This window comes from Sesamum indicum, linkage group LG4, assembly GCF_026168435.1.
Source record: "Sesamum indicum cultivar Baizhima isolate 11 linkage group LG4, ASM2616843v1, whole genome shotgun sequence".
Lineage (NCBI taxonomy): Eukaryota > Viridiplantae > Streptophyta > Magnoliopsida > Lamiales > Pedaliaceae > Sesamum > Sesamum indicum.
Window position 1 is genome coordinate 10,475,412 of NC_142660.1, and position 72,089 is coordinate 10,547,500.

The 72,089-nt window shown below is 34.4% G+C and overlaps 1 protein-coding gene across 5 annotated transcripts; it reads right to left on the reverse strand.

The window, feature by feature from the left end:
- Positions 1 to 7,983: 7,983 nt before the first annotated feature.
- Positions 7,984 to 37,732, reverse strand: LOC105160168 (ADP-ribosylation factor GTPase-activating protein AGD2). Of its 5 annotated transcripts, none has more exons than XR_016065092.1 (23): positions 37,518 to 37,732; positions 35,957 to 36,034; positions 34,983 to 35,073; positions 34,764 to 34,840; positions 32,170 to 32,270; positions 31,704 to 31,774; positions 31,126 to 31,188; positions 28,549 to 28,593; positions 25,836 to 25,901; positions 24,237 to 24,284; positions 24,043 to 24,138; positions 23,916 to 23,957; positions 21,501 to 21,716; positions 19,800 to 19,931; positions 18,869 to 19,087; positions 17,976 to 18,059; positions 17,584 to 17,850; positions 14,946 to 15,067; positions 12,742 to 12,826; positions 11,896 to 12,350; positions 10,288 to 10,421; positions 9,209 to 9,342; positions 7,984 to 8,423 (listed from the first exon to the last, which is right to left on the reverse strand). XR_016065092.1 is itself a non-coding variant. In XM_020693350.2 (22 exons), exons 3-21 carry the CDS (start codon positions 35,028 to 35,030, stop codon positions 10,307 to 10,309), a joined length of 2,352 nt encoding a protein of 783 aa, XP_020549009.1. In that variant the 5' UTR covers positions 35,031 to 35,073; positions 35,957 to 36,034; positions 37,518 to 37,732; the 3' UTR covers positions 7,984 to 8,423; positions 10,288 to 10,306. The 5 variants fall into 5 exon arrangements, 3 of the variants coding, with proteins under 3 accessions (XP_020549009.1, XP_011075738.1, XP_088735534.1); XR_002286956.2 differs by having other exon boundaries at positions 10,263 to 10,421; XM_020693350.2 differs by lacking the exon at positions 9,209 to 9,342.
- Positions 37,733 to 72,089: the final 34,357 nt, after the last annotated feature.

The window sequence follows — 72,089 nt, forward strand, 5'->3', positions numbered from 1 at the left end:
TATGTAATCCACTGGTTGATATATTTAGATATCTTCCTCAATGAAACCATTAAGGTGAAAGGATTACGTGGTACAGCCCAGGAACGCGCTAGCGGAAGCGGTAAAATAAAATGCGTAATAACAAAAATTAAAACGCATAAAAATAATGAATCTAGGAGGTGTTTTCGGGCATTCGATGTGCTAAAAATTAAACGAACTTGAGGCTAATGTCGAAATCATAAAACCAAAACAAAGAGGGTGAAAAACGATACCTTCGTTTTTTCACAATTGCTTATTATTTAAATCTAATTTTTCACAATCATAAAACAAGCCCAATGAACTTTTTTAAATCTAATTTTATTAAGCCCAATTTGTATTTAATCAAATTAAATACATAAGCCCAAATTATCCTTATTATTTAATAAGAATCAACTTATTAAATTATAAGGACAAGCCGAATATAAAATAATGCCATTAATTTATTCTTGGGCCTTTTTCCATCTAATGGATCTCTCTTTGTAAGTAATCCAATTACTTGTAAAATTAATTACAAATTAATTCCTTGTTCCTTTCCAGTGCATTGTGTGTCACTCTTTAGGTTCACTTTTCAACTAGACTTGGGCTAGTATCTAATATTATTATTAATTAAATTCAATTTAATTAATAATTTTTTATTAATCTTAATCAAGAAAGCCTGTCACCATGGGTGGCCGTCTAGCAACGGTCCAAGGCACTAGAGACTAGGTGAATTACCATGTGAACATTTAGGCTCTCGAGTCCATACGGATACGATCCTTTCGTCTATCGTCCCCGGCCTTAGTATAGGGTATGGAATTAGGTGTTAGTTCTCATCCTGGACTAGGCGCCTATGCTTAATACTTGAGATCACGTTATGCCAAGTTTCTCGAATAGGAACCTCCTTTTTCTATTCGATTAACGATTGTGGCCACAGATTCATAGAGTGTGAACGCATATCTAAGTGCATAGGAGATACCTCTGTCATATATTGATATGGGACGGATCCTTTTCTTGGAACTCACCGCCCTGGCTACATAAACTTCAATTGTGCTGGACAAGGCTTATGATGATCATAACTGTGACACAATCACCTCTCACACAGATCCAAGATACAGTTATCGTATGAACGTGATTGTTGTGATTCCTCAAGTCTCAGGACTACACTCGTACTACCGAAGTTGGGGACTCAAGACATACCGACAAAGCCTCTAAGGCTTCCATATGACGGTCCCGCAAGTCAGTTCAGTCAGTTGAGCACCTTGTCAACTAACCCACTGAAATTACATAGACGTCCAACATTTGTCGCCGAAGAAGCGTGACACTCATACAATGAATGCAATACTCAATGCAAGTCTTAGTAGTTCTCTCAATGCCCAGTCTCAAGGTCCTCGACTTGAAACATTTCGGACTAACTCCTCAAAAATTGGTTTCATAGCCGGCATCCAATGTGCAGCCCAACTACATAGGTTATTAAGTGGTTTGTGGACATCTGTTGTGACGTCAAAGTAGTGTTTAACGTAATTTCGTAAGCACAACAGACACATGCGCCAAAGGCATTTGTTGTTACATCAAAGTAGTATGTAATATAATTTGGTAAGCACAACAGACACACGTGCCAAAGACGAATACTTACCATATTTGTCGGGACAATATTGCTTAAATAAAGATTGTTTGAATAGTTCTCAAAAACGCCAATCTAATTGACTTTTGGTCACATATTCCAACAATCTCCCACTTAACCTTAAAGTCAATTACTCATATTTTCAGATTAATCTGATTATGAGCAATTTGTGATACCGGCTAGGTCTTATGGGTCTACAATAGTTTCTGCCATTGTTCTGCGGTCCAACCGCATGTTACATCTTCCTATCATCTCTCCAAGCAGATGATGGTGTCTAAGATATTTCTTGGACCTATGATGAGATCTCGGTCTTTTTACCTTGTGCCATAGCCTAGTTGTCATCCTCCAAGGTGACCACTGGCGTGGCTATGCTAGGTAGCACGCTGGACAAACAGGTGTTGTTTTTCAATCCTAATCGTTTTCGATTATAACCTTTAAAGTTATCATATATTCAATTTTTCCTTATGAAGATCCTTATGGTATTCCACTTGGAACCTTTCCATTATAACCACATCATCATTAAAGCTTGAGTGTATGCTCATTTTTAAATATTACTCATATGATGTTGGAAGCTACTATTGCTATAGCCTTCCAGAATCAATTCTCCATTAATGTGCGTCAAAAGCTCTTTTGTAATCCTTATTTAGATATTAAAGATAGCCTTTCAACAACCTTCTGTTACCTCGTCGGTACACACTCAATATCTGTTACGTTTAAAAAGCATAAGCAACATCGGGTTCAGTGCACCAAACATCATTCCCATGTTGCTTACAGCAAAGACGTAGGGATATCAAATATCTAAACTCCTCATCAGTCTACCACGATTGGATCTTGGATAACTTATCCCTACATAATAATCTAATTCCTATATGGAGAATTTAATGACAAATATTCATATTTTTAAGTTCCACAACATCTTTTCTGTTACTCCAAATGATCAAAGATGTTTTCAAATATCTAAGAATACTAGGAACACAATTGAACTCCCACTGACCTTCCATCTTATTCTTAACCAGGTCATGTATCTCATGAACTTGTCAAAATAAGTATTCTATATACAGGATGTTAAAACCTAGTTTGAACTCCATGGAGGATTTCATGGCTCCAAGCCACTTATCCAGATCGATGTCTTCCATTGCTTCTACTTGTCCAGTCAGATTTAAAAACTCGTACCTTTTAGGTAACTGGAGCTTTCTGATCCTCCTTTGGAGAACTTAGAAAGGGTCAGTGAAGCTTTGCTTAAAAATGGTGTTTGCATTGCTCCATAACGAACCAGTATAAATCAGATTTCGAGTCTAATTTGCCTCTCACTAGTCCTTTAACGTATGCAGGACCATTCCTCATACTCAAGACTTTTGTAAGACACAAGTTTGGCAATCCATATCAAATATGGGGTCTGGATTAGGATCTTAAGAAAACACCACGTTTTTCTCACCTTGACGGTTTTTGTTGTTAGAATAGGTGACCAAAAAGCCAATTGGATTGGCCTTTATGTAATTGTAACATTGTTTATGAATAAAGTGAGTATTCATTATCTGGAAATTGTATTTGTTGTGCTTACTGATTATGTTTGTAGGCTTAACATCACAACAAAGTCCACAAACCAAATTGTACAACCTATGTAGTTCGGTTGCGCATTGGATGGCAGCCATAAAACCAACTTCTGAAGGTTAGGTTTGAAATGTTCCAAGTCGAGGACCTCGAGACTGGGCGTCGAGAGTCCTATTGAGACTTTCACTAAAAGTGCATTCATTGAATGAGTGTCATGTTTCATTGGCGAAAAACGTTGGACGTCTATGCAATCATAGTGGGTGGTTGACAAAGTTGTCAAGTCAACTGAACTGACTCGCGGGAAGTCGTCATATGGAAACCTTACAGGCTTGGTCGATATGACTAGATCTTCTTGGCTCCGATAGTACGCGATTAGTCCTTAGACTTGTGGAACCATGTCAGTTGCATGCATGTGATGGTTGTATCTTGGATTTGACGAAAGATGATAGTATCTTGGATGTGGTCATTACCTGTCTTGTTCAGTGTAATCAGATTATGTAGTGAGGATAATGGGTTCCAAGATGGAATCCGTCACCTGTGAGTATATGATAGACAAGTCTCCTATGCACTTTGAGATGGTTTGTGCTTTTAGAGTCTGTGACGACAGCGATTGGTTGAGTAGGGATGGTTTCCTACGTCAATCAATAGAGCAAATGCATCTCGAGTTATCGAGCATAGTATCTAGCCCAGGATAGGAATCGACGCCCAATTCCATGCCCAAGACTTAGATCAGGAGAAGGATGATGGAAACACCATACTCGTATGGTACTCGGGAGCCTAAATGTCCACACCAACATTCACCTAGTCTCCAGTGTTATGGATCATTGCTACACGGCCACCCATGGTAACGGAAATTTTTGATTAATGGTTAATTAAAAATAAATTAATTAAATTAGATTTAATTAATCATTGTGTTGGACACAAGAGCAAGTCTAGTTGAGGATGAACCTAAAGAATCACACACAAATCACTATGTAATTGGTGGAATTAATTTAGAATTAATTCAAGAAGAAATGAATTAGTTTAGTTGGATTAAATTAATTCAAGGAGAATATATATAAATGATTGGATCATTTATTTAGCAATCCATTTGATAGATGGCTCAAGAATTAATTAATTGAATTAATTAATTTTTTGGGCTTAACACCTTTAAATTAATTGGATTAATTTATTGGGTTTCACTTAATTAATTGATTGGACCAATTAATTAGTATTTGGCTTAGATTTATTTAATTGGATTAAATCAATCAATAGACTTTGGTTGGGCTTGATTTAATTTGATTAAATCGACTCCGGTGCATATTTGAAGTCCAAATTAACCCATTTGAGGGTGGTTTGAGTAAGTTAAGAAGGAGTTGAAACTCCTCACTATGATGAACATGATGGAGGAGTTATTTCATCATGATGGGAGGTTATATGAATATGGTTGTATAAGTTGTCTTGGAGGCAAACTTAGTAGTTATTGAATTTTGAATTCAATTGTACGTGATATACAAAACTACAGACATATCCATCATAATCACCACAAAAAAGCCACGAATTTTTCTTTCTATTTTCTCTAAAAAATATTCTCCTTTTGGTTCTATTTTGAATTGGATTCAAATTAGAACACAAAACAATCCAAAAGCACTAAACAATAGTGTTGTGTTTGGAGTTTTTTCTTTTCTTGCTTCTTTGTTCTATCTAGTAATAGAACAAGAACTTTACCTTTTCATTTTGTGGTGTGGACAACTTAGAGAAATTCTAGTTTGAATTTTAAGTGAATGGAACGGGAGAACATAAAGGGAACAACACACGATACATTTTTCTAAAGAAACAAAGGGTAAAGTTTCATATTATGTTTCTGTACTTTTTGTTTCATCCGCTAGCCACATGTCTAGCATATTTATATGGTTATTATTATACTTTTGACAAACACCAAACACCCCTTTGAACCAATTTTTTAAATTTTTTATTTCATGCTTCCATCGCATTCCCAGGCCATACCGATTCTTTCAATTAGATTATGATCCAAAGACATAAGGAGAAGCGATGTAGGACATCGGGTTGGATGAATGGCTTTAAGCCATGAGATTTGACATGGAGTACAAACTAGGTTTGAAACTTCCTGTATCTGGATTATTCATTTTGACAAAGTCATGCAGTGTCAGACTCAGGTTGAGAATGAGTTAGAAGGTCAGTGGGAGCTTAGTTGTATTCCTAGTGTTTTAGGTGTGAATGTCTTAAACATTTGGAATGATGTGATGATGTTGGGAAATACTGAAGCACAAATATTATTCACACAATTCTCTATGAAGGAATTGGATTTCTTCCCTTATTATAGGGTTAAGATTTCCAAGATTCAGTCTTAGTGGACTAATGAGGAGTTCAGAAACATGTTTTACATCCCATATGTCTTTTTCCGTTGACCAACGGGGTATGTGGTCCAATGCACTAGGCCGAATGTTGTGTGTGCTTAGAGCATAATAATGGATATTAAGAGTATATCGAGAAGGCACGACATAGCAGTTAAGAGTACTTTTTAGTACTTGAATAAGAATTAAAGAAATGTTCTTGAAGCAAGTCAATGGAGAGTTGATTCTGGAAGGTTGTGGCAATACTAGCTTCCAGTTATATATGAACGGTAACTAGTTTCAATTTGAATGTACATTCAGACTTAATGGTGATGTGGTGGTTTGGAATGGTTTCAAGCGAGATGCCACTATGGTTTTCACCATGGAAGTCAAATGTATAGTGACTTTAATAGTTGCCCAGGGAGTGTTTTGGATGAAAATCCACATCCAATGATTGAATGTGGAGCTTAGCACGGCCAAACCAGTAGTTACCTAGAAGATAACAACTAGGTAATGTCACAAGCAAAAGGGCTGAGATCTTATTCTTAGACGCCACCGTCAGTTTGGTACGATGGTAGGAAGAGGTGACGTGCGGTTGAACCGTGTCATTTCGGCAGAAAATATGATAGACCTGTGAGACCAAGTAGGTATCGCAAATTGCTCACTCAGATAGGTCTAAGGGATATGGACGATTGGCTTTAGGTCAAGTGGGAGATTGTTAGAAATGGTGACTAGAAAGCCAATTGGATTGGCGGTTTTGAGAACCATTTAGCAATCTTTGTGGATGTGATATTATCTTGATGAATGTAGTAAGCATTCATCCGTGGCACCATATGTTTGTTGTGCTTACTATTTATATTGAACGGTGTTTTAACGTCACAACAAATACCCACAGACCAATTGAATAACCCATATAGTTGTGTTTCCGCATTGGATGGCAGCTATGAAACCAACTTCTGATGATTGATTTGAAACGTTGCAAGTTGAGGACCTCTAGACCGGGCATCGAGAGTCCTATAGAGACTTTCACTAAGTATTGCATTCATTGGATGACTGTCGTGTTTCACCGGTAACAGACATGGGATGTCTATGCAATTTTAATGATTAGTTGACAAGGTTGTTAACTAATTAAACTGACTCGCGGGAATCATCATATGGAAGCCTTAGAGGCTTGGTTGGTATGACTTGAATTCCTAGCTCCAATAGTACAGAATTAGTCCTTGGACTTGAAGAATCATGGCAGTGTCATGCATATAATGGCTATATCTTGAATCTGGCGAGAGATGACTATGTTTTCGATGTGGTTATTGTAAGCCTTGTCCAATGTTTGTCCAGGGATGGCTTCACTCAGGAACGCAAAGAATAATTTTTCATGTATACTAAGACCAGCACTCCCCAAAATGGTTTTGTGACACGACCAGGAGTACATAGACTGCAACTGCATGCCCAATCTCCAAACGTCATCCATCAGTAATGGGGAGACAAAGCTAGAATCACAGAGGAGTCTCCGCAGATGAATTTCTCATTGTTGCCCGTGACTCAGTTCAACCTTGTGATCATGGACGCTCAGTTACATACTTTTTGTATTTGAGTTTTGTTATATCAATCATTTCGTAATGAAAAATTTTATTTCATAATTGTAGGGAATTTTGTGTGGTGGGTTTAAAATGGTACTTTCTGTACATGGTTCCGTAACCTCTTCTTAATCTCGTATTCTATATTTTATAGATTCTGATATTAATTTTGCACTGTAAAGAATCATCAGAACTTTTGATAGCAACCAAAATTGTAAGTTTTCCCCGCAGAAACTAATAATACAAGTGTTGCCCGAGGCCTCAGCAAATTTTGATAACATAATATGTGGAATAAAATTTATGTTGAGATTTTAGTATTTTCATTAAATTCTATAAAATCCCTACCCAGTCACCTTTTGTCAAGTTTGCTAATGGCCTTTAACCTGAAAAAAAATAACTTTGATAATAAAAGTGGGGGAAAGCCGTAACGATGAAGAACAATGTAATTAGCCTTGAAAATAAATTGAGAAATTCTTAGTTTTCTAGAGAAAAAAAATTATAAGCTCCTAACCTTTTTAATTTAAATCTTATAAACTTTAAAAAAAAAAAAAACTCAAGACACTTTATAACATTTAATAAAAAAAAGCTTATAAGATCACTGAAACACCCTCTGAAAGAGGGATATTCCGTGCTTGTCAATGCCAAACATATTTTCATCATCGGAGGGGCTTAACTCCGATAGTCTCCAGCAGCCCTCGTGTGTATTTTGCTTTCTCAAATATAAACAAAATACAAGTGCTTGATCATTTCGATCAATCAAGCGGGAGGGAGATTTTTAACCTTGTTGCAGCACTGAAGGAAAAAAGCCAAATAGGAATCAGAAATGATTCTGCTGTGATTCATAGGCCATATGAATGAGTTCGCTGCATAAGCTGTGAAAAGATAGCATGTTAAGATTTATGCAAACTTGAGCAACACATACTGTTGCATATTAAACTTAAAACCTTTCCTTTGTAACATAAGTTGTTTGTTTAAACTCCAAACACTTCCAACCAAACAAATCTCTTCTAAATTTCAGTAATCAGAAAATTGACAGATTGGACATAGAAGACAAGCGGAACGGTCCTGACATTAACTCCAGTCAACATACCAACTGCTCCTATATGCATCTGTTTGGAGTAAGAAAATGGTCAACATCAGTCGCAACGGTTTCAGCTAAAGAAACAGAGCACGACTTGGTCTTCCTCGCTACTTCTGGTAAGAGGAATGAGAATGGGGAACCGCACTCCTGGCAACGACTGAAGATGTTCCGAACAGGCTCACTTAAACTCTATGCATTTAGGATATGTGATTTCCATTCTCAATCTGTAAGCTTAATCTCAGAGTTCTCCGGATGCATGGAAAGATCTGCAGAGAAAATAAATAATTTTACTACCAAAGATATTTGTATATTTATATATATATATCGGTTCTTATTATATGTTTTGTCCATATATGTGCATTTAAAAATATCAAATTTTGAAGTCTCTGGTTTAAATCGAATCAGATATGACAGTTAATTTACATAGACAAAAATTTGGATCATTAAAAATACTACAAAAATATTTCTTCATTAATTACAAATATCCCTCAGCATGTGAAAGAAACTTATAATTAAGCCCGAAAGGTGATTTTTTACCATAAAAATTGGTGAATTCCAGGTGCACAAAGATTTTCCACAAATGGAGGAGCAAAATTGAAAATTTACATGAATTTTTGGATGCAGCCCTAACACAAGGCGGTAAAAGTAAGGAGCAAACCTCAATGAATATAAATGAAATTTTATATCTAACAGAGAGGTTTTTTTTTGCAATTACGACAAATGTTTAGGAGATATAAATGTAATTTACTCTAATGTAAATAGAGAAGCATGTAATTTCACCAATCTAGTGAAAATAACAAATAAGATTAGGCACTACTGCCCCAATATGAAATCACTAAAATAAGCTTATTATTATTTGTAACCCCTCCGACCACAGACCTACGTATGTGCATAATGGGAATATTTCCATTAGCTCATGAATTTCTCAGGTGTTTCTACTTTTCAGCACGTCGGTAACCTAAAGCATGGTATACGAACAAACAGAATACTCAAAACAATTCCTCCAGTATTAATTGAGCCTGACAAATAGGTCCCCGAGAAGCCAGTTTACCTCATCAGATATGTAAAGTGTTGTTCTCACACTTGATACAAACCACAATATCTGAGAAGTTGGGAGGCAAGTATATTGACAGATGGATTTCATCTTCAAGACATTTTCAGCGTACAGAAGGAAAGAAGTGTTTACTGACAATCAAAGAACATTGCATCATAGTCAATATTTCGAAACAAATTCATCAGAAACCTATAAATTTCAGTATGTCACTTATTATTTTCTCGGAATTTAGTTCATCTTTTGAGGGGAGTCTCCCCAAATCTTCTTATTCCTCCTCTTTTCTTATATTTGTAGCCTTTATATTATAACTTGCTTGAAACCTTTAAATTTTAACCTGAGGACTCGACAGATTTCTTGCTGAACTACAGATTAACTACTGCTCACAGGGTTATCATGTTTTCTTGAAGCAATCAGATTGAGGCATCTACAAAGTTCAATACTAATTGAAGGACTTTTTCTGTCTTTCTTCCCACATCACAATAGAAGGGACATGATACACGAGAAGAAAAGGATGAATCATACAAGTACACACGATCTTGTTACATTTTACTAGAGTGATGATATTAGTGTTATCCCATTATATCTTCCAAGATAATGTTACAATTTGCTCGAGACAATGATCTTAATATACAGCATCATCTGCTAAGCTGGTATATTAGTGTCATTGAAGTCCACATTTTGAACATCTTGAGCATGGCTCCATTTTACATATTCAAGTAGTATTCTAAATGAAAACAATTCTGCAACAGACCAAAAAAATTTGTGAGACATCCTACCTGCTGCCATGATTTTGATAAAAAATGATGGCCTCTAGAAACATACAGAATCCTACCGCACATGTATAACAAACTGCATAAGTAAATAACATGTACGCTACAATCAATCCATCTCTTTTTATCAAATAGTGTTCAATTATTAGTTATTCTCACCATCCTATCCAACTTCATTAGATATTTGACATGACTTTGTCCATCAACTTCATAATATGGAAAACTAATAATGGGAAATGGAAGTCGAATTAAGAATAAGTAATGGAGAAGAGGTAAATAACCTTAATGACGCGCTAATAAACTCACATATCAGCACTCCAAGTCTTTACTCGCTCTCTGCAAGCAAGATGAAGAGCTGCTCATCAGTTATTGCTCCCATCTCCATAGCCCTTTCTAAAGCAGTAAAGCCCTCAGCATCCCTGATAGATGCTCGTGCGCCTCTGAGTGACATGCATTCATAAACATGGAATCATTAAAATAGAAAAAAGCAGGTTAACAAAGTAAGCAACTTAATGCATTTGGCAAAAATGTATGATAATATACTCAGCCAATAGGACATATATTGATAACCAATTCATAACTTGCAAGATATTACATATAAAACCTGTTGGCAACTAAGTCAGGTTTTTAGATCCATGACCCAGTTGGCAGCTCTACTTAAGTAAGACTTTACTTCACAATTGAGGTGGCTTAACAGTGCTAAAATTCTTCCTTGTATAAGAAGATATATATTCATATAGATATGAAGGAGACTCATTCTCATTTTCTCTTTAAACACTGTCCTAAAAATTTCAATTTATGATTTCCCCTGGAACATCACCAAATAACTCAATTGATTGAGGCATCTAAATGTGTGAATAAGCTTGGAAGTAATCCACCGAGGCAGCCCAAGCGTGTTTGTGATTTAACCAAGGGGAGCCTTCAAGGTCAGTTCCATGCTTTGCTTCAGTCAGGTTCACTATTAAGGAATTAGTCGAATGACAGGAATAGTCAATTCAAGGAGAATGAATTCAGTTGAATGACAAGTAACCATTTCCAAAGAATTGGTCACTTAAAGCAACTATAGTGGAATATTTCATAAACTTTATGTACAAGTTGATGCTCAGTCTACAACTAGGAAGAGTATATGAGACGACACTGGATACATAAAACTGTAAGAAAATTGTTTACAAAATAATGCAAGCCTGGATATAAAAATTAGGGCGAATTACATTTTACCTCTGTGAAATGTGAAAAAATATAAATAACTGGAGTTAAACGAACACGTTCATTACTCCTTCTCATTATACAATACAAAGACACTCAGTCTTGATTTTTTCTGACGTGCAACTATAGCACGTTCCATGTAGCTGACAGGTTTTCCAGGTTGTGTATTGACATTTTTAACTTTGAATCTAGAGATGACTACAAAACCACCCCTCATGCTTGGCTTAACTGACCCCACACTTTATAGAAATTTCATCCGTATCCCTTGAGTCCAACAGTTGTTAGAACCTGTAACATTCTCTACGGAATAATTTCTCTTGCACATAGTTGAGAAAGAGAAGTGTTGAAAGAACAAAAAATAACTTAAAAGGGGGATGAAAAAGCAGTTGGCATTTTTTATTTCCCAAAGGAACAGAGGGAAGAGAGCATTTAGTTGTGAGTGGGGAAGAGACATGTTTACCGGTGACCTGTTATTTTAGCATGTATATGAACATAGAAATTGAGTTTCAGATAGTACGTACATCTTGCTTGAATATCTCAAACAATCACTCTACTAGAAAACCTAATGTAAAGATACTTCCCTGCTACTGAAACAATTAGAAGGTAATGGTTGAAACAATTAGAAGGTAATGGTTGAAACAATTAGAAGGTAATCGTACACAGATTGCTGTATTATTTAACAAATGTTTTTCATCTCAGGAGGGTTACCTTCGAAGCAAGAACTTCGCCATCTGATTGTTTCCTTTCAGGATGCAATGTTGTAGAGGAGTTCTGCCGTGAAGGTCACGCTTGTTTATATCAGCCCCTAACTGCAACAATAGCTCTAGCATCACCAAACTTCCATTATGGCATGCCAAATGCAATAAAGAACAGCCATGGAGACAGTCCCCTGGATCATTGGAAGACTTGATCCCCTCACAGGTTACTCGATCAAGCTGTTCCTTTTCAGAGTCGTGGAAGCTCCGTTGTGATCCCATTTCATCATGGTAAAAATTGCATTCAACCATGTCATCATAGGTTGTGTTTACTCTATTGGCATCTGATGTGATAGATATACGATATACTTCCCGGAGATTGTTGGCCCTAACTGCCTCCCAGATGGTGGAAGCAGAGAGATACTTGGGTTCTGTGGCTTCTTTATTCACAAGCAGTTTTCTAACATACTGGAGTTTGACAGCAAGTAAGTTCCAAATCAAAACTGAACGCAATGTATGAAAAGAAAAGGAAATTTTTTTTGAAGGGGATCATGTAAAGCCAAATAAAGCTTGTCCATATCATGGTTTTGTCAAATATATCATCTTTGGCACATTCTATGTTAAAAAATATAATTTCCACAGAAAATTAAGTGATAACCAAAGTTCAGAAAATGTTTTGATGTCCATCAATTCAAAATAAAATAAGTTAAAATGAATACTATCCAATAACAATTCTCAGAGAGGAAAAGCACACGAAAATATTCAAGCCATTTTTCATCATAAAAATTTCTGTTAGTCACAAAAAATTCGTTAAATCAATTAGAAAGTAATAAGAGCTGGACTTTCCAGAGAAATATACCTTTGCTTCAATGTACTTCTCCTTTTGATGAATTGTATCCATGGGGCTTGGTTTTGTAACTGATGGGGCATCAGCCTCTATTTTTCTGAATCAATGATTTCATTTAATGATTAATATTTCCTTCAGAAAACCAGAAAAATAAGGGCATAAAGAAAGTTGACCAATTTCATAGAAGCTATCACAATAAAAGGAGATGATCTACCAATGACATGAACTTTTATCAATTCCTAAAATTGGTTGATACAAATAAATATAACCTTCAAAACTTAAAAGATTTAATTTAAGAAGTCCGAAAAAAAAGACAGGCAATTAATTTATACTACTAGGTACATATTTGTTCTTTCCATCTAGTATAATATCTATGCCTTGACGAGGAGTCCAATACTTTTCTTTTCCAGGATAAGAGAAGAGATAACATCACTAGCAACTCGATCAATTGTGAAATAAAGGAACAAGAGTCTTTGAAGTTTAAAAAAAAAAGGAAATGCTGAATGACATACATAATGTGAAATTAGTTTGTTCCCAATGGTATGCTCTGAATCCCTTTTCTCAAAAGTCGACAAGCGACACCTAACTGTCTACATTAGAACTGTAATTTGTAATGCCTTATATATTGTGTTGACTATTAAAGAGATACTGGTGCTATAAATTGAGAGATCAATAGAATTGAGGGAGATATTAAATTAATCTTTTTTAACTCACTTATGAGGCCACTAACCCATTAGTGTACTACCAGTTAACCACAACCCATATTCTCATTCACATCCTAAATACTTGACTATTCCACTTTATTTGTATTACAGAGGTTTTGTGTGCTTGCGAAATGGCATCAGTTCTCATATAGTTATGCTTACAACTACCGTTACATGTATACCATAAAAGAAAGCTACATTAGTTGAAGAAACGTGCTCTTCCTGTGGACTCAACAACTTGTTTAGAGTTTGTTCAGTGTACACGATGATAGTTGGGCTGTTGTACATTAGAGGAGACAAATCAGTACTGCTTCTACACCAGTGAGCAAATTATATAGCAGTGACTTGAGTCAACTTTTAGTAAAGCACCATATCCGCTAAAATATGTGACTTGAGTCAACTTTTAGTAAAGCACCATATCCGCTAAAATATGTTTTCATTCACTAACTATTGCTTGTATTTTCATTAAGAAGAGCTTACTGCACATGAAAATCAATTTTGGGTCCAACACAGAATTTACCATATAGGCTGGGCCCATTCACTTGTAGGAAACCAAATCTAAGTGTTCCCTCAAGAAATTTTCAGTTAAAACTCAAAAATTTGCCACTTAAAAAGCAGCAAGCAAGACTTAACATTCACTAAGTACTCATTTGTCAGACATACTGCACGGCATGTCAAGATAGTTCTAACAAGTAGGAAATCAGCCACAGGGCTCTCTTCACTGTTGTAAATCATTCAATTCCTAAATGTTGAGAATCTTATAAGTCCTCAAAATTTAGCCAATGATGGTTTTCGGGACATGTTTGGCTTGTGAATCATACTTCTATAATTTTGCAGGCTGTCCCACTGGTAATTAAATACTGCTCTTGTCGCATTCTCAAGATAACGGATAGCCTCTCTCAGAAACATATAAGAAACCCAACAGAGCTGTTTTTGTGGATTAAAAAGAGCGCCATTCAGTGAATTTACAACTGGAGCTATATTATGAGCTTTGCTTTCATAAATTCTGGTTTCATCATCCAGTACACGCACAGATTCGCACTGCGAGGAGGTCATAATCAGGACTTGGGGATGTTATAGCTAGCGCATTGAGGTCCACCACTGGTGCTTTAAGTTGAACTAATTGTATTAGTAGAAGCTAGGTAGATTAGCAAGAAAGTGAGCAAGGTGATTTGGACCACTAATTATTAGATGGATCATCTTGTCTCTCTTTCTTTGTCTCTGTCTCTCTCTTCTATTGTCCAGTGATATTTGTCCACCACTTTTTGCTCACATACAACACCTAATTTAATTATTTATATATCTGTTTATGAATAACTTATTCACAAGAACTCTAATTTTCAGTTATACAAGTAGATAGTATACTAGGTTTTGCAAAGAAGTCTATTACGCCCTACTGAGTTCATAACTTTGTTCCTATACATGCTGCTTTGATTGCACGCAAGATTCTATTATAAAGACCTCATGATTCTTGACATTGTAAATGGTCATGGTAGAGTTCAAGGAACGTACTGGCCTTTGTGCAGTGGAAGCAACTCCTCCCAGACAGAATTACAGTAGGCATTACCCAGGGCTTGGAATAAGTCCAAGACAGTAGGTTCCCAAACTTTCACATCCAAGGTGACTGATCTTACCTGTAAATGGTAGGAAAAGTATATGTTAATTCTAGGTTCCTATGGTTGTCAAATCTTGTGAGAGTAATACGATGTTCAAGTACATGTTGTGGGTTCTAAACCCTAAGCCAAATATACATAAACCACGCAATTTTCATTGAACAAGAGTTTTTCATAAGGATAAGTTATGGTACATTTACGTGTATATCAAGGTGAAGACCAGCATATCTTTAACAGTCTAAAAGGAAATAATGTCTTTGTAATTAGATACATCTTTTTCTATTCCAAAAGGAAAAGAAGAATTGCAAGAAGCCCAAGAATGACAGAAAATTGGATTTTCTGAGATTATATGATGGTGGTTTTAAATGCAAAATATATGAACTGTTTAAAGTAAAATGAATATCTGAACTGTTTAAAGTAAAATGAATATCTGAATTGTTTAAAGTGAAATGGATATCTAAGGTAGCAAGATATAGGTTCCATCTTGCAACATTTTAGAAACCAAAGGCGACGGACATGCTTTTGATTCAGTAGAAAGAATGCAAGTACGAAGCACCGATTACAGTTTTTTCATAAAACCAAGATCAATAAACCTGAATCTACGTATATATTTGTAATGTGAAATTTTTTAACAGAAAAGGTAGAAATACGAAACAGCAAATATATATATATGTATAAATCTATACTATATAATATAAAAGTAAGAATTGTGCAAGTGTTTCTTTTTTTATTATGAAAAGACATTCATACCCATAAGTATTTTTTTTAATAATAAATAATCATTAGTTATAAAAAAAAATCAAAGTGTATCTAGACAAGGAAACTATTTAATAGTCCTAGCTTCTGTAAATCCCAAGGCGTAATTTTAAAATGAACAACATTTCTAGCAAAAACAAAATAAAAATGGCAAATAATATTTCAATGGAATTGATTTGCCAGAAAAGTTTTGAATAGTTCAAGGTTAGTACAAACTTTTAGGGCATATAATATAACGGTGAACCTTAAAATTTTACATGAATTTTATGTGAACAATTAAGCTAAAACTTCAAAAAATGGACTAGAATAAACATAAAAAGAATTGTGGTTAGGAGTTTAAATTATGAGGACAAGTTAATGCCAGAAATGACTGCTTCACTATGATGAATGTGTAAAGAAAAGAAAAGAAAAATGATATTGTATATAGAAGAGTAGGCTGAAGTGAGACGTTGGAGAAGGATTTACACAATATTACAACAAATAACCCAATTTAAGATCTATGCACAGTAGTTAGTATTGAAATGTAATAAACATAATTATAGGAATGCATTATACTAAGTAGAATTATTTTGAGACTAAGGGTTTATCTAATTTAGATTATTTCTTCCTTAAATAACTAATAAATAGTATAACATCAATCAATTTTGAAACATTAAGAAACAAAGAGATGTTAATAAAAGAATAGCAAAGTGAGGGAAGGTAATGTTGTACGATTACTGCTTCAAAAATAAGCAAAAGCTAAATACAGCACATAATTAGAAATAATATTTTAAATAATTGCAACTAACAGTCTATAATTTCAAAACTACAATTTTATAAGTCAACAAATTAGGAATCTTTAGAGCAACTAGCTCTGTACACCCGTTCATAGTAAAGAGAAGACCTTTTCTCCTAAAGCTTTAGGAGCAATGCAATTCAATGACTGATATATATGCTTCAGCTTGAGCTTGAGGAAGAGTTCAGCTTAAGGGAGAGTGTTAGGATTTGTGTAAGGTTCATTTATGTATACCTTCTCCTATCTGTTAAAGATAAGTAGTTTAATTTATTTGTAGATATCTCTAAAATCCATCCTATATATGTTGAGGTTGTATCCTTCAATAATATACACAATAAGATCTTTTCCATTCTACAATTTCTATGTCAATTCTTTTTTGGGTAATACCATTAGAGTATAATAACAATATATACTATGTGAAAAATTAAGCTGTACAAACTAGATATACAATTAAATAAAAGTAAAGATAAATCATACATATTAGATTCATATGAATAAAACTGAAAAAATTAACTAGATATATGAAATCAAAAGTTGAAATACGAAAGACCAAATTATTCACATTGAAGATTTTGTTTTCCTTAAAGCAAGCACTTACTAAATTTACGACATCATTTCCAAGCTCAGTCAAAACAATCTCAGTAAGCATGCTTAACAGTCCTAATTATATACTTGCCATCTAAAAATGAGTAAAAGAGCTTTACAAGCCATTGGACAGGTCATAAAGTTGGTCAATAGTAAAAAGTCTTCGCTCCTAGTTTTGAGGACAGATGACTAACTATATTAAAAGTTATGAGATAAATAATATGACTTGGATTATTTATTTGCAAACGAAGTTAAAAGTACCTTATGATTAAATGGATGGAATGACGAAAACCTAAAATAATAACTTTGCAAAGGAAGTACAATAACAGCATACCAAATTTTAAAAGTAAAAGAAAGAAAACAAACAGAAAAAGAAATAACAAATCATTTCTAAATTCCATGATGGTACAATAACATATACCTTTGATATGTGGACACCAAGATTACGGTGAATGCCAGAGCACTCAATGCACATTACGATGCCAAGATTCAAAGATGCCCAATCAGGGTCGGAAGCACTGCATTCAGCGCACTGGTCATTTCCAGGAACTTCCCTCAGAATCCTGGAAACAGAATCAGCTCGGTTGACTCCTATGCCATAAGGAATTTCTCCATTATCAAGTGATCGACTAAAAGATGCCCCAGAAGGATCATAAATTTTATCATTATCATGTTTCCCCAAATCCACCTGCCATTTTTTTTTTTTTTTTGCAAAAAAAAAGAAAGACTCATGTCAGAAGACTCAGAACTGGTTTTTTCAGATGACATTTACAGACAATGGGTTCAAAGAATCATGAAAAGTATAGAGTTCACCTGCTGTATATGAGAATTCAAGAGGGATGTAATAACTCCTGTGATTTTGTTCATCCAGTCCATCCTATCAGCTTCAGTTTCAGCCTATCCATGCCAACATAGAAAGGTTGATATAGCTGCTGCAATTCATTGAACTTCCAACTTCCAGTAATCATAAATGTGGTCAATAGAGAAGGTTAAGAAATACTGAAATACTAGTTGTGAGTTTCTTAATGATGCCACTTAAGAGAAATCTTACAACTATCATGTCTTTTTCATACAAAAGGCTGCTATTAATATTTCTTTAACCATATTCTTAATCATGAGAGATGTTTGCACACACCCGTCCAGTAGCCCATATGGTATACAGACATATATACATTTTGCTTATGCTCATTTTTTATCCTTATGGTGTAAGCAGAAGCACCTTAATAATAAACAAATAAGTACCAGAGAGAAAACAGTGATGCTGGACAGAGCTCTCATTTCAACAAATTTTCAGTATATGCAAGTCACTGTTTCCTAGGAACCTGTGGGCGAGTGCATACACATGTTAAACGTAACACTTGGGTGTCCGTCATACGAAAACAATGATTACAGTGGACTACTTTGGATATCATAGTCTCTCTCTCCGAAGGAAAAAAAAATATGTCAGCTCATAGACAACAGTATTGCAAAGACAAAAGGCTGTCTATCAGATCAAACAAGGACACTTCTTCACTTACAAATTTAAACTATGTTCTTTTACAAGTTCAATGGAGATAGAGATTTACAGAACAAAAAATATTCCAAAGCTTTGGAGCGTGTATTCAAGAATAAGTAAACTAAGAAACGAAGAAACATGGCAGCATCAGGATTCTATAGGTTGCCAACATGCGATGAAAAACCACAAGCAAACATGTTCAACAAATTACCTGTAAGGTGTAAGTTTTTAATGGTGAAATTATTCTGAAGCACAGTCGCAGATCAGTATCCTCAGCATCAATCTTAATTGTAGAAGTCCGCAAATCAACAGTGCTACAGCCCAAACGTTCTTCAGAAGACAATGCTTCTCGATGGTGCCTTGCTCGGAATCTACTAAACACACGATTATTATGCTCCAGTGAGTGTGAAGAATGTAATGAAGGAGAACCCTGGAAATATATGAAAATTAGGCTTGCTTCCCCAGTCAAAAAATGCTGGTGGTGCTATAAATGAAATAATATAATTGGTCCTTTGAGTTCGAAAAGCTACGAACAAGAAATAATAGGCATTGATACTCACCAGATAACCTGGAAAAAAGGATGTCATATAATCTGAGCCTGATCAAGGAATTATGACTAGCAGTGACTATATTTCATTAGGGCAACTATATTTTACCAAAAAGCAATGACTTGCTACACCGCAACACTTCTTAGTAGATAGTGTATCCTCAAGGGACTAAGAGTTTTAGTGGCAGTAGATTATCTATAAGGGGAGAGTCTAAATGAACGTCACAGCAAAGGACATGCTTCATCCTTGACGAATTCATGATTGTTATACATGGATCTATGTTCTTAACATGATTCATTATATGATGAAATAAGATTTAGGCAGCTATCTCATATTTACAGATTGTCAGCCAGCAATTTCTGAAAGCTCAAAATTCAAGTCGAGATACAGTATACTTCAAGCTGTTGCGATGCTCAATGGCATGTGAACATGCAAAAATGGTCCTCAACCACACATTAAATAACAGATAGAATCAGGAAAAAAAAATAAAAAAAAAATAGCAGTCAAGTATAGGGAGAACAATGCCAGGCAACACAAGTTTAATCATACAAAAAGCGAGTTGCACACTTAGAACACATAACAAAACTGACATACCCCTACTTTGGGACCTTTGTTTCTGTAATAATATAGAGTCCCTTGACTGTCAAGTATAAAGAATCTCCTTTTCCAATCTGCTCTCAGGCTTGAAGATCTTTTCAAAAGATACCCCTGCTTGATAGTCTGGACCTAAAAACAAATCAAAGACATTTCATAAACTATGGAATATTATTCTTAATTAACACCCTATATATTCAGATGTGCTAAATTTGAAGGAAACAAATATCCAGGTCATCTCAACCAGATGCTCCCTCCCTTTTTCAGTTGGATTAATGCAACTAAATTGGCAAATTCATATGCAATATGAAATCGCCACCATCTCCACAAACTGGATCCAGATCACATACATGACCCACAACTATTATTTATGACTTGCTCTTCTACTGATGACATTTCAGGGAAAGGTTCAAACAAGTCGAGCTCGAGATGAGCTCAGCAAAATTTTAAGGCTTGAGCTTGACAAACTCAACTTTTTTCCTGGAACACAAGCTCAAAAGGAAAAATCTGATATCAAGCTCTCTCTCGATGAGAAAATTTTAAATTTTTAATAATTATATCAAATGAGTTCAAAAGATTACTGTTTTTGAGAATATTAATAAACATATTAAATCAACAAAGAAAATTTATCCTGCATTGAATGATAAAACTACTCTTAATTTTTTCGTCCAAACTAAAAAGATAAACTCAAAAGGTATATTAGCATTAACATGATCAAATGTAATTCAATCTTTTTAAAATTGATTAAAAATTTAAAGTGTTAAAAGCATTTGTTCAACTTCATGATAAAAATACATAATTTATTATTTATTTGAATTATATGTCAAAGATTAGCTTATACACATACTTGGTAGTATAAAATCTGCATTAAATTATGTGAAAATTTATGCATAACTTGATATATTTAAATACTGAATTAGAAAAATACGAATAAATATAGGAAAAATAGTAATTCATGGAGTAAGTCATCTTTATAAAGAAGTTTGCCTAGGGTAAGTTTTTATCTTTAATTAAATTATATAAAAATTAATCTCGAAGAGATATATAAACATTCAAAAACATATTTTCTAAAAATAAAATGAGAATGATTCTCAAAGTAATTATTAAGATATGATGATAGCAATTTAAATTATTATTTTATCAATTATATAAGATAACATAGAAAAATTTTATAAACCATGCAGTACTTGAACATTAATAATACAATATTAAGGAAAATATATACAAATTTCAATTACTATCATCGTTGTTATTATCTTTAGAGAAATTTTATGGGTATTACCAAACTTTACCACAAATTTATAAGAAATACATTAGATTTATTATGCATATTTATAAATCTTTGTGAAAGTATAGGCTCACAAGCTAAATACAAAAGGTTATTGTTATTGTTAAAATATGTATTTTCAATCTTAAAGATCATTTCAGATTCTTCTTGAGACCCTATTAATTTCATTAAAAATAATGGATAAAGAATTGATACTGAAATAAATCAATAAAAATCATATGTATTATATTAAATAAGTGAGATTATCATAATCTTATATAAAATTGAAAATTTGAGATATGGATTGATTATTATAATCCAAATAAGGGAGGCAGTAGAATAAACCTTTCAATGTTAACCTTGCTGATACAACATTAGTTCATTATTAAAACAGTCTACCACTCAATAGGAACCCATATATGAAAACAACTCACCTCATCATTGGCAGTGGCCAGCATGATTGCCTCCATGCTTTTATAAGCAGTCATACCAAATCCGTTCATGGCAATAGCATTTGATGATGTTGCCAGTTTATGGGATGCCTGCAATTGATTTAGCTCCGATTGTGTCCTAAACTCCTGGATTCTTTTTGCTAGTTTATCTTGTTCGATATTTGCCTGCTCCTTTGATTGTTGAGCATATGTTAATACCTGAATTCGTGGTGTAGAAAAGGCATAAAAAGAATATTAGTTTCCAACGGAACCAATCAATTTAACACATTTGCACTGCATATCTGCAACTCTCATATACAAAACACATATGTATAGATTATATTTGTATCTGTTTGAGGTTGAAAATATGCAAATAGTAATTCAGAAAGCTGAGCAGAGGGAAAGAAAATGTCAAAGTGGAGCCGCTAATATGTTGCTCATCACCTAAACAATTAACGGCATGATTGGTAGGTAAGGGAATTAGGTGGGAATAGAATGAATTTAAGAATGGAATAAGAATGGGAAAAGAATAATATTTATACAACATATTCTATTCTTGGTATGTATAAAGAAAGGAGAAGGCAATAGAATTGTCATTCTTTAGGTGATCCCACTCATTGTTAAGGGAAAAAAAACGGGTAATTATGGAATAAAATTACTTTAATAACAGATTTAGATCTTTTTTAGTTAATTATTCATATTCTATTTAAATTGATTATGTTGAGTTCAATTATATAATGGTAGCACTTTCAAAAACAAGAAAAAAGAATACGGCAGATTATAAGCAATTTATAAGATATCTCACATGTATTAAAAGAGAAAGTATCAGAAACTCATTTCTTTATTGAAGAAAAATTTGTTGCACAACCACATTCATAGTTCAAAATATATATATACCAACTTAAATGACCAAATGAACTAATCTATCTGTAAATATATGACAACAGATTATGTTTTATCTAGTCACATTAAATTAGGATGAAAATTTTTTGCCAAGAGAAAAATAGATTTCATTTCCAACAAATTAGGAATGGTTAATACCATGTGTAAGGGAAGAAAATGGATAATCTCATACATATGGGAACGGCTAAACACTATTTGCAGATATAGCAACAATAGGTATATGGTGATATCTTGTGCTCTTGGTGAAAATGTTCGATATGGTTGTTTGGACGTAAAATCATAAGCAAGGTGAATATGTGTTGATACAGAAGGGGGCTAGGAAATTTATGGCAATATAGTGCCTTCTTCGGCACAGTTCATCTATAAATAAATTTCAAATTCTTATTTTATTTTATAGCATCAAATTAGAGAGAGAGGGGGCGGGGATAGATCAAAATATATTTTTAAATACCAACATCTGAGATTTACTAATGCATCTCCAGTTGATTCTGAAAATTCAAATAAAAGTTCCGAAGTACCCCAAAACATTGAATTTTTGTGAGATCTTGGCAGTATGGCAGCTTTCATAGCGGCTCTATTTTTAACCTTTTTGCCAGAGGTGAAGACATGAGTTCAGTGATTTTTATCGTGACTTCAGTGAGTTCAATGGTCAGTACATAGAATTGATCAGGTCAATTAATTGAACCTAATGAGATTAGGGAAAGCCAGTAGGAAGTGTTTACTAATTGATTGACTTATTAATTAGACAGGCTTTTAATTGGTTCAAAACTTGGTTTAGTAAATTACTTAATGAGATCAACTAAATGGGTTAAATTTATTTGAGTCTAGCTCCAATAGGTATGAGCTTGATTAGATCAATGGCCACCAGAATCACAATATAGTATATTCCAAAAGAAGATTAATAAAGAGAAAGGTAAGTTTAGTAAACTATCGAACAGCTTCTTTGTGAGGTATGAAAACTACAAACCATTCTTAATGCATAAAGACTACTTAGCTGTTTTAGGATCATTTTACTAATCTATTAATTCATTCAGCTGAATATTTTCTTCTGTATGTCAATCGTCCATGTGTTAGCTAGTACTTATAACACATGAAGTGTAGATACCAAGAAACGTATCACCTAAAATTGGTTCAGTAAGGTTCTATAAGGTCCTACAGCTACTTGTTTTATGCTATCATTATTGAACTAAATAATACTTGCAAATATTATAATTAATCAAAATGTGACTAGTCCTGCTGATTGGTTAACTTCTTACTAAGTTGATTCCCAGAAATAAATGTCATCCAGATGCATGCAGATGCAAAGCTTGGTTGTATAAAATTCAAGGAAAGTCCTATGCACAGTCTATCATAGTTATGCTCTTGATTTACCACAGAACAGAAATAAAAATAGAGAATATTGAAGAGGGGAAAGTATGGCAGAAACTTTGGGTACATTCGACTACGGCATCTTACAGTCAAGACATCATCTCCCCTCAGAATAACAATTAGATGAGTTAATATTGATTAGCATACCTGGTGAATAAAAGGCTCCATTTGGTTCAATAGGTCATACCCCTGGAACAATATATTGGTATATTGTCAAGTAGAATATATCAAAAGGATCCATGGGCAATGATTACATATTAGCAACTCTACGCACCAATTTGAAATATCGCAGGTGAGCATCCATAATTGCACTAAAAGATTCCAAGAACTCGAACTTCTTTTTAGCTTCAACATTCATGAGAGCCTGTACCTGAAATTCATAATCGGAGGAAGGTAGTTAAAACACAAGATGGATAAGTAAAATTCATAAGATGAGCGTAAGAGAGGATCACTTGTGCATCATGGTACCAAATTAAAGCGGCCTTTCTCAAATGTTGACTTTGAATTCTGTAGATCCTGTCATATAATGAACAGATAGGTTTCCATCATTTAAAAAAGAAAGATAAAAGAATATGGCACAGATGATTAAGCAGTTCGTTCAACGTTTCTTTTGCTATAGTATTAAGATAGAAGTTTCAATAGTTTAAACAAAGAGGATATATGGTTGAGTACATCCTCACAATCAAGTAATAGGATGAGAGAAAAAGATCAACAGGATCTAAGAAAAGCATATTGTATATATAAATATATATGTATATAGATATACATATTATATGAAGGGGTTAAGCAGGATAGTCCATGAAAAATGAGAACGAAGCAAACCTATTCAAAACATAAAGAAGTAATCCATTTAACCCCAAACTGCAAGAGGGTTTTTTCCTTTATGGCAAAACATATTAATTGACAGAAAGACAAAACTGCACCTAAGGACCCATGGCCGAGGCTCCTACTTCCTTTTCATGATATCAATTAAGTTTCCATTTCCTAAAGTAGCAACTTTCTCTCAAAAGTGCAATACATGACCCACTGTTACTCCTAACACTAACATTTTAAGCTAAAAGTGTCAACATAAATCTGGAGCTCTTTTTTCCTAACATTGATTTAATTTTTTTTGCCACTTCAATCATGGGTTTCAAAAATGAGTTCAAGGTGTATGAAACAAGTCTTTGTAAGGAAATAAAGCTTAATGAAAGAGTCAATTTCGCTCTTTTTCATCTGATACCTTATTAAGCTCATTATTGGTTGCACCTGAAAAGTAATTTTGACCATGCCTAGCAGAAATATTAGCATATGCAATTACTATCCTGTTTGGATAATGTTATAACTAGTTCTGAGTTTCTGTTAGTTTCATTATCTGCTAAATGATACCACAAATAAATGCAAGTCCAGAAATGTGGGAATGATCCATCTAAAAAGACATTTACCATATTAAATATATTACATATCTCATTTATCTTTCAAAAGAAGGGAAACAGCAAATATTTTACAAGCATGTTCGTTCTAAATAAGTAGATGTTTATCGGAAATAACTCCAAGAGAAAATAAAGTAGTACATAATTGATTGGATGAATTGGCAACAATGAGAAGGGAGATCATAACATATTGTAAGAACTTCAATGTTCTTGAAGTGGTGATTGTAACTGTTGATCATGCATAAACATACATATTTAACCTTTCACCTACAAACAGCTATTCTTTTCTCAACTACTTCGGATGCTGTGTGTCTAATGCCCTGCCTTCTAACTAACCTATCTTATGTTTGTTTGTAGGGCCACTCAAGTATCAACCAAGGAAAGAATACACCAGATAACCTCCTCTCCCTTGGCAATTTATGCATAACCCAAAAAAAGAATAAATACGAGCGCACAGAACACAGACAAATTGTATCTAAGATCTAGATTACCAATCCTTGAAGCTTAAGATTTCGAAGATCATTTGTAATGAAGGTACATCAGTAGGCATATGCAATAAGAAAGATAACAACAGTGTGACAAGTTTCATTATTAAAGAGATACTTCACCAAAACAAATTTAATGACGTATTTATGAGGGAATTGAAAAAATAGACCTCTTCTAGCTCAGCAACAACTTCATCCCTTGTATTCTTCTTTAAGGAAGCAAACTTGTCCCTTGCCTGACAGGAAAGGGAATATGTTATGTATTGAAATATAATTAACATGTAACTCGAATTGTATACCAAATGCATTACTTTTGGGAAACAATTACGAGCTAATGAAACAATGAGTGGATATGTGAATATTCATGCAGTGCTGTCGAGGTGGAAAGGTAAAATTCATCAAAAAGACATCTTACGGTCCAAATTGCAAGGTATGAGATTTGGAATCCATATCAACAAAATGGAGTTTATATTGCCCTAGATTCTCCCAATTCATCAAATAATTCTCAAGCAGAGTTCTCTCAAAGTCATATCAAGTGGCATAGGCATGTCAAATGCTCCTCCTAATTGCAATGGTGAGGTAGCGGTGATGATGCCCAGCACTAGGTTAAGTTATGAAAAAGTTAGCCCATACAGGGTCAGGGCTGGGAACTCCGGTGGAATATTATGATTCTCATGGCAAGCTGAAGGACTTAGATTCCACGAGGATCATATGAGTATTAATAGAGTTTATATGACCTTGGCCTCCCACTTTACTAACAAAGTTCTTTTATACGGTTCTCTCGAGGTAATATCAGAGTCCTCCTACAACTTGGTCACTACCCCATACTTTGGGGCCCCGAAAGGAAAGTTATACATCCTTCAAAATCCATCCACCAACTGCTAGTGCACTAGACACTTATATTAAAGACTCTTTGGTGATACTTTTGAAAGTTCAATAATAATAAAGCGTAAAAGTTTTTAAAAAAATTATATGGAAAGAGGACAGGCAAGCCCTTAAGGAGGAATTATCACTTCACTATAATCATCGAACACTAAAATACTTGTTACAAGTAACAAAAGCTTTAGTAGTAGAAACGAATAGGATGTAATTTGATAAGTCAAACTGGCTCCAATTATCTAGAATATCCTTGTTATCTAACAGTAAATCAATTATTGCCTAATCCACCATTATAAAATTAAAGAGACTACCAAAATGCAATTACTTTATGACTAATAATAAAAATGCCTCTGAAAGAAGTTCTTTACTCCAGCCTCCGGATTAAATGATTTAATGACCAGAAAACAAGTTTACCTGAAGTTTTTTGGATAACTAAGAAAAGGTTATGTCCTTTCCAATTTTAAGGTAAAACATGAATGTAGTTTCAAAAATTATCTTCTTGTGTGACCACTGAAAGAACCACCATCCAACACGTAAAAATGACGTCAAGGATCCTATCGTACCAGTGCTAAAAGCACTTTGTTGTGAGAGGAAAGCGCGACAGTTTTGCAAGGTCTGATTAGCTCCTGGAAACATTGGCTTGGTACTGTTAGCTATTTCACATTCACAAGCACTCAACAATGTTGTCTTGTTTTCTCACTTAGGGCTCTTAAACTACAAGCAAAATCACACTAATGTCGATTCCAATTAACCGATCTAAAGTACCAAAGTAGGGCAATACAACACATTTGACACAATAAAGATGTCCTACAACTAAACAGTAAGGTTTTTGCATCTAACCTAGATGTAAACAGCCTTGTACCGGTCAACATGGAATCAAGCTAGTTGGCTAGTGTCACCACCAAGGACCTTGCAGCGGCAAAGGGTTAAGGCATCTCACTAGCTACAGTCAAACATCATTAAAGATAATGTATAAGATTATTCTAGTGAAAGAGGATGAATTAAGACACAATTATGGTTAAGCTGATGACGAGAAACTATCTGAGCAACTTAAACTGTCTAGTGCAATAGCTATTCAGAGAAATATAACTGGCTGAGAATTTCAGAATACAGGTCTTTATGGTGGTTGGGGGGTCAAAACAAAGAAAATTCTGGTAATAGATGAATTTCCATGACAATCTAGAAGAGTTTAAAGCAAGAACCAAAGATGCCTCCTTCATGGCAGTAAATATAACCCAGGCTCTTGTACTCACTTCATGAGGAACAAGCACAATTGGAACTTTAGTCCAGAATCCTTTTATTCCACAAGGGAAGTTCCATGGGAAAGGAGAGGGTACAGCTTAGGCAATGCCAACAATGCTAAGTTACAAGTGAAATCCTCTCATAAGTTGCAGAGGCTGAAGAGCATCCTAATATTGCCTCGGCCATAGAAGCAGCCCACAAAACTAACCTCAACCGTGATGACCATAAGAAGACAAATAAGCCATACATCAGTTGGGCTTTGCAGCAACCCAGACCGGGCGACATAGATCTTCTAGGATTAGGAGATCTGGTACTCAGTCTCTACATCATTAACAGAGTAGCTGCCAAGAATGACTTGTTAGTTTCCGGGAGCTAGGGATCTGTTCTAACCAGATAAAAAGCTTGGTTGGCAACACCATACTTCTGAACAAGGGTGTCGTGGGGAAAGAGTAATACACAATATCTTTTGACGAGATTGAGAATCATGCATATGGACAGAAGTTGCGTTTTAATTAGAATCTATCTTTTTGTTGGATGCCTAAATTTAAAATCAGAGTGGAATTCTAAGTTAATTTAGTCAGGCGTTAAGTTGGTACTTCTCTTTGGATAAAATTTGGAATTAGTTACAATTCTGCAAGGAAATGTCACATTCAAATATTCAGAAAACAAACTGCCATGCTATGAGTTTTTACGGGCATTTGATTTTCAAACATTGACAAAGGAATAGAATATTGGAATTCTCTCTACAAACATATTCACTACCTGGTCATAGGCATGTATGGCCTTGTCGAACCGGCGACGGCAGTCCTGCAGGACACAAACAATAAACATCATACAGCAACATGTAAACGCTTTTGCTCTCTCTACAAATATGAGCTAGAGATAAAAGCAAAAAACTTTCATTCTTTTAGTAAGAGCCAACGGGACAGAGAGTGGAGGGCAAGAGGTTATGAAATTAAATCAGCTTAAACAATGTCCTTTAATTCCTGAAACAGCTGATCTTGCTTGTGAGTCTCAGGAACCATCACAGAAGCATAAGACCAATTTGCATATTCATTTGATATTCACTAGACATCTACTTCTACAGCTTCCTTTAACCAACTTGTCACAGTTTCCTCAAATTTTCAGGTCAAAAATTGTTCTACTCTAGTAGGACACTATGTAATTAAGTACCATACATAATTTCATCCAGCAACACCAGAGAGAACTTTAGATTTTGAATTGAATGCTTTACATGTTCCCCTGACTATATGACAAATATCAATCAGATAACTCCAAAAAATTTCAACAGGACAGGGGTAATGCATAATAACATTTCCCACAATCTCGCTGTATGCGGAAGACAAAAAAGACAGATGTCAAACTATCTCGCGAAAAATTAAAAAAATGGATTTATCATGGAAAAAGAAACTGTCCACCCAAATAAGCAGAAATGAGAGAAAGTATATACCAAGAGAAAAGTTGGTCAAGGAAAAAAGGGAAATAAACTTATCCTATGTGGTTTTAGAAATTATATTCACATCTATCTTGACATTTGTCAACGTATCTAAAGTTCCCACTCAAATACATCGGTAACAGCCCCTCAGTGCATTCTGACCTAAGATTTATGTATGGAGCAATGATCTGGACTATGGTTGGGTATATTTGGCTGACATCACTAGGCAGGTGATGTGGGCAGCACATGGTGTACTTGTTTTGTGCATGGCATGCGGACTAAGTCAAGGGCATTGCACAACTTAGTGCAGGCTGTATAGATGACAAACCAGTTTTCACTATTAAACACAAGGCTGATGTAATAGTTGAAAGGTTCAAGGCCGGCTTGAAGCAAAGAGATCCACTCAAACTATGGTGTTTATTACCGAGGAACATTTGTTATCAATGCAAAAATTAAGACACTAAGAATCAGCTGACATCGGTTGGGAATTATAGCAATTCAATGTCAAGAATGCATTTCACATGGAAAATTAAAAGAAGAGGTTTACATGGAACCTCTTCCAGGATTTAATGCTGAGAAAAATGAAAGGTAAGATTTGTCATCTGAAGCAGGTATTATATGACAAGCAATCACCAAGGGACTCTCAAAACCTTTCGTCTGATTGTTAAGGCACGCTGAGGACACTTCAAATATACATGATGGGCCTTGCAAAAGTTTCTTTTGGAATCAAAACACTAGGTTTCGGGAAAAATGTGAAATAATGAATTTAAGACAAGATAAAAGAAGAAAAAAAATTCCAAATAGGGAATAGGCAGAGCACCAGAAGAGGTTATGGAAGTCGTATGGTGCCTCTAACCACCATGGTTTTATCAATAGATCTCAAACAACTACAATTGTGCCAATTCTAAAACTTCAGTTTAAAGACAGATAATGGGTAAAAGCTCATATTACAGTTCCTAATTGAATTTAATAGGAGAAGGAAAAGAATAGCCAGAGTATTTTAAAATGTAGACCTATAATGAAAATTGTGCATAATGAATAAAAGAATATTGTTCTGACATATCTAGTGAGACATGATAATTTCCTTGTGTAACCTGAGTCAATACTTATTTGCAAGCTTATGGAGACCTTATATTTCCCTATAGACTGTGACTTCACATCAAACAAAAGCTAACAATTGAAATGTGTTCGCAACATAAAGCACAGAGCACCATTTTATAAAGATAATTTGAGCACTTCACCTTAAGATGAATCTTGTCCAACACTTCATGGAAAAAGAACTAAAATTCAGCAAATAACAAGCACAAAAGACATGCCAAATATTCCAAGCACAACAAACGAAGGAATGGGAATACAATTCTTTTCTCTATTCTCAGCACTTGTGAGACATGATAATTTCCTTGTGTAACCTGAGTCAATACTTATTTGCAAGCTTATGGAGACCTTATATTTCCCTATAGACTGTGACTTCACATCAAACAAAAGCTAACAATTGAAATGTGTTCGCAACATAAAGCACAGAGCACCATTTTATAAAGATAATTTGAGCACTTCACCTTAAGATGAATCTTGTCCAACACTTCATGGAAAAAGAACTAAAATTCAGCAAATAACAAGCACAAAAGACATGCCAAATATTCCAAGCACAACAAACGAAGGAATGGGAATACAATTCTTTTCTCTATTCTCAGCACTTGTCCTTAAAGAACATACCTTAGAAAATGAAACTAACTAAACTTCGAGTAAGTAATAAGCAAAAGCAAGACATATCAAATACTCCACATTCAGCAAATGAATAAGGAATTTTTGAATGGTCACGACAAAAAATGTTGATTCAAATGCCAAATCTCACCCTTATACAAGCATGGTGATTCTGGAATAACGGCAGCAGTAATGGAGCTTACCTTTGCATCTTGCAAATCAACAGACAAGAACTGAGACAAACGGTCCACAAGAACATGCTCAACCTGCAGTACATAATCTTTGTCACATTTCAGGATAATATAGATACCTCCAAAGGAAGTTCAGAATATACAAAGAAACCTATGCTTTCACGTAAAAGTATGGTCTGCATGTTTGCTACAGGAATCTTTGAGACCTTTATGTTAAAAATATGAAGAGCAGTAAGGATTACATGCAGAGATGCTTAGCTTAAGAAGAAACTAAGTTTGTGAAATTTTATTACAGCCGTCAACCAGCATTCATACTCAATACTTCATAGTGATGCCAAAATCATACCAGATATGAGTGCATGTCCAAACTTATTTTGCAAACAAGGACAACACGCATTATTGAGGCCAAATTCAAATACAAAGTAGAAATTTCAATCTTAAGGAATCAAGAAAAGATTGCACCACAAGAAATAATTATGCAATACTTAATATATCTAATGTAGTTAAGGTGTTAAATATTAGAAGAACAAGGAGTCTAAGATTTTGATTTTATATGGATGACTTTTAGTGTTCGAACAAGACATACTCACTTGAGAACGAAGAAATTCCTTGTATGTTGCAAGCTCACGCAATGCACTGATAAATTTTGATAACACTGGGCCTGACAGGAAGCAAAGAGATGCTATAATAAAAATACTCCTCAAACAGGTGGTCATCAGACTACCACACTTAGCAAGACAAAGTCTCCCAGTGTGGCAATAGCTCTATATTAAAACTATCGATAGATTTCATAAGCCTAACTGTAAAATTAGGGCTGTTTTTAGAAAGGAACGTGCTAATTAGCTAACAGGTCCTCTAGGTCCAAGTTCCCAATAAATTGATTAATCAGTGACCAAAAGAACAGCAAAAGCTGGCATTTGTGTCCTGCTATCAGCAAGAACAACTGAAACTTGTCAAAGAGAGAAAGAACAAAATAGAATTTGATCAACTTCAACGCACTAATTACATGTTTTTGGGGTCCGTACAATATTTTTTCTGCAGTCCCACTTTGCATACCTCCGATGGATACACCAAGAAGATCATCAAGGCCACCACCAAACGCTTCTAATGATGCCGCAAAACCCATGTCGCCATTGCATGCTTCCCCAAGCACTTCCCTGTATCACAGCATCAAATGCATTATTTTTTAAAGTTGAGCTCCATGATAAAGAAACCAAATATCTAATATTTAATAGTTTTTTTTTTAATTTCATGTATAATAAATTTTTTGGGTATTTTATTAAACCACATTTTGCACTGTGGCTAAGATCCCTCAAAGCAACATAGATAAATAATGCAAATTCATAATAAAACAAAAACAAGGATTTCTTGTGTTCTGTATAGACCATGCTTATGCATATAAGTCAAAGTTGGGCACCATTACATCTTAGTCTACAATTTCATAAAATCAAGGATATATCTGAGCTAGGGTTTTGAATCAAATAACTTAGCAAAGTGAATACCTCTCGAATCACTACTGAATTCAGGTGCTTGTCAAACCAAATAAACTAATTTGATAACAAATTCAAGATACTGAATCAAATCCATCATCGTTTTCCATATTCACAAAATAGCATCACATTCTTCCCCCAATAGTCCGTTTGCAGAAGAGTAACATACAACACTTTTGACAAGAAAAGTTAATGGCACAAGGGAAAAATCTGGACACAATTCCCACCAATTGGGTGACGAGATCAACACATAATTCATGCAAGGAACTCAAAAAATGAAGGAGCATCTGTACATGATAATCCACCTTATATAATAGAAATTTAACAATAATGCGATCTACTGAAAGTAGGCTTAGGCTTTTGCAAATATGATAAACTTCCAAGTTAAGCTGAACTATGTTGCCCTTTTGTAGCTTGTCAGTATTAAATTGTTGTTGTGGTTTGCTATGCAAAGCGAATAGTACAAATATTCAAGAAATGAAGGTTATCAATTTGCCCAATAGCAGCTGAATAAAGCTATGAGTGGTAGCAATAGTTGCAAAGAGCTATGGAAGGACAAGAATAATTCAAGCCTACTCTCAGAAACTCAAATCCAACTGATAAAGTCTAAAAAAGAATTCAAAAGATCATTATTGCCAAAATTTAATCATTAGAATTGATTAAAAACAGTCGATCAAAATTGTCGTTACCTCGACAGGTTTTACAAAATAACATCATCTTCATCTCATCAAAAGTTTAAAAAATAAATAAATAAGAACATCTGAGGGGCACAATTAACTGCGTGGTACATGCGATTAAAGGCCTATATTAAAGCTTATACATGATTCCCAATAATGGGGTAGTAAGGTTTTAATCAAATCTTGCAAGGAATGCCTCAGAAAATGAAGAGTATTTATTAGTAGAAATTTGATTTCAAGCTACGTTAGGCTTCTTCATATATGCTTTAATTTTTCAGATTAGGCTTAAAATATTATTGTTCTTTCATAACTTGTAGGTGTTAAAAAATATTGTTCCCCTTGCTTCCAAAAAGTATTCATTTCCGCTATTTGCAGTGTGCCCTTCTATTGGTGAAACTAACAACTTGCACGCAACTCCAAATGTTGTACTCTTCACTTTGCCTAGCCAACTAGGAGTACAGAACGCTCTTGATCGTTTGAGAAAGTGGTGCTCTCCACTTCACTTGGCCAGCTAGAGAATGACTGCTTATTAAACAAAGTGAGAAGCACCATACTTTCAAGAGGCATAATACTATGTGTAAAACTACTATGCAAAAATTGTTGTTGCTCCTTGCTTTTGAAAGTTTTCATTTCCACTATTAGCATACTTTCTAGGTGGAACTAACCACATAACTTCAAATGTGGTACACTTCACTTACCTAGCCAACTAGGGGTCAAGAGCGCTCTGTATCTTTTGAAATTGTGGTACTCTCCACTTCGCTTGGCCAGCTAGAGCATGACTGTGCATTTTTACATAATCAAATCATGCTCTGACTTACTAAACAAAGTGAGGAGCACCATACTTTCAAGAGGCATAATACTATTGTGTAGAACTACTAAGCACTATGCATAGCACTATTAAACAATTTGGCGATGTGAAAAATGTTGATTTAACCAATGGAAGGGCACAACACAAATGTATGGTGCTAATAGTTGGAATTAAGACTATCAAAAACAAAGGGCAGCAATAATACTTAACACCAACAACCTAAGGGAGGACAATAACGTTTCAAGCCAGCTCTAGAAAAATTAAAGCATATCAAAGAGTATAAGCTATGTTGAATAGATGAAACTCTTGTTGAGAGTTAATTACTGAAATTTATTAATTAATCAATGTTAGATAGGAACAAACTGTCTCAAAACTTTCTAAAACCAACTCACATTTACAACCAAATCAATCATTAATTTTCCCAAATTCCTAAAATAGCATCATTCTCCCAATTGTCCTCCTAGAGAAGAGTAACATCAAAAGTAAGTAGGGAAGAAAAAAGGAAAAACCCTTTTGAGGAGCACAATTACAATATAATGTTCTTTTGATTGAAAGTCCAAATAAAAGTTCACAAAACAAGTCCCCATAATAGGTGGCAAGACCTAACACTACTTTGCAATCAGTGGTTACTAGTTATACATCATTCCGAGTTTTGCTAGAGCAAGGCGTACTCACATGTATTTCTTACAGCCTTTGTACAGCTTTTGGCATCGATCTCTTAACTCATCTGTTGTCTGCTCTAGTGACCGCACCTAAACACACACCTCCAACCAGAATGAGAAACAAACAATTAAAATATAATAAGAAAAGGACGAAAACGCACACTCATACATATTACTACAGATATATACAATAAAAAAAGGATATGAACAAAAGGGGGAGTAGGTATTTTGCCTGTTTCTGGAACATAGGTGAATCTTCGAGCTTAATGAACACTGCCATTTCTTTCCTTCAGTATGGATTTTCAGATGAAAGCTATTTAGACCTGGCGAGAGAAAAAAACATAGAAAAAATTGCTGTCAAATATGAGTATATGACACTGTTGCTACTCAAGGCATGCTCAGATTGGGATGTATTCTGCTGTCGACATGTATATTATAATTTTTATTATTTATTGATATATTTATATATATATATATACATACTATACTTGTCCTTGGTAGTTCTTATTTATAGAAATCTTCATACAATAACTTCAAAAACATTCCAATGTCATCATATGTTTTGATTGCTCACTAGAATTTTTCACTCTTGAAGGTTCTTTATATTTTAGAACCAGCAGTTTAAATTGCAAAATTGCTTCATCAATTTGGAAACCTCACATTTCATTCCTAATTTATTGTATTCAACTGACTACCTTCTCCTTTTTAAGTACCGCAAGCCCATATACAAAAAGCTATAGCTCGCAACTTTATCTTTTGAACAGTACCACCACATTTCAACTGCAAGCTTGACACGAGTAATTACTGCCACATAGGCTAACAATTCCTCCCCTGACATTGCATCTCACGTAATCGACTATGATGTTAGTTCAGATTTCAATTGTTGAACTACGTTTGTACTGTAGTACTACCTCCAGTATTCGTCATAAAGCAATCACAGAAAATAATTCAGATCTAGAATCAAAGCGGACAGATCAATATTCACAAGCCCTCATTGTGAGCATTGTGGTTCCTATTTGATTCCACGTTAAATCATATACACCTTACATAAGGACTAGCAACTACTTGGCTAATGTTCATTTAAGCAAATTAGGCTTATAGATGTGTACATTAGATTCCTGTATGGGTGTGAAATAGACCTCACCCAGGCCCACAATACTATCAAGTGAAGCGTACATAACAACTTTCAAGAGCATAGGAACTCACCAAAAAATCTGTTGACCTTGTAAATCGGCAAACAACTAGTCTGGTCTTCACCGGTAACAAAATTCACTTGAACTTAGCCTGTGATATTCCAGGGTCAAGAGAACATGTTTCATTAAAGCATACCTCTCTATCTCCCACATTACTTCTATATTCTAGTGAATTGCACAGTTGAAGACTTCAGATGCATGAAATACAGTTCCTAACTTGATTCCCATATGTTAAAGAACAGATCTAGATTGTAATTAGGATTAAAAAGAATGCCACTTTGGTGCACCAAAACTGAAAAATAAACCCCACACCACTCAGAAAGATATTAGACATGCATACAGAAAATAGTATCAATAAGCCCAACAATTTCAACTGTCGGAATTGCATTTCCTCATTTTTCTTAGTCTCCTTGTAAGTCCAGAAAGCACACCGTGCTCATAAGTTAGGAAGCAGATTAACAAATGGAAAAGCATTGATGACAAACTATCTCCTCTGTCAGTATGCAAGAAATAAGTCGTCACTCCATTGGAGAGGCAATCTGTCCATCTCAAATGTGTACCAGATATCCCAAGCAAGTACTGAGTCTACCAACACAAACATGATAGGGTGTCCATAAAGGAATCTAGCAGCAAATCAAAGAGAAATTTATCTAAATGGCAGAAATTCGGACAAGCATTGGCAGTAAAGTGGCTCGACTGGTGGGGTGAGAGCGAATCAAATATTACAAAGTAGTACCACTTCTTTTTCTTTCTCTTTGGAGAAAATGAAGAAGTACCACTCTCCATAGTCAAAAATGTGCTCATAATTTGTTACATCAGAATTTTCAGAATTAATCAGAAAAAATACACAAGAAAGCAGTAAGATCTTTGAGCAAGAACATCATCTAGTTGTCAATCCACATTACTACCAAGTAACCAAAAGATTGTAAAAGTAGAAGTCAGAAAAAGTTGCACAAAATTTATCCAAGTATGCATCTATCGTGGGAATCAACTCATTTTCAAAGAAGTATATACTAAAATCTTTCAAACAATCAATGTCAATTATCTGTCTTAGCTTCTCAATGATTTGTATTTCGTTTTTATAACTAAAACTAATAATATAGTAATTATTTTATACAGAAAAATACTTCTAAAACTCAAGATAGTAGTAGTATAGCACAATGCCCCAGAAACATTCATTACAATAAACGGGCTCCAGTCGGAAGATCACGTAAAAACAAGACCAGAAACACGAACACATCTTCCCTGATATTCGTAAAGGCCATTCATCCCCTCCGTAAAATCAACAGCCAATTAGATCCTTAATTCCCCTCACTCAACAGCCCAGAAGAAAGAAAAAGACGAAAATTAAGACGTGGAAAATTTAAGAATGCCCAAGTAATGAATTAAACGAAATGTGCAGCAACCTTCACAGGGATCATCAATTAATGCAGGCATAGGCATTGCCATGTACTAAGAAATTAATGCTCGCATCATAATCACATAACGATTCAAAGAGAAAGAAAAAATCAAGAATTCCCAGATCAGTAAACTAAACCAAATTGAATAGACGTCAGCATCAGCAGAGAGAACACCTGAGTAAAACACGGACGACAGACAGCGTCGGGCAGGGGATGAGAATATATCGGCCTGTGTGGGTCGGAGGTCAAGAGGGTGTGGGTGTTTGCTTAAGGTCGTAGGATCTTTGCCTCGATATCAGTATTGCGTCGCTTTGTTTACCGACAAGCCCAGATTCATTCCCATTTTAAGTCGCTGTACGCTTAGCTGTAGTTCTTTTGTTGTCGTTCATATTTCATATACCCCTAAATGCTTAATCCATCATATCTTATCATGATTGAGAGATGTGTATTAATTAAATTAATTATTATAATCTATTTAAGAAAAAGAAGTAATATCTTTTTTTTTCTTTTTTTCCCTTTTCTCATTTTATTTTATTTTTAATATTTTTGTTTTATTTTTTGTTATTTGCATTCTACGTCTGATCTCTAAAGTTTCATATCGAATTCATGATAACTGTCATATTCATTTATTTAATTTGAAAGAAAAACACACATGATATGTATAATTTAAAATTATTTTTAATGTACCTGATTAATTTGTATACTTTTATTTATTTAGACAATAGTAAGTGATTAATGTTGTATACTTATATATAAGAAAATAATATGTGAATTTCCGCACTATTTTACAAGCATTGAATATGCCACTATTTATTTATACTATATATAAAGTGAGAGCATCCTTTTAGCGTGTCACTTAATTTTGATATGTTATTTTATGTTTTAAAATTTTAAATTAATTAACTTAACTTCTCCAATTATCATGATTTTCATAACTACTTTGATGGTTATACTATTTCATGCAATTTTTAATTTTCTTACATTATTTATTATATTTATTTGTCAATTTTTTATAAATCAAAATATTTATATTAATTTATTATCTTAATATACATTTTTATGTACTTTTTAAAACTACAAAAACTAATAATAAATTTATATAAATATTTTATTTTGATTCACTTTTAAAATATTATGCACATATAGAGCATGTGGCACACTTACTAGTTTCTATTAAAAATAATACCTAAAATATAACTTTGCGCCCTAGTAAATAGATTTAATGCAATTTACCTCCCTTTAATATGCAAATGAACAAATTACTCCTATAAAAAAATAATAGCAATCTACCCTGTTGTGTTTTTTAAAATGAAGCAGTTTACCTCCTTATCTAAGAAGGTGAATTATTTCATTTTAAAAAACACAATGTGGTAAATTGCAGCATTTTTAAAAAACACAGGAAGGTAAATCATTATTATTTTTTTCCCTATCAAAATTATGACAAGATTGTTGTCCCTTCATCTTTTCCCTCCCTGTAATCCTTTAAGTCCTGCAATTGTCAAATTTCCTGTGAGTTTAATTCAAGTGTTATTTATTTGATTGAGGCGGGGTCCCAATGGCAATTTTTTTTTCCCGATAAATGTAAATTTCATTAAATAAATGTAGTACATTGGTACAATACAACATGAAAGGCTAGGCAGTCACCTCGACAGACCAAGCCATAAACGAAAAAGTGCACAAGTACTAATAGAAGGAGTTAAATCAATACTAAGTATCCATTGTCGGACATCTTCAATAATAAATTTTCCTACGGAAAAGTGCCCCACGTATTCCTCCATCAAATCATCGAAAATTGTGCTCGTGCCATATGTGGTATACAAGAGAGCCAATAGTGCATGATATGAAGTCGAGATACAATGCTTTCCTCGCCACCTTTTTGCTGCCCACAAAATATCGATAGTCCAGTCACGGTGGGACCAGTCAAAAGGCTGGGTGTGCCGGATCACCCTCAAGCAGTGTTCTTGAGTAGGGGCAATGAAAGAAGATGTGATTGTGTGTTTCAGTAGCCCCTTTGTTACACAAGATACAAGTGGTACCCAAGTGAGATAGCCAAGGCTTGTCAACTGTAGAAAGCTTTCCAAGGATGGCGAGCCAGAGGATAAGCGTATGGCGAGGAATCTCGAAGGGGCCCAAGAGTAGTGAAGACCAGCCTACCTTGGTACCCACAGTTTTGAAAACCTGGAGTAGCGTAGCCAATGTCAAAGGCCTAATCTGTGATCGCCAAGAAATACAGTCAATGCCCCCATGGATATGTGGGAGAGTATAGAGGATCTGTGGATAATGAATATCTATAATATGGGGCCATTGTCATTGCCCATCCTAAATTACAGAAAGAACTGTATCTGTCAATTGAGTACCTGTGAGGTAATGGCCATATGGAAATTGCTGGATAAGTGGCTTAGTTCATGCCAAGGATCATGCCATAATAAGAAGGTAGTCCCATCCCCAATTCGGTACTCAACAAAAGGTCGAAGTAGGGGGCATAGGCGAAGAAGTTTACGCTATCCCCAAGAACTGCCTCATTCGGGAGTCGTCCATATCGTCATGTCCCGTAAACGTGTATGGTATATCCAGTCCTCCCATATAGATGATCTATCGCCACATATAACTTTCCAAAGTTTGAGACCCATGAATGCATGGTTAAGTGCAAGAATATCCCAAAGCCTTTGACCTTCTTCATTAATGAGTCGACAAACATGCTCCCAAGCTACCTTAGTATATCCACGGTTAGAGAAAATATTTGACAGCATCTTATTGTGGGACTTTCAATGTACTCGGTTGTGCATAAACTCAAAGTATTAAAGCCCGTGTTCCGACAGCAGCGATGGAATAAGGGGGATTTGTCACGTAATGTTCAGCTAGCCAAGGACTTTCTTGATATGGCTCAGCGGTTACTCAGCATGGAACGACATAATTCTCTGCTCTTGTCACTTGAGCATTGTTGCAGATATATGCACGAGCGGTGCAGCTTGAGCACGTTATGCTTCAGTAGCGTGCCAAGATGCAATGGATGAAAGGAGATCAATACTCGCGAGTATTTTTTCAAAAAATTGCACAGCGCCATACAAAACGCCAATTTTTCCAAATTGATGATGAGCTTGGCCATACCCATACGGATTACAAGGAGTTTATTGGGTTCTATGGCAATTTTATGGGAGGCGAGCGGAGCAGAAGGTTTCTAGACCTTCGGTACCTACGTTAGTGGTTACGCCACATTGTGACCAATGAAGAGACTCGGGTATGATGTGCCCGGCATTAGATGATGAGGTTAAAGTGACTATATTTGATACTACAGCTGATAAAGCCCTTGGGCCGGATGAGTATACCTCGGGATTTTATCAAGCCGCGTGGCCTATTGTGGGTGCTGAAGTTACACAGGTTGTTCAGAATTTCTTCACCATTGGCCGACTCTTGAGACAGGTGAATGCTACGGTTCTGACTCTCATCCCCAAGGTACACAATCCTACACGTGTATCTGACTTTAGACGGATTGCTTGTTGTAATATTTTGTATAAAGTTATTACTAAAATAATTATTCAAAGAATGAGTTTGGTGATGGATAAACTTATTAGTCCAGCGCATACAGCCTTTGCTCTGGGTCTATTAGCGATAGTATACTACTGGTGCATGAGCTTTTTATAGGCTATAATCAACAACGCTTGCCACCTCATTGTGCCCTTCAGGTAGATATACGTAAGGAATATGATACAGTTGAATGGGATTTCCTCATTGCTACCTTGCAGCTCTTAGGATTTCCTGACAGGCTTATTCATTGGGTGGAAAAATGTATTACTACTACCTCATTCTCTGTTGGGATTAATGGAAAACCATATGGTTTCTTCGCTGGTGCTCGGGGTCTTCGCCAAGGAGACCCATATTCCCATATTTATTTGTCTTGATTATGGAGGTTTTGAATCTTATTTTGTAACGACTAATTGATCAAGATAATCGGTTTGTTTTTCATTGGAGATGCGAGCCGCTGAGATTGGTTCAACTTCAATTTGCTTATGACCTATTGTTGTTTTATCGGGCTGAGCCAGAGTCTGTACGAGTGCTTAAGCAGGGACTTGATTTATTTGGAAATTTGTCCGGCCTTTGAGTCAGCTCCCAAAAGAGTAACTTTATTATCTCACGATCAGCTATGGGGATCCGGGATTTGTTGATTGACCAACTCCATCCAAGAGGACTTCTGCCAATGAAATATTTGGGACTTCCTCTTATCTCATAACGGCTCACTATTTCGAATTGCCGACCCTTACTGTTAAAACTGGATCAGCGCATCAAAGGATTGGAGGGCATGTCTTTAGTATCTGTTCTTACTGCCCTTAGTCTCCGAACTTTTATTCACTATTATATAGGGGATGGAACCACTTTTTCGCTATGGCACGATCCTTGACATGGTCTTGGTTCACTCATCCAGCAGTTCCCGCAGGGCCCTTGACTTACAAAAACTATGGAGACTCAGAAGGTTGTGATTTTCCTTCTAGATGGGCAATGGTGTTGGCCTCTTTCACTGACATTCCCTTCCACCCATCCATAGAGGGGCTGATCGTATCTTTTGGCAGGCAAGTGATACACAACTAACAGTTGCTTTGATGATTCATCCACAACGGGGTGAAGGGCCCAAGGTAGGCTGGTCTTCACTATTGTTGGGCCGCTTCAACCCCTAGACATGTTTTTGTGTTAAGGCTAGCGATCCTTGGTAGAATCTCTACTATGGATAACCCTTGGTTGGCACATCTTAATAGGTCCTTCATACTCTGTTCTAATGGTGCTGATGAGACCCATGACCATCTATTTTTTCGTAGTACTTATTCGCGTGGCTGCTTGAGGATGATTCGACTCACACTTCGATTCGATTGGCCAAATCGAGTTTGCACTACTGACGTCTTATGGACTGCTCACAGATCAAGAGGCAAACACTATGTTTCTACGGCCTACCGCGCTCTTTTGGCCTCATGTGTGTACCATATCTGGTGTGAGCTGAACATTAGGTAATTTGATGGAGTTCATACAAATACACGCACTGTGGGTGCGCTGATTGTTCAAGATGTGTGCAGCAGAGGATTCTTAGTGTAGAATTACCTACTGCTATTAGCAATTATGCGTTTTAGCGCTTATGGCGGATTCCTTGGCCTGTCAAGAAAAATCGCTTAGATTAAACAAGTTATATTGTACTATTGTACTTCTTTTTACTTAATGAAAATTTCTTTACTGAAAAAAAAAAAATTAAAATGTGTGTTGTTACTCATTGCAAATTTAACAATTTCCCTTTTTGCTTCATTTATTCGTATGTTGCGGTTTCTTGCGATTTTAGTAATTGATTGTTTCTTATATTTGGTAAAAAAAACTTAATGTATAAAAGTTTATGATGTTTATTTTTACTCCAAAAGATTCTTCAAACTTTTATTCAAATAATTATTCTTTTTTTATTATTTAAATTTAGACAAGAGTATAATATTTCATCTTTATTAAAGATTTTGACAGATTTTTTTGAAGTACAATCACATTTATTGTTATATTTAATAAAATTTTATAATCGAGTATTATCATATTAATTTTTAAATTATTAATCTATTATAATTTTCAAATTATTTATAATAACTTTTTTCTTAAAATAAAAAATAACTTTTTTCTTAAAATAAAAAATAACTTTTCCATGTCTGGACACATAATTCAACTAATATTAGTCCATACGTGTTAGTTAAAATATTTGCCGTTCCATGCAACTAAGTTTAAAATTTTGTAGAACACAAATTAATAGAACATTTTCATTAAATTTGAATTGAAGATTCAGATTCAATGCATGATCCACTTAAATTTCATCAAATTCAGATCTCACTTAATTTGAATTTATCATCCAGATTCAATAAATAATTATTTATCATCGTAAATATATATAAACAAAAAAGAAAAAAAAATGTTGTCGTCCCCGACACCACCCCCACCCCCATAATCATAGCTTGCTCAACCCCAAACCCCACCCCATCGCCATGCTGTTGTTAAAAAATGAAAGACTGTGTCCTGAAAAATCATTGCCTTAAAAGCAAAATTTTGGTACTACCGTGGTGCAAATAGTATAAACGGATCGCTCTGCAAGGTTAACACAACTATAACTGTCTTACACGTGCACTCGTGGAAGAAAACTTGAAACAACGAACTAAACGCCACTTAGAAGAGAAGAGAGAAAGAAGGGAGAAGAGAGGCTCCCGAATTTGTTGGTGTCTTCAAATGAAAGGAGCTTGAACCTATTTATAGATGCATAGAAAACCAGGACTCTATACCAGCCACACAATTATCAATGGATAAACTAAAATTAGGAGCAAAAATATGCTATTTTGGAGGGTGATTTAGGAGTCCAAAATTAGTCATTCCCACTAGCCATCTCCGTCGCCCCTGCTCCACCCCCACCACCTAGACCCCACTACCCCTGCCCGCCTACTTCAACTTTCTCTGCTCGCCTCCCATCCCATCCTCCTGGCACCAGTGTGGCCATTGTCAAGTCGCCACACTCCTCTCTTTTATATGTATACTAACTATTATGGCCCTTAGTTCTTGTATGTTTATAATAAATAATTTTTCACTTTTTAAAAGTGTTATAAATACAAGAAAAGTATAGAAATCAATACATTATATTAAATAAAAGAAAAAACAAAGAAGGGAGATAGAAAAACTGATTTATCAGTTAATATAAAATTTAAAAAATTGAATAAGTTAATTATCTTATCGGTTAAAAGAAATTTTTAATTTCACAAAAATTTAGTATGACAGTATCATTACCCGCAATTTGTTGGTATAATGCATGACCCTTCTTTTTTATATTAACATATAAAGATATATACATATGTATATGCTATATTATATATATATATGCATTAAAAACATATACTTATTTTTAAAGGTAAATGTACTAGCAGTCCTAGCACGCTTTTTCTATGTATATATAATAAATATTTTATTTTTGAAATATGCTATAAATATGAGGAAAATATTGAAATAAATACATTATATAAAGAAAGAAAGAAAGAAAGAAATAATTTATCAAGTAGTGTAAATTTTGAAAAATTGAATAAGTTAGTAATTTTATCAGTTGAAGGATATTTTTGATTTTATAAAAAGTTAGTTCGACCGTGTCATTAACCGTTATTTGTGAGTGAGGACCCTTTTTCTATATTAATATATATCATTTCAAAATATATACATAAAACTGTGCATAAATTAACGTTATGCCAACAATTTATCTTATCACTATTTTCAAATCAAATGATATTATCAAATTTATGGTAATTTTGATATTTATCATAATAAGATCTGAACATTAAAACATGTATGGAATCTGTTACATAAAATCCTACATATAATATTTTCAGCATTTTTAAACAAGAAAGATATAAATATATATCTATATATATGCACACATGTTATTTAAAAATAGGAAAAAATGCAAGCAACCCCCTTTTGATATCGTAAATGAGCAAATTATTCACTTATAAAAAAAAAATAGCGATTTACCTTCCTATATTTTTAAAATACAACAACTTAGCTCCCAATAATTTTAAAATGAAGCAATTTACCTCCCTGTCTAAGGAGGTAAATTGCTTTATTTTAAAAAGTGTAGGAGATAAATTGCTGTAATTTTTTCATTTGGGAAAATATATCGTATACGTAGTTGAATGGAAAGTTTATAAAAATATTTTGGGATGATTATACTGCCATCTTTAAAAGTTAAAATTATTTACCCAAATACTTTATAAAATTATAAGTATGTCAGTTGATGGGGGTGTCGATCATTATTTCCTTCATAGGATATATTTGTAAAATCTTTGTTCTAAATAGGAATTATACTTATAAAAGGTAAACAATAATTTATGTAAATAGATCTAATTTAGAAAGATGCAGCTCGTAATCTACTTTAGCTATTAAGACAGCCCTAAACATTAGTAAATTGTAATATTTTAAACATCTTTGTCCCTAAATAGTTTAAAAATATAAGAAACTGTGTGATAATTATATGGAAATTAAGTTCCTATATACCCTCTCCTCTCATCAAATAAATTTTGTGTGAGAGCTTTGTGTGTTGGTGTGTGTATATATATAGCACTTCCACGTCCACAAGTGAAGAGCTGAGAGAGAGTTATGGTTAGGATGATATATCACTTACTCTTGCATAAAAAAAGAGTAAAGAGAAAACTGAGAGTGAAGAAGACAGAGCGTAAAGATAGAAGATGTGTAGAAGGCGGGGATGAATGTGATATCGGGTATTAAATATGAGCGTGTGAGAGCTCACAGAATCAGAGAGAACTTGAAAAAAATGAAGCAATTGGGTCTGAATATGAATATTTTAGATCACGCAAAAAGAGTATTCCGTCAAGACGTTCCACTCCCAATGATGGAAATGAAAAAGCCTAAAGTCCCCACTGTCCCTCGTCTTCATAAAAATACTCCCAATGACGGAATACTCTTTTTGCTTGATCTAAAATATTCATATTCAGACCCAATTGCTTCATTTTTTCCAAATTCTCTTTGATTCTGAGAGCTCTCACACGCTCATATTTAATACTCATATCACACTCATCCCCGCCTTCTACACATCTTCTATCTTTACGCTCTTTCTTCTTCACTCTCGGTTTTCTCTTTACTCTTTTTTTATGCAAGAGTAAGTGATATATCACCCTAACCATAACTCTATCTCATCTTCATGTTCATATATTCTATTCTTACAATTACGTACTAATCAAAAGACAATTACAGTGAAATTATCATTAATATTCATTCATGCTAGCTGATCATATATACATATATGTGTAGGCATGGAAGCTTGATTTAAATCGGTGGCCCATTATCTTATTCACACTCGACGTGCCAAATGAATTATAAACATACCGCCAGAATTCCGCACCTCCACTCCATTTGCGTTAATTTTCTGCAATAAGCTCAAGTTCATTAGCTGTACTATGTATGTATTTCTTAATATTGCTGTCTCATGCATGTTTGGAAGTTCTCAAAGTCTTGGAATGCTTCAACTTGAGTACAACTTTTATATACCAGATCCACTCCATTACCATTAATTTGGTAATTAATCTAAATCTAATTGGATTCAGGAGCAGCCAAAAATATTACCGCGTGATTTTTTTTCTACACATTATACTTTTGTCGCACAAATGATATGTATTTTTCAAAATTGAAAAATATGATTAAATTATAATTATAATTTATAATTTAAAAGTTGAGTTACATGCAATACATTCAGTTTTTGGCGATCGAAAAAATTTGAAGGACGTAACTCCATCTCCACCATCAATTTTGGCTAAACAGATCACACCCACATTTTTAACTAATTGTTAAAAGGAAAAGATGCAATCACCTCATATTACGAATGAGTAAATTATTTTTTTTTATGAAATTCTTTTTAGCAATTTATCTTCTTGTATTAAATGAAGTAATTTACTACCTTAAATAGGAAGGAACATTGCTTTATTTTAAAAACCATAGTGGGGTAAATTGCTATTTGTTCTCTATAAGGGGATAATTTGCTCATTTGCATTATCACAGGGGGGTAAATTGCTATTCAGCCTTTGAAGAAATACATATAGTTATATAAATATATTAATCTTTCAGATGTTAATTATATAATAGGGACTAATGCGTACAAAAAACACGGGTCCCATTCATATGGACTATCTCAAAGCTTAGGACCAAGCGAATGCAAATCCAAAAGGGATGACCTGCAAAAAATGCGTTAGCACTCTGATGCCCAAGTTAGTCTCGAGCTTAGCAATAAATAATCGTAAAAATAAATCGTAATGAGAATTCGAGAAGAAATCCGTAGGAGAAATTGTGATGAGAGTGCAATTCGAATGCTAAAGCAAGAATAGAGAGTGATTTTCCAGATTCTGGAGGATCTCCCTGTAGTTGGACTAAAGGTGTCCCTATTGGAGGACTGCACCTGTATATATAGAGGGGGTGTCCCACTCTGTTGGGGATCTGCACACCTCCTTTATCTTAGGATAAAAATGTCAAAATACGTGTGAACAAGGCTTGACTTGTCTTATCTTCAAGTAATTAACTCACAACAACACGTCTTTGCTTGGCGGAGGACTCATTTTGTACGAGGACTCCTATTTGGTAGGGAGTCCCTTCTAAGTTTAAGAGTCCTGGGTTTGGGGGCCCCTCCCTTTTCCTGGGTTGTCTTAGTTGCCAAGGGGAGTTTTCCTAGGGCTGAGGTGGTCCAATGTAGATGCTGATCTCAGGGTTGATGAGATGCCATGCAGGAGAGTCGGATGCCACGTGGGAGAGTGGGCTGCCACGTGTGTGGGCCTTTTGGACAGAATATTTGCCGGGCTTTCATCATGGTCTGAGTAGGGGGATGCATTCAACCTCCTTCCTTTGTCGATTTGTTCTCTGAGGTGCATTCGCCGAGGCCGCTGGCTAATTTGTTTTGTAGGGGCACCCGCCAAGTACGCTTGCCAGGTTCTCTTAGGCCTCTTAAGATGTTACGGACCTCCCGTTTCTTTCTTATTTTTGGATCACTTGGGCCTCTTTGATCCAGCTTATGTTTATGCACATCACTAGCCCCCCTACTCTAGTAAGTAAAGATTTTGAAATTATTAGAGTAAACGTCTTTAGGGGTTAGTCCATGAAGGAACTCAATTTTTTTTTTGTTCCGAATTCCTGCAAAGAATGTCAATAGCATAAGCATGATTAGAAAAAGAAGACTTACTTCGTGCATGCATGGAGCAAGACTTTATGATGGTGCCTCCATAGAGGAGGGCTTAATAGGTGCCTTTTATGCCTACTCCGTTGTAGGTCTTTATTTTTCTACAAAAGAATGTTAAATAACAAAGACATGTATATATTATGAATAGATCTTGCATGGAGTGAAATTATTGTGCCTCCTCGAAAGAGGGCTTATTTGAGAGCGGGTTTTCTTGGAGCAGGACTTAGGAACCTCGTTGGGGGAGAATAAGGTGTTCACTGGAGATAGGGCTTAGATGCCTCCGTGGAGGAGGGCTTAGGTGCCTGCACGAGACAGAGTTTACAAGTCCCCCAAAGAACGACCTAAGTGTCTTCTCGAAGCAAGGCCTCTGCACTTGTATGGAAGACATGGCTTTTTATGAGAGAGATGTCTTTCTCATGAAATCCTTACAAGAAGGCACATGTTAACACATCAAAAGTGGTAAAATAAACCTCCACATTTTATTAAGTTAAAATATTAAAATTATTGTTTGAGGGAAACTTGTATGTGAAAAAATTCAGTGAGGGAGATGCCCCCTTAGGGCATAGCTCATTTTCTGAGGGGGATGCCCCCTGGGTTCAGGATTGTTTTAGAGCGATGCTTGCCTCGGGGCAGGGCTTATTCTTAGAAGGCGTCTGGGTGGAGTAGGTCCTCGTCTTCTTGTTCTTTGCATTTTGCACCAAGGACAACATTCTTGTACTCCCTAACCTCTTCCAAGTTGATGTATTGTTCACCTAGTGCTAGGAGATTGTAAAAATTGCGAGGGGGCTTCTTAGTTAAGGACTTGAAGGAATCCCAATCTTATAATCCCTACATAAAAGCAAATTAGTGAATGAGATGTTGTAGTAGGGACCTTTAGGGCAGCTAAATTAAAGCATTGAAGATACTCCCTCAGTGATTCCTCTTCTCTTTTGACATCGTTTACTAGTGGCAAATTGATGGAGAAAGAGAGAACGAAATTCTCAGAACAATCAGATGGATCCCGAGGGCAATTAATTGAACCATTGTTGGATCGACCGTGTGAAGGTGGTTACAAACACACGACATTTAACCCCAGTGGTGTATTGGTCGAGAAAGGCAACATTCTCAAAGTAGTAGAGGTGCTCCTGCGGATTCGTGGTTCCGCCGTACTCTGGCAGGTTGCACTCCGTCCAGTTGAGAGGGAGTTCTTCTGCCATGATTTCTTCACTAAAGGGGATACCCTACTGCTCCTAAGAGGGCGTTCCTGCGACTTGGTACTGGACGTCTTGGAGGCCTTTCTGTAGGCATTCCAGACGTGCGAGCCACTAAGGAGGGACGTCCTGCTGAATTAGCAAGGGGGGTCCCTGACTTTTTGCTACCGGAGGTGCAGGGACAAGGAATACCCTTCGACTTCCTTCCTTAAGTGCATCAACATCAAATGGAGTTATTGTGTAGGCTGGGATAGTGTCGCCATTTGCTCTCATATAGCCACCGTAATCATCCATTGTATGGTCCATAGGAGTCCTGGGGAGGCCCCCGAAGAAGTGTCTAAGGAGGGTCTATGGTATGGAGGCTCAGTCAGTAGGTCAGCATGTCTGGGGGTCCTGGGACCATTGCCCCACTGGCAGGGGCTAAGGATGTTCCTGCAACAACTTGCAAAGTCTGATTGTTACCATGTGCCTCCACAACTTTTTGTTTGCTTGCGGGATGATTGGGGTTTCCATGGTAACTCACGTCTTTAACTCAAGTTTTCCACAAACGGCGTCAATGGTGCATTCAGAAAACACATGGGTCCAATTGATACGGATTATGTTCAAACCTTAGGCCGAAGCGAATGCAAATCCTGAAAATGGGACCTGTAAAAAAGGAGTTAACATTTCGTAACCCAAAATTAGTCTTGAATTTAGGAATAAATAATCATAAAAATAAATCATAATGAGAAATCGAGAAGAAACTCGTAGGGGAAATTGTGATCAGAGTGCAATTTGAATTCTAAAGCAACAATAGAGAGTGGTTTTTCAAATTCTGTTGTCCTTGTTGAGGGACTTAATGTGTCCCTATTGGAGGACTGTGCCTGTATATATAGAGGGGGCATCCCCTCTGTTGGGACTTTGCACACCTCCTTTGTCCTCGAATGAAAGGGTCAAAATACATATGGATAAGGCTTGATTTGGTCTTATCTTCAACTAATCAACTCACAACAGCACGTCTTTGTTTGGCGACGGACTCTTTTCGTGCGAGGACTCCTATTTAGCGAGGTGTCCCTTCTATGTTTAAGAGTCTTGGGTTTGGGGGCGCCTCCCTTTTCTTGGGTTGTCTTAGTTGCCAAGAGGGTCTTCGTAGGGCTGAAGTGGTCTAATGTGGATGCTGATCTCAGGGTTGATGAGATGCCATGTAAGAGAGTGGGATGGCACGTGGGAGAGTGGGATGCCATGTGGTGGGCCTTTTAGGCCGAATATTTATAGGGCTTTCATCGTGGTTCAAGTAGGGGGATGCCTTCAACCTCGTCCCTTTGCCAATCCGTTTTTTGAGGGGCATCCACCAAAGCCGCTGGCCAATCTGTTACTGGGGGCACCCACCAATGACGCTTGTCAGGTCCTGTTGGGCCTCTTCAGATGTCACAGACCTCTCGTTCCTTTCTTCTTTTTAGATCACTTGGGCCTCCTTTGGGTCAGCTTGTTTCTATGCACATCAAGAATAATTTTAATTGTTAATTGAATAAGCAAAATTATAAAAATAAGAATCTAAACATAAATAAATAATTTATATGGAAAGACAGACTTTGATGAAGTTTATGAAGACTGGAGCAGAAGAACATTAAGGTTGCTAGTTGTTATTTAACTTCTTTCAAAGTTGCTATTCATATAAATAGCACTAGCGTTTTTATTAGTAACTATTTAGTTTCACGATTTTCTTATGACGGTAGCATTTTTCATACTATTAGATAGACAACTTCTTAGCAGTTAAGTTAGGTATTAGACATTGAATTGGTTATTGATTTTCAACTGCTTCTTTGCAGCTATTTAAGTGCTGATGGAGCTGCGGTACAAAGTGAAATCTTTCCTTCATTCACTCGTGTTAATGGAATTTACAGATTTCCATTTCTTGCTCTGTTTCCAACTCTCTTCATGGTACTAGAGCCATTTTTTAATGGTTCTTCAGCTTTCTTGATTTCTTTGTAACTGTACGTTTCCACAACATAAACCAGATCCATTGATGAATCAGAAGGAAAGCCAAATAAACAAAAGAAGATGATAGAAGACTCAAAAGTGATGAAGCGACAAATATCATAAAATCCTGGAATGTGCTTAGTTTCTTGGCTTCTGAATGGGAAAAACTATCTTTCTTGAAGTAGATCCATACGAATAGCCTTAGGGTAAAAAATGAAGCTAGGTTTCACCAATGGCAAAAGTCCAAAACCACAAGAAGATTCAGACGAGTATGAGTAATAGCTCAAAAACGATGGTATAGTTACTTCCGGAATTTTAAATTCTATCTCCAAAGAAATTGGTGAAAGCTTCCTCTATATGAATTCAGCTAGAGAGTTATGGATGGAATTGGAAGCACATTTTGGAAAGAGCAATGGGCCAATGATTTATCAAATACAAAGAGAGATAACCTCTATTTCACAAAGAAACCTTTCAAGTTCTGCGTATTATGAAAAATTGAATAAATTGTGTGACGACCTCACTTTTCTCAAACCAATGCCACAATGTGCATGTGGAGCATCCAAGATCATTCTAGCACCTTCCTATTTCATCTTTTCTTTAATTACAATCCGTATTATAAATAATTTTTTTTCAACTCGTAACATACAGTATTCTACTTTATCAATATAATATATAAATATTATAAAAGATATTAGACATCTCCAAAAGTTTATTATTACCCTCACGAGATATCCTCATTTACATAACCTTAAAGGAAAATTTTACCACAATTTTAAACATACCCGAAAAAATACTAGAATATTTAACAACAAAACAACCAAAAACTCCGACTTCAAATGTCACGGCTGGCCTACCTAATAAGAATGACGGGACGGCTCAAAGTCCAATGTAGCTAGTCAGTGTAACCTATCTCCTGAAAGTACGTCGCAAGGAATGAACTGCCTACTCAAAAAGTATAGCTAACCAGTCTATATATATACACATAGACCGCAAGTCACGTAACAAGTATTTGTCAAATAGCAACAACAGATATAAAGAATATGCATGTCCATGACTGTACATCAATCCACGATATAATATTTGACGTTATCGATTATTAACTAAGGCCCTACTTACTCTAATCGGAGTACATTAGTCAATGATTTTGCCAGCCATCATCATCTCATCAACGTCATATGATATACAGCATAGAATACCAGTTGTATGTGATATCCCCACACTCTCTACTCTATTGTGTAGCAATATCAACACAGGACATCACAACAAGTATTGTATCCCCACACCACCCTAGTGTGTAGCTAACAACGCAGGTTATTCCCTGCTACTTGGAATACCTTGGTACCCTACGCGCCACGATACCTAGCTTAATTCATATATTTTTCATATTACATCATCAATCACATTATCGTAAACCATTGACTATGTTCCTAATTAGGTAACCACCCTCTTTAATTTCAATTCACGATCATCATTCTATTTTCTTTAATAATTACTTACTTAGTAATAACTTCTCAATTCGATTTTATGCAATAATCAATTATACGATCATATAATCATACTACTCTCACATCTATTAATTACAAGCACATACGACACATAGTAGCAATTCCACCGATATTAAGGTAAACCAATAAATAGTCCAGAACTAAATATATAAACAACCAATATACAAAATCTACGTAAATAAATATAAACTCAAATTCATGATCACATCTAAGAAATCAATATATATAATATATATATATATATACAATACTAAACATATAATTATATATATAATCTAATTAGCTATACTTACCTTAAATTCCAAAATGCTTCGATTTCACAAGAAACTGCTCAACCTTCTACTTTGTCGTCACGTCCTATAATAGAATATTATACATATAATCAATACATATAAAATATTATAAATTCTAAATAAAATATTATATAATATTTGTACATTTTTCACTAATTTTTTAATATTCTATTTATATTAAACTCCAAACCCCTGTTCCATTTTCTTTTAAATAACTACATTTTCTAAACTTCTGAAATATATATTTAATTTATCAACTAATTCATAAGAATTTATTTAATCAAACACCTTATATATTTATAACTATTATGTTTAATAACATCCGTAAGTTATATTACCATCAGGACCTCATTTTTTCTCTTTAATAACATAATATTTTTTAAATATAAGTTCTGGAACATTTTTATGAATTTTGTATCAATTCCTCGCTATTACATAATTTAATTAAAGAACAATACATAAAATTGCGTATTTGGTTAATACTTCTGATGGAATTGTATAACTTAGCTATAGTAATATTCAAATCTAATAAATTTAATAATCTAATTAACCAACGATATCATTTTTATATCCGATTTGATCTTCATTCGACACTATTTTAGATGGCCAAACTCGCAAAATATTATGGTTAAATAGTACATAGCTCAATACAAAAAAACATGTAATAAACAGAGTAATTAAATAATATAATTATATAAATTATTAAAGATCAAAATCCAAAATCCCATACATCTGTTCTCCGCAATTGTGTTCGTCGATGTGTATGTGTTAACTTGTATAAAGTGTCTGTTTGTTTAAAATGTCAATGTTATTTCAATTTAACATACATATATATATGTTTAATGATTGCTGAGGCGGTGGCAGCACATGGCGCTGCCCACCCCTTGTTTCCTTTTTATTTATTAAGTATTTTTAATAATTACCATTACGTCCTTCCTAAATTTCTTAATTAATATAGTTTGCCCCCAAATATTATAACGAACTCTAATTTAATCCATTCAAGTTTTATTATATTCCAAATTTAATTTATAATTTATTGACTAATTAAATTTAAATTCCTAATAATTACAAATTAATCTTCCAATTATGTGAAAAATTCTACGGACGTCACAATTCTTCCCTCCTAATAAAAATTTTGTCCCCAAAAATTCTACGGACGTCAAGTGGGCTTGGACTTTAAGTATGCACCAGGCTTCATATAATCAAATTAAATCAAACCCAACTAAAGTCTATTGGATAATAAATAATTAAATTAACTTTAGCCCTACAAAGTCCAAAGATTCATTTAATTCAATTAAATAAATCTAAGCCCAAACACTAATTAATTGATCCAACCAATTAATTAAGCCAAACATAAAAAATTAATCTAATTAATTTAAAGGTGTTAAGCCCAAAAATTAATTGATTCTTGTGCAATCCATCAAATTGATTATCAAATAAATGATCCAATCATTTACAAATTCTCCTTGAATTAATTTAATCCAATCAAATTAATTCGTTTGTTCTCGAATTAATTCTAAATTAATTCCATCAATTCCATATTGATTTATTGTGTGACTCTTAGATTCATCCTCAGCTAGACCTGAGTATTGTGTCTAACACAAATAATTAATTAAATCTAATTTAATTAATTATTTTCAATTAACCATTAATCGAAAACATCCTTCTCCATGAGTGGCCATCTAGCTACGACCCATGGCACTAGAGGCTAGGTAAATGTACGGCCCTCCATGGACCAGACAACTATGCTGAATACTTGACATGCGTTTACTCTATTGATCGACAAAGAAAACCATTTTCTATTCTACCAATCTATGGCCATAGATTAAGAGAGATTAAACCATCTCAGATCGCATAGGAGATATATCCATCATATACTAATAGGGGACGTATTCTATCTTGAAATCCTCCATCCTTACTACATACTCCGGTTACACTGGACATGGCTTATAACAACCACATCAAAGATATAGACATCTCTCGGCAAATACAAGATATAGCCATCATATGCATGCGAATTGCCATGATTCTTTAAGTCCAAGGACTAATCCTGTATTATTGAAGCCGGGAATTTTCAAGTCATACTGACCAAGTCTCCACGACTTTCATTTGACGATTCCCCCGAGTCAGTTCAATCAGTTAACAACCTTGTCAACTAATCCACTAAAATTCCAGAGATTTTCCATGTCTATCGCCGATGGAACACGGCACTCATCCAATGAATGCAATACTCGGTGCAAGTCTCTATAGGACTCTCGATGCATAGTCCCGAGGTCCTCGACTTGAAACATTTCAGACCAACCCTCAAAAGTTATTTTCATAGCTGTCATCCAGTACGCAGCCCAGCTACATGGGTTATTCAATTGGTCTATAGGCATTTGTGGTGACGTTAAATACCGTTCAACATAAGTAGTAAGCACAACAAACACATGGTGCACAGATGAATGCTTACTAGATTCATCAAGGTAATAACACATTTATAAAGTTTGCTAAATGGTTTCTAAAACCGACAATTCAATTTGGCTTTCTGGTCACCAATTCGAACAGTGCCTTAACGGAGGTTAGTCTTTTATTCCAAAGCATATGCTCGACCATGCTTCATGTCGCCGAGCTATAGTTTTGGGATCATACTATGCAACCTTGAGAAGATATTTCCTCCAGCTTTTTTCGACTTGATGGAGCACCTCATTGTTGACCTGCCGTATGAAGCTCGCATAGGGGGGCCAATATAATACCGGTAGATGTACCCATTTGAAAGGTTCCTACGTGAGTTGAAGAAAAAGTTAAAAAGTAAAGCACGTGTCGAGACATCAATTGTCGAGGCATACATTGTCGAAGAAATTCGTTTGTTTTCCTCACAGTACTTTGTGTTGGATGTGCCTTACAAATAAAGCATCCCTCATAGAAATTATGTGTGCACGAGCAGCGATTCTGGAATCAAGGTGTCTATTTTCAACTACCATTGTAGGGCTAGTGGTGCCTCGTAGAAGAGATGGATCAGTGGACCAGAACAGCACATCGTCCATACGTACATTTTGATCAACTCTGAAGTAGTTAGGCCATATTATGAGTAAGGTGTACATTTTGAGCAACTATGAAACAGGTGCGCAGGTATTTCACGGACTCAAGCTAGTCAAACTGATAATGAAGATGAAGAGGATGATGAAAACAACTTCGAGGACTATGAGACTGACGATGATGAATACGAGGCTACATAATGTATATTTTTTTAATGAAATAATTTTCTGTTGCAATGTTGTAAAATAAATAAAAATATAATTGTTTTAAAAAAATTATTATTTGGAATGGCCAATTTAATTAAAAACCATTAGAAAGGTCGTTATAAAATAAGGCAATCAACTTTTGACACCAGGGGGAAAATGAAATTTTGTAACAGCAAAAATTCAAAAATCCATTACAAAGGCGGTTACAAACTAAAATTTTTTAAATCAAAATAATAAATAGGTGGGAATTTTAATTTTGATTCCCCGTTACAAAGGCCATTACAAATACCGTCATAATGATAAATTATACCAGTTGTTACAAAAGTAGTTACAAAAAATGAGCCATCTCATAAATTCAGATCGAAAAATATGATATTTTTGCATCCGATTCATACTAAATTTAAATACATACAAGTATGTCCCCATTAAATCATATTAGAAGCCATGATTTTAAATCACATGATCTGATTTAGAAATACACCTTCTTGAATGTGTACTACGTATCAGGAACGATATGTTGAAATCCATATACCCAAAAAGGCTAGAACTTGGTCGAATGATTTTTTTGGTATGTGTCATGATATCTGACGGGTTTGATTGTAATTTTGACTGGCCGATTAACTCATGTAGTTCATACTGTAAGATGACAGTTACAATAATGTAATACTAACATTTATCAATATACAAATTTATTGCAAACTGCAACATGTATCAATGTCAAACAAAATATTTTATTTTTTTTAATGTATTTCAAATATATTGTTCCACTACAATGATACTTTTCCACAACATTAAATCATCGAAAACAACATTTATTTTTTAAAAATAATTTCCATAAAGGTAATTAATCATTTGAAACACTCTTTGAAATGGCTTTTGTAACGAAAATGAACAAAATGACGTCGTCTCCATATTTTGTAATTGCTTTTGTAATGAATTTTTATATGGTTACCTTAGACTGCATATTTTGTAACGGCTTTTCAAATTTTGTAAGTCTCTTTGGCACGGATTTTGTAACGGCTCTGACCGTTCCAAAATTTATATATATAAACAACACTTGGCTGATTTTTTTTCTTCCCTTCTTCCTCTTTTGGGAATGTCTATAATTTAAAAAAAAATTCAAAAATCTTTCATAATTTTTGAATTTTTTTTGGGAATTTTGTAATTTTGAAAAAACAAAATTGTGCAATTTTCTATAATTTTTTGTAATCTTCTGAACTTTATATGTAATTTTTAGAAAATATATATGTATTTTTTTCTGTAAATTAGAGGACCTTAATGTAATTTAGGAAATTAGAAATTTTAATAAAATTACTAGAAAATTAAGGACAATAATCCAATTTTTAGGAAAATTATGCACCTAAATGAAATTTTTAGAAAATTAGAGGACCACAAAAAATAATTCCTATGGACACTTTTATAGAAGTGGGAGTAGGATCGATTCCTCAAGGATTGGCTTCAAGCCGATTCCTTCAAAAATAAAAATAGTTGGTGGGGAATTTTGATTGTGAAGAGAAATAAAAAATAAATTAAACTGGAGACAAAATGAAATTAAAAAGAATAAATATAAGAGAATACTTTTCCGGCTAAGAGCTTGATTGCATTGATTGATTATCGATGTAAATATAACACTTGTTTAAACAAATAAACCAGTTATGGTCATTGGTACGATCTAATGACCTCACCTTTCTGTACCTTTGTTAGCCAAGGTACGACATTTGGCCAAATCTCTAATCAATGAACAACTCTGGGAGCGTCTATAAGATTTTATCCATCAACAGCATTAAGAGTTAGAAAAGCCTGATTCTAACTAACAAGTTCCTATTAGTATAATTCATTTAAGTTAGATCATGCATTTTTCATAACATAATTAACTACTATGACATAATTAATCATTCTATGTTGCTACTAATTGAACTAAACAAATAATTACAAGGATTTGCAATGTTCGATTAGCAAAGCAAACCTTCTTGATAATGAACGACCGATTGCATTATTCATAAATCAGATGTTTGTAGTAAGAGCAAAGAGAATAATATAAATACTTATTTTAACGAGAGTAGTAAGCATAAATTAGATCTCACAATATTTAGGAATGAAGCAATCACCTTAACCTTAATAAGAAAATAAGAAAATTAGCGTAACATGTTAATAGGAAAACACACTAAAAAGAAGTGGAATTTGAGATGTATAGCCTAATGGATTTGAGATGTCCTCCCATTTATAAGCATCCTACGAATCTAGACATAAAGGATGGTTAGGTACATAATTAGCTCTAAAAAGTTAATAAATCATTCCTTTACATCAGCCAAATATCCCAAAGGATTTTTTCTAAAACTATAGAGCAATCATTCCTTTTTCTTCAACATAAATCACATCTTTCCTTTTTCTTCACAGTTGACTCCAGCATTAAGCGAGGGCGCATGTAGTCGGATCAGTAAATATGTCACAATTTATTCCTCCCTTCCTTAAATGCCTTTAATTGCCATTTTTAGCTCAATTTTGCCATTTTTACTCCTCATCATACCATTGGAGCTGGAAATGCAATAAATCCATGTGATTGGGAGTATTTTAGCTTCAAAGGGAGGTATAATCATCATCAAAATATGGTAAATTGTACAATTATTAGAATTTTATAAAATTATTAGAAAATTAAGGACGCCAAGGCAATTTTTAGAAAACTTATGCACCTGAATAAAATTTTTAGGAAATTAGAGGAGCTTAATGTAATTTTAGGGCAATTTGAACTTTATTGCAATTTTTAAAAAAATTATGCATTTCAAAAAAAATATAGACCTTAATGCAATTTATAGGCAAAATTTGGACCTCATTGCAATTATTAGGCAAATTACAAATAAATATAGTTTATTCAATAATAAAACACAATTATGTGTTTTTAATGTTAATGCTTTTTTAAATTGTAGATAATGACGATCGGTGCTCTGTCACCCCTGAGACGAGGTCGTGGCCAGGGTCGTGGTCGTGCTCGCAGCTGTGGCCCTCCCACCCCTCCCTAGGATGAGCCAACGGATGCACATCCAGCTGCCCCATCCTCAAAGGGAGTGTTCCAGTCCCGTCGATACTTGAATACTCCCCTGCAGTGGGCTTAGATGCGGCGGCGGGGGCCAACAGTACATAGGTCCAGACGAGGCCATGGGATGCACCACCATCACCACCACTACTAGCACCACTACTTCCCTCGATGGCCCAAATGCATTTCATCAGCCTCCGGGATGCGAGTACATAGAAGAATTTAGTCAATTAACTTAATATTTTTTTATTTTCAAATTAATTTTAATATTTAATTATTATTTTCAGGTCAGACCTCAATTTTCACACTACCATCCCTGGGCCAACATATCGCATATTCTGATTTCAAAAAATTGAAGGTAATAATAATATTATTTAATTTTATGTAATATTTATATTTTTTAAATTAAATATTTATATATTTTTTATTTGTAAATTTTTCAGATGTCGTGCGGGTGGGACTGCGATGATGGGTCGATGTTCAAACTCGTCAAGTCGGAGGCGGGGAAGTTCCTGTGGAAGCGGTTCGCTAACGCCCGAAACTAGTTAGCCCGACCACTGTGGTTGGCCTAGGAGATATGGCGCTAGCTCCTGGAGTTCTAGTCGAGCTTAGAAGGCAGAGTCGGCCAAGAATAAGATCAATAGGGTAGCAAACTAGAAGTAGCTAGGACCGTCTACAGCGGGGGTCGTCACTCGTTAGGGCGCACAATCGAAAGATGGTAAGTATTTCAACGCATATTTGTAATTTTATTTAATGTTTTTTTTTATTTCTAATCATTTTTTAAATTAATTTTTTAACAGAAGACACAACTCGGACACCCCATCACTCAAATAGAGGTGTTTGAGAAGGTCTACCAAAAGAGGGAGGATAGCCAGTGGAGCGGCAAGAGGGCGGAAGAGGTCGCGGTAAGTAATTAAAAATCTATACGTAATTTATTCTTTTAATTTTATATATTTTTCAATCTAATTATTTAACATGTTCGTAGGAGATGTTCTTGAGGGTGATGGAGAAATGCCAGAGGCAGTAGAACTGCAATGAAGAGCCACCATTGTCCTATCAAGGCCGTGTGGCCCCGGACGAGCAGCAGGCGGCCGGAAGAGGGGCCAAGTATTCAGGCTTGACACCAAGGCCCACCACTCGATTGCTGGACCATCACAAGCGACCTCGCGACCACAAGCCCAGCACCCCACATAGATGATTTGGTGTTGGCACTCGAGACCCCAACTAGTCCAATTATCTAGCGCCCGAGACTCCAGTTGATCCCTCGACACCCAACAGCGGCGAACACGCAGCCACTGGAGATAATAATTTAGATTAGACTTTTTTTTGTATTTTGTAAAAATAAATTTTGTACTAATATTTTAACTTTTGTAATTAAATTATTATTATTTTTTGTTATGTTATGTGTGTTTTATATAAATTCATTTACTTAATTTTAAAAAAATATTAAAATATATTAAATAAAATAAATATTAAAATATATTGAAAATAATAATTTTATAGTTGCATTTGTAACAACTTTTGTAATACACCAATAAAAGGTAAATCGGTCAGGCCGTTAGAAAGAATGTGCCAAAAACATTTACTAATTAGAAACTAGGCCGTTCCAAAAATCATTACAAAAGCAGTTATGAATGCAGTCCCAAAAACAGATACAAATATATTACAAAATAGTTACAAAGAGTATTACAAATACCTTGCCAAATATCTAGCAAAATCATACCTACATGTGTTACAAACGCCGTTAAATAACAATTATATCAAATCCAACCTAGCTATTACAAAAGCGGTCCAAAAAATTAATTTTTTTCCATGTCACTAGATTTGTAACGGCTTCAATTCGCCGTCACAAAAATCGTTACAAATTGTAACGGCTTTTTGCCAAGCCGTTACAAATACTATGTAACACCTCGTTTAACCGAGGTATGCCTTTTCGTTGCAAAACTCGTTAAAAAAAATGCATTACAAATTTATGAAAAAGCAATTCCAATAATATGATATTTTTCGTAGTTTAGTAGATCACTAAACCATATGCATGTGGACTTTTCTTATGAAACAGAAAACAAATACTATACCTTTGTTGATATGTTTTCACAAAATGATCAATACTCAGTTTAGTAAGGGCTCATTTACTTTCGTGGTTTGGATAAATGCTTGGTAGGACTAGAATGGATTTGCTATAGGATTTGATAAATTAATAGTAAGAAAAGGTAGGGAAAAGGTCCGCTTCCGCCTGGATTTCTCAATCAGACTACATCTGGTCTGATTTCATATTAAGCTGAATCAACCTTGTATGATTCAGACTGAGCCAATATCATGAAAAGGAAATAATTTACATAATTGGATAAATGGCACCATCCAGACTTAAACCTAAAAGTAAACAAGCCATAAGTAGATTAAAGTTATAAGAACTGATAATGAAATTGAGTCTTTGAGTAACCAATCCCAAGAATTTTTGAGAAATGAAGGCATTTTGCATTATAAAACTTGTATAATACACCTCAGCAAAATGGGTTAGTTGAAAGAAAACACAAGCACCTCTTACAAGTTGCAATTACCTAAAATGTTTTGGACTGACTCCATTTTCACAGCAACTTATATTATTAATTGACTACCTATTCCAACTCTTAACCGGAGTGTCCCTTGTGAGAAATTGTATAACAAACCTGTTAACTATCAACACATAAAGATTTTTGGTTGACTTTATTTTGCTACTAATACTTTGCCTTTAAATTCGAATTTCATTCAAAGGTACCAAAATGTGTTTTTCTTGGTTATATGCATGGACAAAAAAATATAAAATGTATAATATTGAAAGAAAAGTTACATTAGTAAGTAGAGATGTTTTCCATGAAAGCATTTTTCCTTACAAAGGAGAACAAACTGATCCTATCACTTGCTCACTTCCCCTGCCCTTAAATACTTCTGATACTGATGCTAATTTAGACCTATATACATCCACTAATGTAGAGGAGAAAGTCCTAGATCACATAGCTCCAGAACATAGGAGGTATACTAGAACCATATCTAAACCTTCTTAGATGAATGATTATATCTGTAACTATTTTGCTGCTCAAGCCTCTCTTATTGTCTCTGCTATTACTACTTCACATGCTACTTTTGTTGCTTCTGTTTCCAATTTTCAGAAACCACAAACCTACCACCAAGCAGCAACTCAACCAGATTGGATACATGCTATGAAAGCAGAGATAAAGGCTTTGGAAAATAACCAAACTTGGGATATAACACCATTGCCTCATGGTAAAAGAGCTGTAGATGGATTTGTAAACTTAAATTTAGACCAGACAAGATAATTGATAGGCACAAAGCCAGATTGTTGCCAAAGGTTACAACCAAATAGAGGCGGTGGGCTTCTTTGAGAGTTTTTCACCTGTTGCCAAGGTCGTGGCAGTAAAGACTCTCCTTTGCTGTTGCTACATCTGCAGGATGGCATATCCACCAACTAAATGTCAACAACGCTTTCTCACATGGATATTTGGATGAGAAAATTTACATGAATGTACCAAAGGGTTATTCAGTGCCTCCCAACCATGTTTGGAGACATAAAAAGTCGCTTTATGGACTCAAGCAAGTTCGTGCTAGTGGAACTATGAATTCACCTCAAAGATGGAATCTTTTGGTTTCAAACAATCTAAGAATGACTATTGTTTGTTCACCAAATCTTCTTCTGCAGGTTTTATTGCATTATTAGTTTATGTAAATGAGATTTCGATTGCAGGTCCATCAACATCTCAAATTACAGAAGTAAAGTGTTATTTAGACAAATTATTTACAGTCAAGAATCTTAGCCCAGCCAAATACTTCTTACGCTAAGAAATAGCCAGAGGTCCAGAAGAACTGCACTTACACAGAGCAAATATGTTAATGACATCTTGATAGATTTGGGATTGCTAGAAGCAAAAACAACAAATACACCACTTCCAGCAGGAATTAAGTTTACAGCTAAATCAAACAATGTGCTCCCTCATCCAACAGTTTACAGAAGAATGGTGGGCAGGTTTCTTTATCTTAGTTTTACCAGGCTGGATATCGGTGCAGTTGTACACTTGGTAAAGTACCTTAAAGGGACTTTCCAGAAAGGTCTCTTTTTTCCCTCCAACACGCACTTCAGTCTTCAAGCATACCGTGATGCTGACATGGCTTCTTGCCCAGATAGCAGGAGGTCTCTTACGGGATACTGCATTTTCTCGGGACCTGCTTTAATCTCCTGAAAAACAAAGAAACAAAGTACAGTTTCTCGTTCTAACAGCTGAAGCGGAATACAAAGCCATGAGATCCACAACTTGTGAGCTTTTATGGATTTCTGCTCTTTTACAGGACCTTCATATTTCAATTCCTAAGCCCATTCCCTTCCTTTGCGATAATAGTGCATCTCTACACATTGTTAGCAACCCCATTTTTCACGAATGGATTAAACACCTCAAAATTGATTGACATCTTGTTCGAGACCATTATTAATCTGGTTTTTTGCACCTTCTTATATCCCATCTAAGGAAAAATTACCTGACATATTTACAAAATCCTTAACAGGACCTATCTTCCACTCTTTGATTGGCAAGCTTGGCTTGATTGGTTTTGTCCCAAGTCCATTCATGCAGTTGATGAAGACTGGAGCTGAAGAACATTTAGGTTGCTAGCTGTTAGCCAACTTCGTGGAAAGTTGCTATTCATATAAATAGCAGTCGCGTTTTTATAGGTAACTATTTAGTTTCACCATTTTCCAATGACAGTAGCGTTTTTAATATTAATAGATAGACAAATTCTTAGCAATTAAGCTAAGTATTAGAAGTTGAATTGGTTAGTGACTTTCAACTGCTTCTTTGCAGCTATTTAAGTGATACAAATTGCAACCTTTCCTTCATTCAATGGTGTTAATGGAATTTACAGATTTCCATTTCTTGCTCTGTTTTCAACTCTCTTCACAATCGTCATTGATTGAATTTTCTCTTATAAATTATTATCTTGAGTATAATTACATTAGTCATGCCTTTTTGTAAGAGTATTAATAAAAAAGAGAATTTTCGTTCGATATATTTTCAATTTGATTTCGATTTGATAAAATTTCAAGGGGTGAATAGCAATTTACCCGTTTGTAATATTGAAAATGAGCACATTATCCCCTTATAAAAAAAATATAGTAATTTACCCCTTATATTTTTAAAATAAAGCAATTTACCTCCTTATACATGGAGGTAAAAATTGCTTCATTTTAAAAATCATGGGGGGTAAATTGTTGTATTTTAAAAAAATATTGGGAGGTAAATCGCTTTTTATTTTTTCATAAAGGGATAATTTGCTCATTTACGATATCACAAGGAGTTGCTTGCATTCTTTTCCAAATTTCAAATATAAATTTAGCCAGCCAAGAAATGTAAAAGAGTTCATAATTCAAAAGTCTATTCGGATTGACGCAAATTAGTATCGAGAAAGGAATAGTAATTTTAGGATTAATTATCTGGAATAATATATATCGTATTTAAACTGTGGATATTTTCTTCTGTTTTAATTTTTGACTAGCTATAATTATAAGGAAAAAATATATTTTTCATCTCATAAATTAGGCTCTAGATCTGTATACTTCTTTGTCTCACGGGATTTTCGAGAATGTACATGTAACTACAAAAATTTGTAAAAATACTGAATTATATATAATGTTTATCTTTATACACTTATAAAAAATACTAGGAAAATAAAAGAAACTGCGAATAAAAGATAATTATATGAACTAAAAGAAATGGAAATAAAATATTAACTAGAGAAAGAAATAAAAAATAAAAATAAAAAATTAGAAAAAGTAATAAAAATAATTAAGAAATAAATACTAGGGAAATTAATAAAACTTGAATAAAAGATTAGGACAAGAAAAGAAACTGGGAATAAAAGATCATTATATAAAGTAATAATAATGGAAATAAAATATTAACTAGAGAAAGTAATAAAAAAAAATAGTAAAAGTAATGAAAATAATTAAGAATAAAACACTAGAGAAATTAATAAAACTTATAAAAAATATTAGGAAAATAAAAGAAACTGGAAATAAAAGATAATTATATGAAGTAAAAGAAATGGAAATAAAATATTAATTAGAGAAAGAAATAAAAAAATTAGAAAAAGTAATAAAAATAATTAAGAATAAAATACTAGGGAAATTAATAAAACTTGAATAAAAGATTAGGAAAATAAAAGAAACTGGGAATAAAAGATCATTACATAAAGTAATAATAATGGAAATAAAATATTAATTAGAGAAAGTAATAAAAATAAAAATAAAAGAATAGAGAAAGTATTAAAAAAGGAAGTAAAAAATTATGGAAATAAAGAATAGGTGATGGGCAAGCAATGCATGCGCAAGTAATTTCTCAAATTCTCATAATTTGAGAATTTTTGCAAGTAATGAAAAGAGAGATCGAGTTTGATGGAGAAGATGACGAAAATGATTGTGGCGGTGGGAGAGAATTTCAATCTTGAAAATGCAGTGTGCAATCATGGCTTCTTTATGATGCCTCCTAACCTTTGGATCCCAACCCACAAATCCCTCACACGTCCTTTACGACTCAGCAACCCCTCCAATTCCCTCAACGTTTCCATAACTCAACCCCCTAATCAACAGTTTCTTGTAATCACCCCACAACAACAACACCCTCCTCCTCACTTTTCCTATCATGATCGACAAGCAATACGCGTACGCACCCACCACTTGCAGCAAGATTTTGTGTGAAGTTCATTTACTCAAAAATATATATACACATGCATGCAGGCTCAGGTAGTACGAATGTTGCGAATTTCGGCAAAGGACGAGAAGATGGTAGAGGAATTTCATAGGATTCATGCAGATGAAAAGAAGTTGGGGTTTGCTCGCATTTTTCGTTCACCAACTTTGTTTGAAGACATTGTCAAGTCTATACTCCTTTGCAATTGCCCGTACGTACCACATAATTCATCTTGTTTTGCATGTTCTGTGCGTTGGCTATTTTGAGTTTTAGCAGATGAGACTGTTGGTGGTGTGTTTTTTGATTAGATGGGGAAGGTCGCTGGAAATGGCTGAAGCGTTATTTGATCTCCGGCAACATTGTGGAAAGAAGGGTTCAAAAAGAAAGCGACGGAGCGGAGATGGGTCGAAGGCTGTGGACGACGATCGCTGGCATATGAGCAGAAACTTTCCAACTCCAAAGGAAATAGCCTGTTTGGATGAGGAGACCCTAAATCGGCACTGCAACTTGGGGTACAGAGCATCAATCGTACTAGATGTGGCGAGGAATATTGAGAATGGAAGCCTCAACTTGGAGGATTTCGAATCGGCCATGTCCGATGCATCAGGGATCCGCCAACGTCTGCTAAAGATAAAAGGCTTTGGTCCCTTCATCGTCGCCAATATTATGATGTGCCTTGGGTTTTACCAATACATTCATGTCGATACTGAAACTATCAAACATTTGGAAGAGGTTTTACCAAAATATATATATAGGAAAAAATCCAATTTATCCTCATGTGATATGAGAAATTAGTAAATAAAACCCCCTGTAAAAATTAAAATAACAAATTACCTTCTATATTTTGGAAAGAGAAGCAAATTATCTCTTATCTAAACTATTAATTGGCGGGTATTTTGCATCATTTTTTAAAACTCATCAAGATAATTTACTAATTATTTTTTTCACAGGAGGTATTTGCTTATATCACATAACACACGACGTAAATTGCTCATATCATATAATTATCTGTATATATAATTCTAATGGTAATGGGTTTTATTTCCTTGGTCTTGTTTGTTCAAATATACATATATATGGTATGGCTTTGTTAGGTGCATGGGAAGACAACGGGCCTAAGCGGGAAAACTCAAACACAAGTTATTGCAGAAATCTACGACAAGTATGACCCATTTCAATGCCTGGCGTATTGGTGAGACTATTAATTAAATTATGAGGTTGAAGATGGATATTCATCAAGAATTAATATTAAATGATAATTTGGGTGCAGGATGCAGCACGTTCAGTACTATGAGAAAAGGTAGGCAAATTGAGTGAGTTGCCACATTCACAATATCGTAATGTTGCAACGACTAATTTGCAACTTGTAATAAATTCTGGAAGCTAAGTTTATAATAATGTAAGAATGGATGGTATCATTTGTGTTGTCACTTACTTATGTTGTACGTACTTGTGATCCTTGATTTTTTATTTATTTTTTGAAACAGAAATTTGATTCCATATAAACAGTCACACAAAATGTGTTCCAATTTCAGCATCAGAACACCAAATCACGAGGCAGAAAAACAATGCAGACACAGCAAAAAACCAAGGCTGGCTCCAACAGAGCCCAACCATAGTATGCGGCCGGCTTTACTGTCTTAATTGATTTTAGAATCCAAAGATACATTTGAATGTGTTCAAATTGCTCAATATATATATATGGACATTCTAGGTAGCTCGTTTGTTGGGATTTATTTGCTAAAAAAAACTACTTGATTTTGGGATCCATGAAAATTTATATGTAAATAAAATTTTAAAAATTAGATCAAACTTAGTAATAATTAACTCTATATAACGATCGAGAAATTATTTATACCATTTTTGCGTATAATTATTTGACAAAAAATTCTAAACCTTAATTATTTTGTGGATTTAAAATTGGGTGAACTGATTATTAGCGAATTTGTTTAAAAAGAAATACCTATATTTATATGGTAAATTGTAATCTACCTACTCGTGTTATCGAAAATAGGCAAACAACCCACTTATAAAAAATAAAAATAGCAATTTATCCCATTGTATTTTTTAAATATAGCAATTTACCTCTCCATGTTTTTAAAATTGAAGCAATTTACCTCCTCTTTATTCTTTTAAATACAGTGGGTAAATTACTATTCACTTTTTATACGAGGATAATTTATTCATTTAATATCACAAGAGGATAACTTACATTAAACCCTATATTTATATCCCACAATGGAAAACAACAATTTTCACTACAACATAACAATGCTATAGTAACGGACTTTTGCCACTCATAAAATCCGTTGCAAAAGGTGTTGCCACGGACATTTGCAAAGAAAAATTTTCTGTTGCTATAGGTACTAATGCTATAGTTGCAGTAATTTTTTTCATCCATTGCAAAGTTTGTATGGACGATTATGTAGCACCCTCTATCGCTACTAGAGCTATATATTCCCTACACGTCATACTTAAAGTAACTCCTGTATCTATATATATAAATATGCACATAATCATCTAATCAATATGCACACGTAATCCCAACGTCATAACAGGCATAATCAACCCACAAAATTATATATATATATATATATATATACATATCAAACACCACAAGGTAATCCATCACAAGTAATTCCCACACTTTTAAGTCCTCTTTATACGACCAAAATGTAATTTGTATTCTAACTTACAATGAGGAGAAAACTGTCCACTGGCCTGACTTGACTGAATATAGCGTTTGGACCTAACCTTTAATAGGCAGACACCTCAAGATCTATTTCTAAAAAAAATATCAGCACTGCGCCTGCAACTCAGTAAGTAAATAACAAGCATATGTATATCAAATATAGCCAAAATAAGATAAGTAGGCAACATACATATAATATAGTCAATTTTATTCCAACATAATCAGTTTTATTGAATCACATAGCTAACTCCCAATAAAACAATCAATTAAACTCCATTTTTTCCTAGTTTGCTTACCAAAATGTGATATCGTGTTTTTCCCATCAACTCAATCTCACCGTTATATAAGTTCAAGGGAATCCGCTTGACAGTTGGCTCATCAATCTCATTTTGAATCACAGCTCTTTTAGTTCGCATCATAGCTGTTTTATATCGCATCATAACTCTTATATTCGCATCACAACTCTTTTCACATCACATCATTAACTCCTTTTCATATCACATCAAAGCTCTTTCTTTTATTTCTTTCTCATATCACAATATAACTCTTTTCTTTTCATTTCGCTTTATAGGCTTTTCAACAACATCAAGGGGTATTCACATTACAATTATATTCAATTTCCACCACTCCATCATTTTCACATATCACCATTCTTGTAAGCAACTAGTAACGTAAAACCATATATCGATATATTCTCATTTTTTAGATACCCACAACACATCATACAACAAATATAATATTTTAATATATTTTCTCATTTCACATACACTATATCGTCAATCAAATTAAATCATCCACCACTCATATTTTCAGATAAATAAGCTTCAAAATGAATCACAAATTTATATAAAAGTAATAGTACCAATAAAGAAAACATATATATAATACTATTTATTTACTTACCTCGATTTTACAACATTTTTATCTACTCAATAGATAATGGTTCAGTCCTTTCACTTTACCCCCGTATCTATAATGAGTTATAATGCATACAATTAATATATTGAGAATATCATAATTTTTAAATAGAATATTAAATATCATTCGCACAATTTCTAATGATCCTTTAATATTTCATTTCTATCGAAATATAAATATTCATTCTAGTTCTTTTTAATAACTAGACACTCTAGGCTTCATAAAAATACTTATTATTTATCATTTAATTCGTAGGGATTCATTTAACCAAACCCCTTATATATTTATAACTATCATTTTTAATAACATCCCTAAATTAAATTATCATTAAAAACCTCATTTTTCCTCTTTAATAACATAATATTTCTTAAATATAATTTTAAGAATATTTCTATGAATTTTATGTCAATTCCTTGCCATTATATATTTTAATTAAACAATAATACGTAGAATTACGTATTTGGTTAATATTTCCAATGGAATTGTATAAATTAACTATGGTAATATTAAAATTTAATAAATTTAATAATTTAATTAACCAATTATATCATTTTTATATCCGATGTGATATTTATTTTTATTTTAATTTAAATAACCAAACTCGTAAAATATTTCGGTTAAATAGTACATCACTCAATATAAACAACATTTAATAAACGAACTAATTAAATAATTGATGGGTGTCGAATCCACCAAAAATAATTCCTACGAACACTTTTGTAGAAGTGTGAGTAGGGTCGAATCCACAGGGATTGGTTTTAAATTATTCCTTCAAAAATAAGAATAATTAGGGGGTTTATGATTGTGAAGAAGAATAAAAATAAAAACTAAATGAAACTAAAAAGCTAATAAAATTAGAAAAGATAAATATAAGAGAAGAGTATTCCAGTTAAAGACAGGATCATGCTTAATTCCACGATCGATCATAGATGCAAAGATAACAATCATTCATGATAGATAAATTGGTTATGGCCATTGGTATGACCTAACGACCTCACCTTTCCTTACCTTGTGGATAGTCAAGGAACGTCTGTTGACTAAATCCCTAATCAGTAAACAACCTTGGGAAAGTCCTTAAAATTTAATTTTCCGAAAGCATTAAGAACTAGAAAGGCCCAATTCTAACCAATAAATTCCTACAAGGATTTATTTAAGTTAGATTGTGCATTTCCCACAACATAATCGAAAACTTCTACAAAATCAATTATGCTATGTTACCACTAGTTATTGAACTAAACAAACAATTATGGATTTGCAAGTTCGATTGGCTAGGCAAATATTCTTGACAATAAATCAGATTATTTATAATAAAAGCACAGAGAACAACACAAATACTAATATGAATAAAAGTAGAAAGCATAAATTAGATCTCACAACTTGTTCGATTTAAGCATTCACCAAGTCTTCAACTGGAATGAGAGAACTAGCTATACATACTCATGGAAGAACGCATGAAAGCAAAGTAAGAAAATATCATAAAAACGTAGAGAAATAGAAGAGTTCAAAAGTTATCTCTTAAAATGAATTACATCACATATATATAGTAACTAGATACCTAATTCTACTATGATTAAAGATAGATTCCTAATTGAACTAAAAGACTAATGGAAATAAAATTATAATCCTAGTTAAACTCCTCATTCATCAAAAGATAATCCAAGCAGCTCCAAAATCTTGCCAAAAATCAAGTTTGAGTCTTGTCCGAATTTTCATTTTGGTTCTTTTCTATTTCATTTGTCCTAATGCTGCAAAATAATATTTAATTACGAGCATTTTTGTCACAGAATAGGTCAAAATATCACATAAAATAAGCACAAAATGCGATCCTATCAAATATCCCCACTTAACCCTTTGCTCGTCTTTGGTGCAAAGAAATAGAGATAAAATAGGTTCAAGAATTTCATTCCAAACTTTATGGATCGTAGATGAAAGTACCCAAGCAACAATCTAGTTAAGTGTTCAAAGAATGGTACACCATATGATAAAAGACAACTCAACAAGCTTCAAATATATGTTCCTGACAATGATGATGCCCAGTCCTTCCAATCCAAAACGTCTCATCGATGTTTACTGATAGGATCGCATTTTGTGCTTATTTTATATAATATTTTAGCCTATTTTGTGACCAAATGCTCCTAATTAAATATTATTTTGCAGCATTAGGACAAAAGAAATGGAAAATGAAGAAAAGCACCAAAATGGAAATTTAAACAAGACTCAAACTCAATTTTTGGCAAGAGTTTGGAGCTGCTTGGGCTACCTCTGATGAAGGAAGAGTTTAACTAGGATTAGGATTTTATCTCTATAAGTCTTTTAGTTCAATTGGGAATCTACTTCTAATCCTAGTAGAACTAGGTATCTAGCTATTATAAATAGGTGATGTAATTCACTTTAAGAGACAACTTTTGAACTCTTTTATTTCTCTACGCTTTTATATTATTTTGCTTTTCATGCGTTCGTCCATGAGCATGTCTAGCTAAATCTCT

Coding starts and splice junctions, on each gene's coding strand:
- LOC105160168 (XM_020693350.2), bottom strand. CDS start 35,030: ATGGCAGTGTTCATTAAGCTCGAAGATTCACCTATGTTCCAGAAACAG. Junction 31,775..32,169: donor TCTTGGTGTATCCATCGGAG/GTATGCAAAGTG, acceptor GCTTCCTGTCAG/GCCCAGTGTTATCAAAATTT. Junction 28,594..31,125: donor TTGATTTGCAAGATGCAAAG/GTAAGCTCCATT, acceptor TGTGTCCTGCAG/GACTGCCGTCGCCGGTTCGA.